The 72,089-nt window shown below is 41.5% G+C and overlaps 1 protein-coding gene across 1 annotated transcript; it reads right to left on the reverse strand.

The window, feature by feature from the left end:
• Window positions 1–39,328: 39,328 nt before the first annotated feature.
• Window positions 39,329–58,291, reverse strand: Smim10l1 (small integral membrane protein 10 like 1). Its single transcript, XM_045139777.1, has 3 exons — window positions 57,974–58,291; window positions 41,628–41,663; window positions 39,329–39,711 (listed from the first exon to the last, which is right to left on the reverse strand). The coding sequence occupies exons 1-3, from the start codon at window positions 58,289–58,291 to the stop codon at window positions 39,487–39,489; spliced, it is 579 nt and encodes a 192-aa protein (XP_044995712.1). The 3' UTR covers window positions 39,329–39,486.
• Between the last annotated feature and the right edge of the window lie 13,798 nt (window positions 58,292–72,089).

Genomic DNA, 72,089 nt, shown 5'->3' on the forward strand with positions numbered 1-72,089 from the left:
TTTTTCATGACTATAAAATCTTGAAACCACAAGTAAGAGGAAAAAGTGTATTTATCTTTCTAAGACTGGCTTAATTTGAGTAATATGATCTTATCCAGCTGCTTCTATTTTTCTGCAAATGATACAACATCATCTCTTAACAAAAAAAGTCTTCATACACACCACATTTTCTTTATTGGTTCCTCAGTGTTGGATTCCTGGGTTGATTCCATAACTTAGCTACTGTGCATAGTGATGCAGTAAACATGGATGTGCAAGTGTCTCTGTAGAGCTTTGACTTGGAGTCTCTTTGTAAATTCATGGGAGTGGTATGGCTGGGTTGTGCATTTCTGGAAAGTGAATGCCTTGTACTCTGCTGTGAATCTTGGCACACAGTTAATATAAGTACATAATTATTAGAACTTGTAGCAAATTCCTCATAACTTCTATGAGATCGTGGGCTGAGGAGACAGCTCAGTCTGCAAAATGATTGCCTCACAAGCCTGAGGACCAGAATCCCCAGCACTCACTCACATGAAATCAAAGTCATAGAAACACCTAGAAGCCCACTGTTGGGGAGGCAGTGGCAGGAGACTACCTGGAGCCTCCTCCTCAATTAGTGCAGCCAAATCAGGGAGCTCCAGGCTCAGTGAGAGACAAAGTCTCAAAAAATGAGGCAGAGAGCAATTGAGGAATACTGGAAATGTTGACCTTTGACCTGTATTCTAAAAATATTTTATTTACTTATTTGCAAACAGAAAGAGAGAGAGAGAGAGAGAGAGAGAGAGAGAGAGAGAGAGAGAGAGAGAGGGAGAGAGAGACAGAGGCAGGTCCTCTAGGGACTGCAAAGAAATTTCAGATCCATATGCTTCCATGTGTATCTGGCTTTCTGTAGGTACTGTGGATCCAAACAGGGGGTGTTAGCCTTACAGACAAGTGCTTAACTGCTTAACCATCTCTCAGCCTTGCCCTCTACTTCTATGCATGCACACACCTTCACAATTCACTCAAGCATAACAAAAGAACAGGAATCCTAACCCTCTATCAGACAAAGAAGGAGTCAAAAAGTATTGCCCACAGTAATCAATGTTCCTCAGCCTTTCTAAGTGTTCATGATCTAGAATGGGAAAAGAAATACAGCAATAGGATTTGAAACATTTGTGTGTGTATTCTTAAGCTATATTATAATAATGTATATTAGTTCTTATAAGTCCACTGAAAAACATAGAACAGCCCTCAGTGTGAAATGAGAAGAAACTGACTATATGTTCATGATATTTAAAAGCAATAAGGTAATATACAGAATTACATTCTGATAAAATAAAGTAAATTAACTTCAAATTTTCTCATTCGAGATCCTTTATCTCGCTGACTTTACATCATATGCAAGAAAACACATGCTATTGAGTATTAGGTTCCTTCACTTTAAATCTACGAAGGACCTTCTTGGTAAAATCCCTTGAGGCCTTAATAAAGAATGGGAGGTGAAGGCTGGAGAGATGGCTTAGCGGTTAAGCACTTGCCTGTGAAGCCTAAGGACCCCGGTTCGAGGCTCGGTTCCCCAGGTCCCACGTTAGCCAGATGCACAAGGGGGCGCACGCGTCTGGAGTTCGTTTGCAGAGGCTGGAAGCCCTGGAGCGCCCATTCTCTCTCTCTCCCTCTATCTGTCTTTCTCTCTGTGTCTGTTGCTCTCAAATAAATAAATAAATAAAAAATTAAAAAAAAAAAGAATGGGAGGTGAGAAGTAGGGGAGATGCGGACAGAACTTTGATAAAAAGAGGAAGAACATGTGAGTGGTCTAGGGAGAAGATGCAAAAATCACATTCCTGTCCCTATGAACCAGGATTGATGAACTGTGAACTATTCTTAGCTTTCTGTAAAGTCTTCCTACTTCTTATATTTTTGTTTTCCTGGATATTATAAAGTATCAGTAATAGATATGGGACTGGTGAGATGGCTCAGTGGATGAAGGTGCTTGCTGGGTAAGTATGGTGGCCAGAGTTGTGATCTCCAGAAAGTATGTCAACGCCAGACATGATGGCAAGTATCTATAATTCCAGCCCTGACATGGTGAGGAGGGAGGGAGAGAGAGGAGGATCCCTGAAGTTTAGGGCTGAGCAGGCAGGCATAAACAGCAATGGATAATAAGAGAGCCTGCTTCACACAAGTGTGGGAGAGGATAGACGCTTGGAGTTGTCCTCAGACCTCCACCCCTGTTCTGAGCACAAACACGCTCACACTCATGAACATGAACACACACACATATCACATAACATACACACACACATTAAAATATACAGTTGGGTCACCATGCAGACCTCAATGTTGGCTGGTCCGAGTTGGTTGCCAAAAACGGAAAAGTGAAATATCTGTTCATTAAGTGTATTTGGGGTGCTTCCTGACATGACCGACCTTGTCTCATCAGTGGGGGATCATGACAAGGGGTCCCTATAGATTGTTGCAACAGAAGTCAGAGTTGACAGAGCTAAGAATGGGTACATGATATGTGGGAAAGAATAGGAACTTTATGCAAGGATCCATCTTAAGGGGTCTTGGAAGCTCTCAGGTTGTGTCCATGGCCGTCAAATCCCGGTCTCACCCACACCCAGAAAGAGACACAGCAATGGGAAAGTACATGCTCAGGATTTTTTTTAAAATTATTTATTTATTTATTTGAGAGTGGCAGACACAGAGAGAAAGACAGATAGAGGGATAGAGAGAGAATGGGCGCGCCAGGGCTTCCAGCCTCTGCAAATGAACTCCAGACACGTGCGCCTCCTTGTGCATCTGGCTAACGTGGGACCTGGGGAAGCGAGCCTCGAACCGGGGTCCTTAGGCTTCACAGGCAAGCGCTTAACCACTAAGCCATCTCTCCAGCCCCATGCTCAGGATTTTATTGTGATATTGAAGATTTAGTGGTGATCACACTGCTCCATATGGACATGCATCTGAAGGACAAGATCTTCTCAATAAATTTCTGAAAGAAGCAAACAAACTAACCAATAAGTGAAGTTATAGCCAAAATGCACAAAGAAAAAAAATTAAAAAAAAATTAAAACAAGAGCAATGTAAACACAGAAACTGACATCTAATCTGTCTTTGGAAGAGGTGGAAGTTTTCTCAGAACTGTGTTCTCAAAATGAAAGCCATGCCTGCCTGTAAATGCTGCTGTCCTTCATGGGGAACCTGGCTGTGTGTTTCTTAGAGGATGCTCGCGAGAATTAAAGTTGATGACTGGGACAGGAGTGGAGAGTCCATTCAGATGTGAGTTAACATTGAGCTTTGCCTTTTCTGCTTTGGTAACGTATTTATTAGCTTGGACTAATGTGAAATTGCTGCCAGTTGAACATTAACTACTGAGAGGCCTTGACAGCATTATAAGAAGGATATAAGGTACTGCTGAGCAGGGCTGGGTGTGAGCACCCTGGTGTGAGGAAGGGCTGGATAAGGAGTTGTCAGTGGAGACTTGAGGTGGGAAGACACTTGAGTATGAGCACACGGGCACCAAAGGGAAAGGTTACAGCACAAGGCGACCCACCTTGTTCATTGTTGTGACCGGCCAAAATGGAGGGCTGAGCTCTCAAATGAAGAATCACATTGCAGAGCGTCTGGAAAGGTCTGCCTACACCATCACAGAATATCTGAATATGATCATGGCAAATATGACCCAGGACTGGGTCATTTTAATGTGGTTTTAGGTAACTGATTTTCATACTTTTTTTTGGAGTAGTGTACAAGTGATGGTCTTCATATTGGTAATATGACCACACCTATCACCAACATCTACAATACCCCGAAGAGGTTCCGGCCAAGATGGCGACTGCCTAACTGCAGCACATCCCTGGGAAGGAAAGGCAAGGAATTAAGGGTTCACGGGGTCTTTTAGGGGAGAGCAATCTCTAATTGATTGCCAGTGGGAGGGCACAGAGGGGAAGAAAAGGGAGTCATTGATTTCCTCGCTCACGGGGAGCCCACCAGTCCCCCAAGCAGCCTCCCTACCCACAGTCCCAGCTTCAGCATACTCCCACACTTCCTGTAGGAAAGGGCACCCAGGCCAACAGAATTCCACTTGCCTCACAGCACAGGGGCGATCGCCCTGCTACCCCTGCCCATGCGTGACCTTGGGCAGGCTCCACCTGCTGGCCCGCTGGCCGAATTACTGCTCCAGCCGCCGCCCATTCATGCCCTATCTCAGGCCCATGTCCTGCCCACATGAGCTCTGGCTCACTCTGTCTGTCAGCCTGCACCAGCTGCTGCGCTGGCTGACCGCCACTGTCCTGTGCAGGTGAGCTCAGACTGCTTCTGGGTCCCAGTGTGCCGCCACACACAAGTTTAGGCTGCTTCGGTGCTTGGTGCTTCAGTGTACCTCCAGCGTGAGCTCAGGCAGCTTTGGCGCATCACCTTATGACAGCTCAGGCTTTGGCGCCCCTGCCATGCAGGAGCTCAGGCTGCTTGGCATCTGCCTCAGGCTGCTTCAGCTTCCCACTGTGCTTGAGCTCAGGCTCATCCACCCATGTATGTGGTAGCTCAGGACCACTCTGCCCATCTGCTTGCCTGCCTGCTGGCTCAGGCCAGCTCCTCCAAGAGGCACCACTTCCCTCGCCCATCAAGACCACAGTCCTACTCTCCCTGCCCATACACTGTGATGGGAAGACCACAGCGCAAAAGAAATACCATGAAAAATCAAATGCAAGAAAATCTAGTTAGATCCCCCAGTCCTACAATGAACATCTCTAATCAAAACATAGAAGAGTCATTAGGATCAGAACACAAAAATGAAGATATGAGCAATGCCATCCTGACCAAGCTCCTGGTAGATCTTGCAGAAAAGCAACAAAAGACCGATAATCATGTGGATGTTGCCATCACTAGATTACACCTAATCGATAAGAAAATGGAAGGAATTCAAAGACAGTTAAGAGATATGAAGGAGAATGAAAAAAAAGAGGACCTCAAAAACCAGCTGGTGATGCTAATGAAGACATAAAGAAATGTGAGGATGAATTCCAAGAAGTATCAAGAAAATCAGAAAATGATGTGAAAAGGGAGCTTGACAGAAGGATGGAAACTACACATAGAAAACTAGTAGAAAATGCAAACTTAATTGAGCAAATCCAAAACTCTCTAGAAGCTCTCAAGAATAGAGTCAGCCATGTGGAGGATAGAAACTCCAATCTGAAAGAGAAGAAGGAAGAAACAGTTAGAGAGTTCAAAAGTTTCAATAAGTTCAAAATTTTGCGTGAACAGAACATGAGGGAATGGTGGGATACCCTTAAACATCCAAGTATCAGGATCATTGGAATACCAGAAAGAGAAGAAATTCAAACCAAAATAATAAAAAAATTTAAAAAAAAAAAAGGGCTGGAGAGATGGCTTAGCAGTTAAGCGCTTGCCTGTGAAGCCTAAGGACCCTGGTTCAAGGCTTGATTCCCCAGGACCCACTTTAGCCAGATGCACAAGGGGGTGCACACATCTGGAATTCCTTTGCAGTGGCTGGAAGCCCTGGTCCATCCATTCTCTCCCTCTCTCTCTGCCTCTTTCTCTGTCTGTCACTCTCAAATAAATAAATAAAAATAAACCCAAAAAATAATTTAAGAAATTCAGACCAAATGCATGGAGAACTTAGTTAACAAAATAGTCAAAGAAAACTTCCCCACTCTTATCAAAAGAAAGGCCCATCAAGATACAAGAAGCTAACAGAACTCTCAACAGATTGGACCAATGGAGAAACTCTTCAAGACATATTGTCATTAAGACTCTAAACATTGACACCAAAGAGAAAATTCTAAAAGCATCTAGGGAAAAACAGCACATAATTTTAAAGGTAACCCCATCAGAATTACTTCAGACTTCTCAATGGAAACCCTGAAAGCCAGAGGGCCTGGAATGAAACACTGAAAAGTCTAAGAACCTATGGCTTCCAACCCAAACTACTCTACCCAGCAAAAGTATCCCTCATAATAGATGGTGAAAGAAAAACTTTCCATGACAATACTCAGCATTACAATTACATGAACACAAAACCAAACCTACAGATAGTATTTCAGGAAATAAGCAAATAATCAACTCAAATACCTACAAGAAGCAGATCACAATAACCAAACTCAGGGAAGACACAGAAAATTTCAAAGTCCATGAAAACACCAAATCACATATACCAACACAATATGGCAGGGATCAAATCAAACCTCACAGTCATTACCCTAAATTTTAATGGGCTTCATTCACTCATCAAGAGAGAGACACAAGCTAACAGGATGGATCAGAACCTAAGACCCCTCAATCTGTTGTCTTCAAGAAACCCATCCCACCACCAAAGAGACACCTCCTCAGGGTGAAGGGGTGGAAAACAATATTCTAAGCAAATGGGAATAAGAAACAAGCAACTATATTAATATTGGATAAAACAGACTTCAAACCAAAAATAATCAAAAAAGACAAAGAAGGCCATTTCCTTCTTACCAAGGGAATGATCCATCAAGAGGATATTACAATCATAAATTTGTATGTACCAAACACAGGGGTACCACAGTTCATAAAGCAAAATCTACTTGACAATAAAATAGAAATAACCACCAATTCTATCATAGTTGGGGACTTCAATACACCATTATCAGTAATAGACAGATCATCCAAACAGAAACTCAACTGGGAGGTAAGAGAGCTCAATAAACCATAGATAACTTAGACCTAACAGACATCTACAGAACATTCCATCCCAAATCCACAGACTATACATTATTCTCAACAGCCCATGGAACATTCTCTAAAATAGATCATATACTGGGTCACAAAGCCTGCTTCCATATATTTAGGAAGATTGACATAATTCCCTGCATGATATCAGATCACAATGCTATATTGCTACAAATTAACAACAAAAGACCCACCAAGAATCCCATCGGTGCCTGGAAACTGAACAGCACACTTTTAAACAATAAATGGATAGTGGACAAAATAAAAAATGAAATTGCAAAATTTCTAGAAATTAATGACAATGAGAACACATCGTACCAAAACTTATGGGACACAATGAAGGCTGTCCTTAGGGGGAAATTCATAGCACTCAATGTCTTCATATAAAAGACAGAGAGATCCCAAATCAATAACCGAATCATCCAACTAAAGGCACTGGAAAAACAAGAAAAATCCAACCCAAAAAGCTCCAGAAGGAAAGAAATAATAAAGATCAGAGCAGAAATTAATAAATTGGAAACTAAGAAAACAATTAGGAAAATAGACAAAACAAAGAGCTGGTTCTTTGAAAAAATCAATAAGATTGACAACCCCCTGACCAATTTGATCAAGCAAAAAAAAAAGAGAGATGCTTCAAATTAACAAAATTTGAAATGAAAAAAGAGAGATCACAACAGACATAAGTGAAATTGGGAGAATCGTCAGGACTTATTTCAAAAACCTCTACTCCACAAAACTGGATAATGTGGAGGAGATGGATAAATTCCTGGACACATACCATCTATCAAAGCTAAACTCAGAGCAGATTAATCTCCTAAACAAACCTATCACACTCATTTACATTGAAAAAGTAATAATAATAAAAAAACCTCCCCAAAAAGAATAGTCCAGGACCAAATGGTTTCTCAGCTAAATTCTATCAAACCTTCATGGAAGAACTCAAACCAATCTTCCTCAAACTGTGCCACACAATTGGAAAACAAGGAAACCTACCCAACTCCTTCTATGAAGCTAGTATCACCCTAATCACAAAACCAGGCAGAGATGCCACAGGGAAAGAAAACGACTGGCCTGTTTCCCTGATGAACTTAAATGCAAAGATCCGGAACAAAATCCTCGCAAACCTAATCCAACAACATATCAAAAGCATTATCTACCTTAATCAAGTAGAATTCATTCCAAGAACACAGGGGTGGTTCAACATACATAAATCTGTCAATGTAATACACCACATAAACAAGGTTAAACACAAAAACCACATGATCATTTTGATAGATCCAGAAAAGGTCTTTGACAAAATATATCATTTCATGATCAAAGTATTGGAGAGAATTGGCATGGTTGATTCATATTTTCACATAATAAAAACAATATACAAAGCTCCTAAGGCCCAAATAGTACTTAGTGGAGAGAGACTGGAGGAATTCCCACTGAGTTCAGGCACAAGACAGGGTTTTCCACTCTCACCTTGGCTCTTCTATATAGTACTGGAAGTCCTAACTCAAGCAACAAGATAGGAGAAAGAAAGAAAAGGGATATAATTTGGAAAGGAAGAAGTTAAGTTAGCTCTATTCCCTGATGACATGATTGTATATGTAAGAGACCCGAGAGACTCTATCCCAAAACTCTTGAAGGTGATTAACTGCTATAGCAAAGTAACAGGATACAAAATCAATGCACAAAAATAAGTAGCCTTTATATACACAAATGACAAAGATACAGAGAAAGAAATAAGGGACACGGTCCCATTTTCAATAGTAACAACAAAAAAAATACCTTGGAATAACATTAACCAAGGAAGTGAAAGATCTGTACAATGACAACATAAAAACCTTCAAAAAAAATTGAGGAAGACTTGAGAAAATGGAAAGACCTCCCATGCTCCTGGATAGGCAGAATTAACATTATGAAGATGGCAATCCTACCAAAGGCAATATATAGATCTAATGCAATTCCAATTAAAATCCCTACAGTGTTCTTCACAGAGATAGAAAAGATGATCTCAAATTTCATATGGAAAGGCAGAAGCCCTCACATATCCAAGCATATCCTCAACAAAAGAAATACCTTTAGATGGGCTGGAGAGATGGCTTAGCGGTTGAGCACTTGCCCACGAAGCCTAAGGACCCCGGTTCCAGCCTTGATTTCCCAGGACCCACGTTAGCCAGATGCACAAGGGGGCGCACGCATCTGGAGTTTGTTTGCAGTGGCTGGAGGCCCTGGCGCTCCCATTCTCTCTCTCTCTCTCTGCCTCTTTCTCTCTGACTGTCACTCTCAAATAAATAAATGAAAATACACAAAAAATTAAAAAAAAAAGAAATAACTTTGGAGGCATCACTATTCCTGGTCTAAAGCTATATTACAAAGTCATAGTAATAAAAACAGCATGGGATTGGCATAAAAACAGGAGTATAGACCAATGGAATAGACTTGACGACCCAGACTTTGGGTCAAGCAACTACAGCTACTTGATATTTGACAAAGGCCCTAACAATGTAGGCTGGAAAAAAGACAGCATCTTCAACAAATGGTGCTGGACAAACTGGATAACCATATGCAGGAAATTGAAACTTGATCCACACATCTTGCCATGCACTATACTCAAATCCAAATGGATCAAACACCTCAATATAAGACCAGAAACTTGGCTACCACTGGAACAAAATATAGGAAGAACTTTCCATGATATAGGAATGGAAAAAGACTTCCTGAACAAAATCCCAGTAGCTCATGATCTTATACAATTACTCAACCAATGGGATCACACGAAGCTGAAGAGTTTCTTTACAGACAAGCATACAATAAGCAAAGCCAATAGATTACCCACACAATGGGAGAAAATATTTGCTGATTATCCAACTTACAGAAGCCTAATCTCTAATATCTACAAAGAACTCAAAAACCTAAACAATAAAATGTCAAACAACCCACTCATGAAATGGGGCAAAGAGCTGGACAGGCAGTTCAAGAGGAAGAAATGCAAATGGCAAACACACACTTGAGAAAATGTTCATCATCTCTAGTCATCAGGGAAATGCAAATTACAATGACCATGAAATTCCACCTTACCCCAATAAGAACAGCAAACATCAAAAAATCAAATGAGGGGCTGGAGAGATGGCTTAGCAGTTAAGCGCTTGCCTGTGAAGCCTAAGGACCCCGGTTCGAGGCTCAGTTCCCCAGGTCCCGCGTTAGCCAGATGCACAAGGGGGCACACGCGTCTGGAGTTCGTTTGCAGAGGCTAGAAGCCCTGGTGCGCCCATTCTCTCTCTCTCTCCCTCTATCTGTCTTTCTCTCTGTGTCTGTCACTCTCAAATAAATAAATAAAAAAATTAAAAAAAAAATCAAATGAGGGCTGAAGAGATGGCTTAGCGGTTAAGCACTTGCCTGTGAAGCCTAAGGACCCTGGTACGAGGCTCAACTCCCCAGGACCCATGTTAGCCAGATGCATAAGGGGGCGCACGCATCTGGAGTTTGTCTGCAGTGGCTGGAGGCCCTGGTGTGCCCATTCTCACTCTCTCTCTCTACCTGCCTCTTTATTTGTCACTCTCAAATAAATAAATAAAAATAATAAACAAAAAAATAAAATGAAAACAAATGCTGGTGAGGATGTGGAGAATTAGGAACCCTAATCCACTGTTGGTGGGAATTTAAGATGGTACTACCACTTTGGAAAGCAAACTCCTGAAAAAGCTGACTATAGAGTTACCAAGAGACCCAGTTATTCCCTTACTGAGCATGTACCCTAAAACCTTTAAACCACAATCCAAAGAGATTTGCTCAACCATGTTTATAGCACCTCAATTCATAATAGCTAAGAGCTGGAATCAACCCAGATGTCCATCACTAAAAGAATGAATAGCTAAAATGTGGTATATCTACATAATGGAATTCTAAACAGTAGTAAGAAAAAATGACACAATGAAATTTGAGGAAAAATGGTTGAGCCTGGAACAGGTCATTCTCAGTGAACTTACCCAATCACAGAAACATAATCGCCACATAGTCTCACTCATCTACAACACCTAATTTGAGTCTGCCCAAGATGCTGATATACCCAGCAAGCATCTCGAGGACTAGACAACAGGGTGTGTGGGGAGGGAAGGGAGGTCAAGGGAGGGGGTGGGAGACACAAATATTGAACCAAATGGCAGTGGTACCATAAAATTCTACATCCTAAAAGGCAGACCAAATGGTTGAACCTTCACCAGGCCCTTAGAGGGAACACCTGAGCCACAAGACACTGGAGAGGTTATGATGAAGACTGACCTTAATCTTCTACTGCCTCTCTCTCTCTCTCTTTTCTCTAACTCTTTCATATGAGTTATCATTTTCTTCCTTTTCTTAATGAGCACTGACCTGTAACTTCCATTACCAGCATGTGTCTATCATCCACAATGAGCTTTTGATCAGAGAGACCTACAAGGTTTCCTAAAAGAAAGACAGACTTCTGTCAGAGTACTTGATGACCCACCAAAGGTTAGTGGTAAAACCCTACTGCTGTTGACATCATATGTGTTTGACATATAAAATGGAATGACATGGCTGGAAGCTGGAAGAGATTCAGTCCCCACACAGTCATCATGTCTAGTGACAGAAGGTGCTACATGGGAGACTGGGGGAAAATGACCAATATCTGTCCAAGCAACTCATGGTCTAACCTACTTAGCAGAAAATAACCTGTCATGATGCTCACACAAGTGCAATAGTGGCACACAGTCATGGTGGGAAACCAACTGCTCTTGATTTGGCTAACTGATCCCCTCAGTGGAACGGGACCCATAGCTGGAGCTGGGAAACAAGTCAGAACCATATCCAAGCATGAGCCCGCTCTCCATTATCAAGCTACCAACAATTGTGGGCTACAAGAGGGCATACACCTATTAAATTCTCTATAAAAAAATAAGGGTGATCCCATTTGTCTGGTGCTAACTTTACTCTCTGTTGGAGAATCTGCTTCTCTTTTTCAGATAGACATAGATCCTAAGGAGATAACCACCCCACCATACCTCAAAAGGGCCCCAGTTGAAACAGAATAATTGGCAAAACCAGCAAGGGTGATGTTTTCTTGGTGAACAGGGTACCAGCACAAGGGTGAAGGAGATCAACACAGAAAACAATCAACTCCTACCAAATCAGATATCCAGAGACCCAGAGCCCCCCAACACCTTATCATGGTAGCAGACCAAAAATGAACCCAACATGGCTCAGGGAAATTTTGCAAAAGAGGGAGCGGAAAGAATGTCAGAGCCACATTTTGGGTCATGATATGCAGAGACATTTCTCCTACTCATAACTATGGGCTAACTACAGAATGCATAACCCATATACCTCAATATGAGGGGCTAGGGAGAGGAGGTAGGACACGGATGAACCTAACAATGGTACCAACTTGACTGTATTCACTGAGTACAAAACTACTTAATCAAAAAAAAATACCTGGAAGATCTGAAGACTAGGAGGTGCTCACTGTCTATTGAAGGGGCCCATGTTTGGGTCCATCTGCTTCCATAACCTGCATGGGTTTTAATCCAGGCCTGAGCTTGTTCTGGTCCATGATCAGGACCATGGTGTTTAATTGAAGTGAGTGGATATGGGGGCAGGTCTTGCTGGTTCCTAGGATGGTAATGAGGGGGATCTCCTTCTTTGGGGGATCCTTCTCGGTTGTCCTCAGGAGGAGGCAGAGGAACCAGCTCTCCTTCTTGCTGTGGAGGTAACTGTGATGACTGGTCAACGGGTGGTCCTATAGTGACTTCCTGAGGCTGCTGGGCATCAAGGCTCATGTTTGGTCATGGTGTTCTCAGGGAGTAGAGGCAGAAACACAGAAGAACACAGACAGAAGACATTCTCTGTTTCCCCTCTCCATCCTCATCACACAGTTCCTCCTTCCAGAACCTGTCTGCCAACTGCCCTGCCCTTGTTTCCTGCCTCCCCTTCATTCTCAGATTACTCTCTTCCATTGGTATGGAAACTCACATGTGTGTGTTCTGGGCAGAAGTATGTGTCCTTATATTAGGCAAAAATAACATTTAGAGCACCCTAGTTTTCACACAAGATGTATCCAAAGACAGAAACCCGTAACACAAAAGCACTGTTATTAAATAGCAGAGGTGGTGTCATTTGCATTTTGGAAATCTGCATTAACTGTCTGTCTGTGATTTCAAGACTGAGTGCTGGGATGAAATTAGAGTTCAACACATAATATATGAAGAACCGAGAAAAGCTAAGGAGGCTGGAGAGATGGTCAGCAGTTTAGACACTTGCACACAAAGCCTAAGCACCCGGGTGTAGTTCCCCAGGACACATAGAAAGCCAGGTGCCCCAAATGGCACCTGCATCTGAACTTCCTTTGCAGCAGCTAGGGGCACTGGAAGGTATGTTATTTCTCCCTCTCTCTCTCTCTCTCTCTCTCTCTCTCTCTCTCTCTCTTTCTCTCTCTCTCTGTCACTGGCATGGTGGAGCATGGCTTTAGTCTTAGCACTCAGGAGGCTGAGATAGGAGGATCCCTGTGTGATTGAGGCCAGTCTGAATCTACATAGTCAGTTGTAAGTCAGCCCAGGCTGGAGTGAGACCCTACCTTAAAACAAAACAGAATAAACAAACCAAAAGAAACAAAAAGGCTGGAGAGATGTTTTAACCATTATATCATTTGCCTGCAAAAAGAAAGGACCCAGGTTCCATTCCCAGGACCCACATAAGCCAGATGCACAAGGTGGCGCATGCATCAGGAGTTACTTTAGAATGGCTGTAGACACTGGCACTCAAATTCTTTATCTGCTTCTCTCTCTTTCTCTCTCTCCCTCTCTGTGTGTCTCTCTCTCTGTTAAATAAATAAATAAAGCAGAAGAACCAGGCAGCCTTGCTCCTGTGTGTGGACTGTGACAGAAGCAGCCATCCTGGTGGAAGTCAGCCTTGACCTTGTACTGCTGGTCCTGAAAGACACCATGTGATTCTGTTAAATGTTAGGCAGCTCCAGCCATTTCCCTTAACCTTGCCAGTGTCCCCAGTGAGTGAAGAGATCACTGTGTCATGAAAGAAAAATATCACATATAACTCATTGGGAACATCCCAAACAGATGCTGTTGGAGAGCTGACTGGAGAGACAGTGAGTGAGGAACTGTGGGGTTAAATCAGGGTACTGCTTGCAGCTCAATGTTTGGCACCATGAGATGTTATTTTTTTCTCTTTCACTTTTATGTAATTTTAAAAAGTGGTTCAATTTGGGCTTAAGATATGGCTTAGAAGCCGGGCGTGGTGGTGCACGCCTTTAATCCCAGCACTTGGGAGGCAGAGGTAGGAGCATTGCCGTGGGTTTGAGGCCACCCTGAGACTCCATAGTGACTTCCAGGTCAGCCTGGGATAGAGTGAGACCCCACCTTGAAAAACCAACAAAAAAAAAAAAGAGAGAAAAGAAAAAATGATATGGCTTAGAAATTAAGGTGCTTGCCTGCAAAACATTAGGACCCAGGTTTGATCCCTCAGAACCCAAGTAAGCCAGATGCATCTGCTAGCACATGCATGTGGAGTTTCTTTGCAATGCCTTGAGGTCCTGGTGCACACATTCTCTCTCTCTCTCACACACACACTTTCTCTCTCTCCCTTATAAATAAATAAATATTAAAAAATTAGTACAATTGGTAATTAGTTTCTTTTTTATATTGTCACGTTACACATGTACAATTTTAAGGGTTTTTTTGTTTATTTGTTTTTGTTGTTGTTTTTCAGAGATAGGGTCTCACACTAGCTCTAGCTGACCTTTAATTTAATATGTAGTCTCAGAGTGGCCTCAAAGTCTCAGTGATCCTCCTAACTCTTCCTACCAAGTGATGGGATTACTGGTGTGTGACACAAGCCCAGCTCTCTTTTTAGTATTTTTGAGGAAGGGTTTCACTCTGGTCCAGGCTGAGGGTGGCTTCAAACTCATGCTAATCCTCCTACTTCTGCCTAGGTGTGATGGGATTAAAGGCGTGCAACACCAAGTCTAGCTACATGTACTTTTCTTTGTACCTAAGCACTCATTGTTCTCTTGTCTCCTTCATCTCCACTCCAGCTCTTTCTTTCCTAAAACTCTTTGGTGCACTTTAGTATCTTATATATCCTTGTTATTTTACATTGACATTCCTCCCATGGGATGGTGTTGCAATTTGTGCATAGGTTGGGAAGGACAGCTCTTCCATTTTTATTTTGTGTTTTCTGACTGGGATGATTTCTCTTGAGTTCCTGCACTACAGTTCCATGCTCAGAGGAGAAAACAAACTTTTATAAGACCAAACCAGAAATACAAGAACAGTGGAAATGAATTAAAAGCACACACTAAACCACCACGGCTCAAAGAAAAGATGGCAGTAAGGTGTGGTGGCTCACTCCTATAATTTAATTATTTTGTATAATGAGACAGGAGAATTATGAGAAGTTCAAACACATGAGTGTCTTTCTCCTCAGCACTATTCTGAGTTTTCAGTCATACCACTGGACACCACCATCTGGAAAGAGAAGCTTCTCCAGCCAAAAGTGTGAGAAGCATTAATATGTGGAAATCAATGTGAGTGTTTAGAGAGCGGATTGGTAGGCATAATGTATCCATTATACAAGACAACAGAAGTCATTACTCTCTTACAGCTTATGACCTCCTTGTAGGCTTTGACTAGGTTTTCAGTACTAGATATATATTCTCTTCCATGCACTGGACCTCAGGTCCAATTAGAGAACAGCTTGTTTCCCCACTACAGGAAAGCCTTATTGTTTCATTTTGCAAATCTCTCCTGGCCTGCCAGCTGTAAGGTTAAAAGGGTCCACTGCTGGTCAAGACCAGTGGTCACTCTCATCCAAACACTGCATGCTGCGTAGCTTGGCAAGTCTCTGAATATTTTATAAAACACATGGGAACAAACCAGGATGCAAGAGGTCCTGACCAATAGGATTATATTAGATCTTCATGTGGGAAAGGCGGGCCAGAGAGAGGGAGAAGAGAGAGAGAGACAGAGAGGCTGGCCTGTGCTGTGTGGGCACTAGCAGTGGAGCATCCTGGAGGAAGTCACCTTGACCTCTGTCTCCTGGGTCCCTAGAGACTACGTGACTCTTCCAAGTAGCATTGTACTCAAGCCTTGCCTAGATTTCCTCTGCTGACAAGAGTGAGTGAAGAGTTTAATGTAGCCTGAAGTAGAAATATCACCCATGAATTCAGCAGACACAGCCAAAGCCTGAGCATGGCTGACAGGGAAGTTCTGCGTGTCCAGGAAGAAACAGTTTCTACGTGAAGGAGCCTGGCAGGGAGACCATGAAAGATGCCTGGGGGCTTGTAAGGATCTCCTTGTCTCCTGATGGCTATGTCAATCTTAACATGCCTTGAATATTATTGTGTCCACATCTTACTACTGGTCTATGGCTCAAGGAAACGAACAAACAAGGTCAAGATGGCAGACTCTTAGCCACACGAGTGCTCATGGAAGTTAAACAAGGCAAGACGAGGACTTTCCCAGGCTGGTCGTGCGAATGTGCACATTCTGGAATCTTCTCCGTGTCTCAGCACTCAGATAGGGGAGCAATGCACTGGGCAGTGAGCAATTGAAGGGACGTATTAGGTAAGACACGCATATGCTCGAGATGGGGCTTCTGCACCTCCGCCCTGGCTGTTCCACTACCACCTGATCAGTGACACGCTGTACTGCCCCAGGCATGCCAGGAGGAAGCTGAAAACTGATGCCACCAATGGGCCACCTCCTCAGACTATGGTCATGCCCAGTCCAAATACCTCTGCCTCTGCTGTTTTCACCAGCTGACCAGTGCTACCTCCCAAACCTTCTCAGCTACAACACAGGGGGGAGCAGGGGCAAGTGCTGGTTCTCCCGAGTCCCACAGGAAAGACATGGCTGTGGCTGAAGAGATTCCGGACCTGCAACAGAGCTCTCTGGTCAGCTACCAACCCACAGCTGCTGGAGCATGTGCAGCCAATACAGCAAGCAGATGTGAGGACATAATGTCATCCCACTCCAAGTTGGTTCAATCCCAAAACAGAACACACACTCTGGATAATATAGGAGCTACTATTGACTAGCTCCTTAATAAAAGAACATTTTACCAATATGGGTAAACCTCAATGCAAACACACATGAGCGCGTGCGCGCACACACGCACATGCACACACACACACAGACACGACAACAAACTGAGAGATCACAGTCACTATTGCTTAGTCCCAATGAAAACAACTTGCAGTGGAAGTCTCCATAGACTCCATAGAGTAACCAACAGAAATATCCCCCAAAGATATCCCAATAAGACTATTAACTAAACTCATTGAGACCCTGAACAAACAAATGGCTGAAATGGAAACAAATCATCAAAATATAAATGAAAAGGGATGGAGAACATGGCTTAGCAGTTAAGATGTTTGCCTGCACAGCCAAAGTTCCCTGTTTCAATTTCCCTAAAGCACAGGATGGTGCATGTGTTTGGAATTTGTTTGCAGTGGCTGGAGGCCCTGGCGTGCCCATTCTCTCTCTCAAATAAATAAATAAATGAGTATATATCCATATGTATATATGTATATATATTAATAAACAAATAAATAAAAATAAAAAGCTGCCACATGAAAGAAATGCAACAGAATCACCAACTGCAGTACACAACTTTTTTCACTCATAACATAATTGAAGGAAACCAGGGAGACATCAAAAGGGAGATGAAAGGATTGAAGGTGGGTCAGCAAACAGAGGATCTCAATAACCAGTTCAATAAACTTAATGAGACAAGATCTAATGCAAGAATGAACTTTTTTTTTTGTTTGTTTGTTTTTTGGGATAGGGTCCTCTAGCTCAGGCTGACCTGGATTTCAGTCTCAGGGTGGCCTCCCACTGAGTGATCCTCCTACCTCTGCCTCCCAAATACTGGGATTAAAAAAGTGTGCCACAATGCCTGGCATAACAATGAAATTTAAGAAGCATCAAGAAAATAAAACCTCCACCACAACAAAACAAAACAAAAAAAATAGAATGCAAAAAGCAACAAGAGAAAGGCAACTCATTATGTGCAAAGGCAACACCATCCGAATGACCTCAGATTTTTTAATGAAGACCCTGAAATCCAGAAGGGCTTGGAAGAAAATACTTCAAAGTCTAAAAGACTATGGCTTCCAACCCAAACTACTATACCAAGCAGACAAACCAAGCCGCTAAACTCTACAGACTGACTGGCAGAGAAACAACTTAATTTTCACATAGAGTTGTAAGCTCCTAGAAAAGCTCCTCCCTCCTGACTGGATGTCAGAATTCTGGAAGGAGCTATGCAGTGTGCAGTCTTGCCACAGTGAAGTCACCACTGGTGTTAACCAGTGGACCCTATAAGCCTTGCAGCTGCCCGGCCAGCACAAATGTGCCAAGTGGCACAATACTGGCATTCTTGTAATGAGGGAATCAACTGGTCTGTAATTGGAGGTTGGCTCCATGGAAGGGAATACACACCTGGTACTGAAAATGTAGACAAAAGCCTGTGGCAGGGGAAGTCATAAGCCCTAAGAGAGTAATGACTCCTTTTCTCTGCCTAAGTGGATCTATTAGGCCCACCAACCTGCTCTCTAAAGACTTACGTTGATGTCTATAAATTAATGCTTCTCACACTTTTGGCTAGAAAAGCTTCTCTTCTCAGATTGTGATGTCCACTGGGGTGCCTCGAAACTCAGTATAGTGCAAAGAAGTAAAGAAGGTGGTGTGTTCAGCAGTAAGTGCGTCACCTATATCACACCATCCAATGGTCAGGGTAGAAAGATTGTAAGGGCCAAAGGAAGGTAGAACTGCTCACAATGCTGTTTTCCATATCCAAAGCGGCCTTAACTTCGATTACCTCACCAGGCATGGCACCAGGTGCACACAAGATGTTCCCAATAAAAGCAAAAGATAATGACGTCATGAGCGAAGAGAGACTGGTTAGAAAGGAGAAAGGATTTGGCAGAGGGAAAATAAGGGTTGTATGAGGGAATTAGCATGGGTTATTGTCTGTACTTATGGAGGTTGCGAGGAAAAAGTGGGGCAAAAAAAGTAACTGGAAGAGCCAAGTGCAGAGTTTAACGGTCAGTGGGCGCAGTTTCTTCAGAGCCCTGTCCCCTCACTGTCCCAGGGGCTTTTTCTGCTGTGTCATCCAATGTGTCTTCCTCTGTCCATCTGTATCCTAGTCTCTCTGTTTAAATATTCTGTCTGTTTTCTCTTTTTAAAAATATATTATGTATTTATTTATTTGAGAGACACAGAGAGAGAAATACAGAGAGAAGTTGGGAGAGAATGAATGCTCCTGGGCCTCCAGTCACTGTTCAAAATGAACTGCAGGTGCACGTGTCACCTTGTACATGTGGCTTCCTTGACTGCTGGGAAATCAAACCTGGGTCCTTAGGCTTCACAGACACGCTCTTTAACCTCTAAGCCATTTCTCCAGCACCAAAAGTCCTTCTCTTATAAGGGCATTCAGATTACGTTCCAGCCCCTGCAAAGCCTCATTTGAACCTAAGTGACACTTCCCAGACTCTGCCACTAAAGGTAGGGTTAGGGGTATTTTAGACATTAAATTGTCTCACAATCCTCTCTGAGAATTAAACTTTTGTTATATTTCTTTCAAATTTCCAGATACAACATTAACACACTGGCTCACAATCTTTTAATTAAATTATTTATTTATTTATTTATTGGAGAGAATGAGATAGATATAGAGAATGGTGCTTCATGGCCTCTAGCCACTGCAGATTGACTCCAGACACATGTACATCTGGCTCATGTGGGTTCTTGAGATCAAACCTGGGTCCTTAGGCTTTGCAGCCCACCAAGCCAATCCTCTTGTCCATGGTTCTCATACTTTTAGTTTTTATTCTTATTTTATATATAAAATTAAAAATTCCAGACAACCATATAATGAATTAACATGATCCCCAATCTTTGAGACCTTCCTTTCCCCTTCCTCTCCCCATCCCTTAGTCTTTTCATGGTCCTGTACATCTCTGGTTATCACAGCTGAGTCCCTCGTGTATTCCAACAGCCTCTCACACTCTAGATGAATGATCAGAAGAAACAGTCATGAAGCACTTGTTACACACATTTCATCAGCAGAGCCATCGTCTCAGGTGTGTTTGACGCTTTTTGTTCTCTAGAGCACAGTGGGTGATGGAGGCTCAGAACAAGCGAGTTTTGTGGACGTCACAGTCTAGGCTCAGCCCAGAGCTTCTGCTGGGTGTGTTCCATGGCTCTCCTGCTTTCCTGCTCTTTCTTTCTTTTGCTCTTTGTTTCTTTCATCCTTTCCTTATTTTTCTTTTTTTCCCTGATTTTTTTTTTTGTTGTGTTTTTGTTTTTCAAGATAGGGTCTCACTCTTGCTCAGGCTGACATGGAGTACACTCAGTAGTCCCAGGGTAGCCTTGAGCTCATGGCAATCCTCCTACTTCTCCCTCCGAGCGCTGGGAGGCCCTTTCCCCACTTTTCTAAAATGAAAGCATGAACAAGAGACAGAAAAAATTGGCCAGTCAGGGCCTCAGCCACTGTAACCAGATTCCAGACATGTCCACCATCTAGTGGTCATGTGCAACCTTGCACTTTCTTCCCCTTGTGCATCTGGCTTAAGTGTGGTCTGGAGAGTTGAACATGGGTCTTTAGGCTACGGAGGCAAGTGCCTTAACTGTTATGCCATCTCTCCAGCCCTCCTGGTCTTTTCTTCACTGACTTGTCAGACCAGAACCATGGCAGATGGGTGTCAAACACACTTATGTTTGGAGATATTATCTTTTTAAAAATTATTTTCACTTGATTTTATTTGTAAAGTTCCTGTATACTCTCAAATTTCAACTCTATATATTTATTTAATTTTACTTTGGTCCCTTCTGTTGCTCATAATCATAGTTTTCTCTTGATCTTTGAACTTTACTAACATTATTTTCCTTCCTTCTTCTTCCAATTTATTTAAACTTGACTCTTCTGCCCCCATACACCTCTTTACTACCACTGACGGATATGTGGAGATATCTATCATCTATCTATCTATCTATCTATCTATCTATCTATCTATCTATCTATCTACCTACCTACCATCTGTCTATATATGGTTGGGAAAATAGGTGTATTTTGGCTTAAAGACTCAAAGGGAAGCTCCATAACGGCGGGGAAAATGATGGCATGAGCAGAGGGTGGACATCATCTTCTAGCCAGCATCAGGTAGACAACAGGAACAGGAGAGTATGCCAAACACAGGCAAGGCAAAGCTGGATATAACAGACATAATCCTACCCTCAACAATACACGGCCTTCAGGAGGCTATAATTTCCAAGTTGCCATCAGCTGGGTACCTAACATTGGGAACACCTAAGTTTATGGGAACACCTGAATCAAACCACTACCTTCCACCCCTTGTCCCCATGTCCTGATAACTGTAGATGATATAAAATGCAATGCATTCATCCAACTTTAAAAGTCCCCATGGTTTTTTTTTTTTAATTTTTTATTTATTTATTGGAGAGCGACAGACAGAGAGAAAGACAGATAGAGGGAGAGAGAGAGAATGGGCGCGCCAGGGCTTCCATCCTCTGCAAACAAACTCTAGACGTGTGCGCCCCCTTGTGCATCTGGCTAACGTGGGACCTGGGGAACCGAGCCTCGAACCGGGGTCCTTAGGCTTCACAGGCAAGCGCTTAACCGCTAAGCCATCTCTCCAGCCCTCCCCATGGTTTTTAATCAATCCCATTGATATTCAAATGTCCCCATAGTCCAAGATCTTTTAAATGAGCCATAATGCACAATACTCCCACCACAAAACAACTATAAAGGTACAGAATAAACATTTACATAACTGACATATTTTATTCATTTTTATTATAACTTTGACATACCTTTATGAATACCATTTTTCAATTCTCTCTTTTTGTGAGACAGGATCTCATGAAGCCAAGGCTGGATGCAAACTTGCTGTGTGTCAGAGATAGTCTCATACCCCTGATATTCCTTCTTTTAATGATCCTTTCTAACATTTCTTATAGACTTTGGTTGTGCTGTATTTTAAAGAGACAGTTTTATTCATGTACACAGTATCATATAAAAGTTCTGGAATTCAAGTAGGTTTGGAAGAATATAAGAGACAAGGCAATTTAGCTTCTTATGAATATTTTATTTATTATTATGTTATTTATTTGAGACAGAGAAAGAGAGAGAGAGAGAGAGAGAGAGAGAGAGGACAGGCAACCCAGGGCCTCCAGCCACTGCAAACAAACTCCAGACTCATGCGCCACCTTGTGCATCTGGCTTATGTGGGTCTTGAGGAATTGAACTTGGGTCCTCAGGTTTGCTGGCAAGAGTTTTAACTGCTAAGCCATCTCTCCAGTCTGGCAAGTTTTTTTTTATTAACTCAAAAATACTCTTTTATGTTTACTTCAGTGATGACTGCTGCTCCTCCAATGCATAACCCACAACCCCATCGGAGAAACCTGCAACCCCACTGAGGAGCGTCCCCAATGGAATGGGGGCAGGGAAGAGGGAAAAGAGGGAATGCGGGCAGAGACGAGAGAAAATAGGGCCCCAATATATGATGTCTCCATGTGAAATATATAGTTAATAAAAACAGTAATAAAAATATTTGAGAAAACATACTCTTTTTCTTTGATGGAAAGCTGTTCTCATTAGCTCAGTGGGGCTTGAACTCCTCATGACTCTCCTGTCTCAGCATACAAAGCAATAAATAATACAGTGTGACATCACACCTTTTAAAAAGATATTTTATTTTTACAGAAATGACAGAAAGAGAGTAAGAGAGGGAGAAAAAAAAATGGGTGCACTGGCCAGTGCTAAAGAACTGCAGACACTTGCCCTGCCCTGTGCATCTGACTAACATGGGTCCTGGGGAATTGAACCTGGGTCCTTGGCTTTGCAGGCAAACCCCTGAACCACTAAGCCATCCCTCAAGGCCAACAGCACACCTTTACAAGCATCTTTTATATGAGCAGTTGTGGTTTGATTTTTTGTTTTAATTCTTTACTACTGTACTTGTATTTCTGGTTTGGCCTTAGGATAGGTTTTTTGTTCTTCATGTGGTACTGTGGTGTGGGAACCCAGGAGAAACATCTCTACTGAGGCAGAGGAAGGATGATCAATGTGAGTTTGAGGCCACCCTCAAACTTCAGAGTGAACTCCAGATCAGGTTGGACCCAGAGTGAAACCCTGCCTCAAAAAAAATTAAAAAAAAAAATACATGTGTGATGTGACAACATAAAAAAGAAACTAATTACCAATTGTAATAATTTTTAAATATTTGTTTATTCATGAGGGAAGAGAGAGAGAAAGTGAGAGAGAGCGAGAATGGGTACAAGAGGGCCTCCAGCCACTGCAAAGAAATTCCCGATACATGGGCCACTATGGGAATCTGGCTTACATGGGCTCTGGGGATCAACCCTGGGACCTTCGGCTTTGCAGGCAAGCTCCTTAACTTCCCAGCTATGTCTTCAGGCCAAATTGTACTAATTTTTAAAATTCCATAGAACTTAGACAGAAAACCACACTTCATGGTCCCCAAGGTAGAGCTACAAGCAGTCCCATGACTTAACCCCACAGCTCTCACTCACTGTCTCCCCAGTCAGTTCTTCAACAGCATCTGTTTGGGATGTTCCCAGTGAGTTACATGTGACATTTTTCTTTCATGACACAGTGATGTCTCCACTCACTGGGGACACTGGCAAGGTCAAGGGAAATGGCTGGAGCTGCCTGACATTGAGCAGAATCACATGCTGTCTTTCAGGACCACCAACACAAGGTCAAGGCTGACTTCCACCAGGATGGCCGCTTCTGTCACAGTCCACACAAAGGATCAAGGCTGCCTGGGTCTCCTCCTTGACCCCTCTTCCTTCCCCAACTGGTAAAGGCATGTCTTCACATGCCATGTAATCAGGACTATTAACATAAGTGCCTTTCACCTTGAGCACTGGAATGAACAGAGTGACCTGCCAGGACACAGACTCTGCTGTCTGCCTCCCGTGAGACGCACAGGTCCACAGAGAAGTGTGCCACTTTTCACTTACCCAGTGTTATTGACAACTGCTGAAATATCCTTATTTAGAATATATCCATAGTATACGAGGTGAAAACTCATGTTTCTTGTCACGCTGCTAGAGGCGCATCATCTGTGGCTGGGTTCGTGAGGAGGCCCACTTGTCAATGTCTGACCACATCAGAAAGGGCCAGAGAAGATGTTGCTGGGCAGCTTAGGATCAAGTCATTCCCTCTTAGATAAGGTGTCAATCCACATGTCCCTTCAACTGCCCTGTCTGCATCACCCTGTAGCAAACTGAACATCCAGTGACTCCCCTGTGTGTAATGGAATAAGGTGCAGCTGCTTAAAATGAATTCCTTAGTGCTTCCCAGGGAAGGATGCACAGACACTGCTGGATAGAGCAGCTCAAATATCATCAGCCACAAAACCAAAGTAACCCATTCATTTCTGAAAGAGGACTATTTGGAATCACAATAACTTGTGGTCACATGTTTAAAAGTAAACATGAAAGGAAGGAAGCATGGAGAGTTTTAACCTCAGAAGACTAAATGAAGGGAAAATAGAGGGAATGTCAATTCAGTACAAGGAATGGCACAGGGAATTTTGTTGTTTGCTGATCTTGTATATCCAAGGTGGGTCTCCCTCTAGCTCAGGCTGTCCTGGACTTTACCATGTCATGTCAGGGTGGCCTCCAACTCACAGAGATCCTCCACCTCTGCCTCCCAGGTGCTGGGAGTAAAGAACTATGCCACCAACCCAGCGATAATTCCTTTAATATTTTATGTATTGATTTGTAAGCGGGAGAGATAGAAAGAAGACAGACAGAGAGAATGGGCATTGCAAGGCCTTCAGCCTCTGTAAACGAACTCCAGACACATGTGCTTTTCCGTGCATCTGTCTTTCCATGGATACTGGGGAAACACAGGTAGTCCTTTAGCTTTGCAGGCAAAAATCTCCATCCCTTGTTTAATTTTTGTGTTCATTATAGATTGTAGATACTACGCCGTTGTCAGAAGTATAACGCATGAATATTTTCTTCCATTCTGGAGAATGTAAACTGACTCAGCTGATAATTTGCTTGTCTGTACAGTAGTGTTTCAGTTTCATGAGGTCTTGGTGGTGGGGTGTTGATCTAATCTCCATGGCCACTGGGCTTTATTCAGGAAATCTTTCCCTGTGTCTATATCCTGTATTCCCTCTATTTTTTTTTTTTCTGTAGCTATTTTAGAGTTTCATGTCTTATATTGTGGTCATTAATTCATTTAGATTTTCCGTTTGTACAGGGTGAGAGAAGTGAGACTAATTTTTGTATTCTACATGTGGTTATCCACTTTCTCAAGCACCAAATGTTGAAGATGCTATCTTCTCTGCAGTGAGTAGTTTGGTCCCTTTGTTGAAGATCAAATAGCTGCAGAGCAACAGATATTTCTTGAAGGTGAGTGGGGAATAAGAAATCAGACTATTTCACAGAACTCCCTGTGTATTAAAGACCAATTTGAGGCAGTGGCATAGAAAGTGACTAACAGGGGTTAGAGAGATGGCTCAGGGGTTTGGAACTTGCCTTTAGTGCCTAAAGACCCAGGTTCAATTTTCCAGTTCCCACATAAAGCTAGATGCACAAAGTGGTGCATGCATGTGAAGTTCAAGTCATGGATAGAGGCCCTGCCATACCTATTCTCTCTCTTTCTCTGTCTTAGTCTTTCTCTTTCTTTCCTTCCTTCAAATAAGTAAATGAAATATTTGTTTTCACAAAAAAATGATGGAGAGTGTGGAAAAACAACAAAAATGTAATGTTAAGTCTGACTTAGAAGGCCAGCTTCATCACATGTGTAATGTGGTCAATTAGATAAAGAGGCACGGAATAATATTTCCTGGAGGAAAGGAGGCCCAAGGTCAGTGAGATGGAGCATGCTGAACATGGGGGATTGTAGCAAAAGTCTCACACATGAAAGTTCACATTCCATCTAGACATATGGCTCTACAGTGGAAATCTCATGATTGTTCTTTGACGTCTTTCCCCCTCATTACCACCATGATATTAAAAAAATAAATAGAAGGCTGAAGTCATCTGAGCTACATCAACGTAGCGACTGATGAGAAGCAGATGCTGTAGGCTTGGAAAGTCTTTGTAGAGCTGAAGCTGGCTGGTATGGACCTTCAGTTACCTCACGTTGTACTGGTGTCCTAATGCGTTAGAAATGTGTGCAGGAGCCACACCTATACCAGTGAATTATAGTTAACATGGTGGAAAGTCAGCTGAGCGGGAAAGGGGTGACAGCCTGCAAAGCTTAAAGTCCTGAATTTGGTTCCCCATAACCCACGATGTACAAGGTGAGGCATGCATCTGGAGTTCATTTACAGTGGCTAGAGTTCCTGTCATGTCCATTTTCTTTGCCTTTTATTATCTCTCTCTCTGAAATAAACAAATTATCGAAAAGAGAGTATACTTCACTATCATACACACAGGAACATTTGCGTTAGATAAAAGAACACTGGGCTCCAGGAACAACGAAGTTCACCATGTTAAACTATAGCCTAAACCGTCACTGCTGTCACATGCCATGCGAGCCCCGCACACAGGAACAATCTTGCCAGATGATAACATAATCAACTAGCCTGATATAAACACAATGACAATTAATACTATTGTCTGTGCCAATGTGATAGATAGCTTTTAACAGAGATGCCTAAGTCACATGTAGGACCTTTTAGAAGTGACACCTTGACAACCATGTCCCCACCCCATCCTGCTGGGCTAAGGTCCAAAAGAGAAATGAGCAGCAAAAGTCACCCCAATGTGTCAAATGCAAGAAGGGCCAGTTGTGGTTCAAAGGTGTCATTGTCCTCCTCCTTATAAAGAGAGCAGCCTGGCTTCACCAAGAACAGACTTGGAAGCCACAGCACACACTTCTTCCAAGATGCTGGTGGTCTTGCTCACTGCGGCCTTGCTGGCCCTGAGCTCCGCTCAGAGCGCAAATGAAGGTAAAAGCCAGTGGTGGGTGGGGGTTCTGCTTGGGCTGAGGAGATGTCACAGAGGAGGAGGAGGAGGGAACAAGGTAAGAAAGTCTTTCCTGAGGACTTCTTGTGACAAGGGGAATAGCAGTTGTGTCCTGAGTAGGGACCGCAGCCTTACTATTTAAGATACAATTGTAACTCCAGAATTCTTAGCCAGAAGAAGAAGAGGTTCATTTTGCAGGTGTGGAAGATCCGATGTGTGGTCAGAGTGCCCAGGAAGATGGCCTTATTGGCAGAAGGAAGAGCATTTGACATGACATTACCACAATCAGAGTGGTAATCACTTGGTGCCGCTGGCCTTACACTAGAGGGGATGTCAGGCCGATGACAGAGGCACATGCACATGCACACTGCTGCTTGAGAGACACGTCAGAGTAACTGTCTCTGCGATCATATCAATATCACTCCCCATGGGACAGGCTTAGATCACGCCCTCGTTCAGTATCTGCATGAGCTACGGGAAAGCCTCTGAGACGTTGTACAAATGTGTACCCTAGAATTCTGTCTCCAGAACACAAAGGCTGTTTTGGAGAAAGTGGGAAAATTTTGTTGAAATATGTCTTCTGCATAGGAATCAAAGAAGCTTTTACGATACACACCCAGAAAGATGAAAGTAATTGTATACTTACAGCAGATGGGTGACATTCTGCACAGGAAACCCTAGCATATCCTTGTAGTTTCTTCCCTGACACAAAGGTGTCAAAGACTGACTGGTGAGCTCCCTAAAAAGATGCTCTGCTACTACGTCAAAGTCACAGTGACCTTGAGAGTGTTGGTGAGCCCTGAAAGCCGACCACACTTCTCCCTCTGTCCTGTGCTTTGTTCCTTAGAGGTGGCCACTAAACACTCTTCCCCAGCAGTAGAATGTGAGGTCTGGTTCGCAGTCCTTCATCTCTGTTCATCTGACTGTGGCTCACTGACCTGTCATGATGTTTAGTATAAGGATTGGATGGAGATTACTTTCCATAAAGGCATACTTCCCACTTCCCACGCTTGGTGTTGGGCAGGACCAGGTCCGTCCAATGAACAACAGAGATGAGAAGAGTCAAAGCAGAGTGAGAAGTCTGTCTGTTGCCCACACAGGACAGACGGTTGAGAGAGGAGGCTGAAGTGGACAGTCCCTGATGCTGGCTCCTCAGAGACAATGATGGAGGTCTCCTCTCTCCTCTCTGCCCAGCATTTATCTTTATACTTAGGCAGCTTCATGGGAAGATGTAGAAAAATCCTTGTTTGTGTCATTTTCTCTGTTTCTCAACTTAGCTATGAAACTATCTATGATTAAAAAGAAAAATAAACACTGTTCTCAATATGGGGTGAATAGAATATAAGCAATCTTTTTTCCTTTCTTAAATTCTTTATATTTCTTTTCAGTTTGTTTGTTTGTGTGTTTTGGTTTGTTTTGTCCTGAGGTAGGGGCTCACTCCAGCCTAGGCTAACCTAGAATTGACTATGTAGAATCAGACTGGCCTCAGTCTCAAGGGGACCCCCCTACCTCAGCCTTCAGACTGTGACGATTAAAGTAATGTGCCACCAAGTCTGAAAGACAGAGATAGAGAGACAGAGAGGGAAAGAGAGAGAGAGAGAGAGTATGTGCATCCCAGGGGCTCCAGCTGGTGCAGGGGAACTTCAGATGCAGGTTTCATTTTGGGCACCTGGATTTACATGGGGAATGTGGAATTGAACCTGCATGGTTAGGCTTTGCATGCAAGTGCTGAAACATCTGAGTCATCTCTCCAGCCCCCTTGATATTTCTCCACTCTGCAAAACTAAGTGGATGAACAACTACCTCTAATTTCATTCCAGGACTCAGGTTTTTGCTTCTTTTTTTCTATGGTTTTTGGAGGTAGGGTCTCACTCTAGCTCATGCTGACCTGGAATTCACTATGCATTCTCAGGCTCGACTCGAACTCACTGTGATCCTACTTCCTCAGCCTCCCGAGTGCTGGGATTAACTGCGGGCACAACCATTCCTGGCTCCAGGACTCAGTGTTGAACTCACAGGCAGACAGTTAATACAGGTTCCTGAAGTGCAAATGACACCACCTCTGCCCTTTATTCATGCTCCCTCTGTTCTGCTGAATTCTCACCTTGATATGTCTTGTGAGAAAAGTGGGGTGCTCTGAAGCTTGTTTTTGCACAATATAAGGACACAGCCTTCAGCCAGCATTGCACACCTGTGCGTTTCCATGTCACTGAAGAGCGTAATCTGAGAATGAAGAGAGGCAGGAAACAGGGACAGGGCAGCTGGCAGACAGGAGATGGGAGAGGGGACTGTGTGAAGAGGACGGGGAGTGGAAATAGAAAGTCCTCTGTCCCTGTGTTCTTCCTTTCTGCCTCTACTTCCCCAGAGCCCCAGGACCAAAGCCTGAGCCCTGATGTCCAGCAGCCTCAGGAAGTCCCTGCCCCACCACCTGCCGACGATTCCCCACAGGCCCCTCCACAGGAACAAGAAGAGCTGCCTCCTGTACCCCCTCCTGAGGATAACCCAGAAGTGCCCACCAAAGAAGATGCCCAGCAGCCTCAGGAAGTCCCTGCAGCACCACCCGCTGATGATTCCCCACAGGCCCCTCCACAGGAAGAAGAAGAGCTGCCTCCTGTACCCCCTCCTGAGGATAACCCAGAAGTGCCCCCCAAAGAAGAAGGCCAGCCTCAGGAACACTCTAAGTATGCTCCTCCCCCATTTGGACGCTTTCCCAAGATACCTCGTGTTCACCAACCTGGACCAAAACGAAGATTGCCTTTGTGGTTTGAAGATTTTCCATGGCAACCTCAAGTTCCTGAACTCAGATTTTGGAAGTGGTGGGCCCATTGAGTGCATGGTGAGTACTGCCCAGTCTTCCAATCTTCCAGGTAAGCTGGATGTTTGTGACAGGTGTGGTCATAGTACTCAACATGAAGTCTATCACTTGTACACTTCTCAAACTAAAGTACGAAAATCAATTACCTAAAACCGTACAGAGCCAGCTGTGGTAAACCATGCATGGCTTTCATCCCAGGACTCTGGTGGCAGAGATAGAAGGATCTCTGTGAGTTCAAGACCAGCATGATGCTACATGGTGAAATCCAGGTCATTTATGCTAGAGCGTAGCTCTCCCTTGAAAATTCAAAAATAAGTAAATAAAATAAAACCATTCTGAAATGGCACAGGCCTGGGTCACATTACCAATGCTCATATTCAGATACCATATATATATTTTGGCTTTTCAAGGTAGAGTCTCACTCTAGCCCAGATGACCTGGAACTCCCTACGTATTCTCAGGGTGGCCTCAAACTCACAACAATCCTCTACCTCTGTCTCCCAAATGCTAGGATTATAGGTGTGTGCCATCAGGCTGGCTCCATATTCAGATATTCTGTGACAGTATAGAATGACCTTTGCTTTCCAGAAGCTCTACAGTGTGATTCTTCATTTGAGAGCTTGATCCTCAATTTTCCCCTTTCACAATGATTACCTCTTTGGGTTGTCATGTGCTGTGAAGATTCTCGGTGAGCCCACTTTGGTCCCTTGTTGCTCATACTCAAGTCTGTTCCACCTCAGTTGTCCTCTGAGCACACCTTTCCCAGGCCTTCCTCACAGCAGGGAGCTCACATCCAGGCCCTGCCCAGCGGTACCTTAAGTCCTTCTCTCACTGCTGTCCAGGACCCTCAGCACTTACTGTTCAATAAGCAACAATTTCCGATTAGCCCAAGCTAAACAAGACACTGGCACACCAGAACAGGCCAAGCTGAATTTAAAGTCACACCTCAGCCCACCTCTCCACTCCTGTCCCAGACACCAACCTTAATTCTCTTAAACATCCTCTGAGAAACACAGTCTGATTTGCCAAGAAGGACAGCAGTGTTTAGAGGCAGGCGGGTCTGCATGGTGCTCATGTGACGAACATGTTTCTGAGACAACTTCCACCTCTTTCTAAGAGCGATAAGATCTCAGGTGCCATGGTGTCATTACACTTGCTTTAGCTTTGTTCACTGTGTGTTTGGCTAACGGCTTTACTTTTGTTGTTGTTTCAGAAATGGATTGAGAAGATCTTGTCCTTCCGGAGCTCATGTGCGTGGAGCAGTGTGCTCACAACTGTACCTTCAATATCCCAATAAACCCTTAGCATGTACTCACTCACTGCTGCCTCTCGTTCTGGGTGTGGGAGACTCGGGGACTCCAGGGCCGTGGGCACCATGTGAGAGCATCCAAGGTCTCTTCCATGGATTCTACCAGAAAGCTCTCCATCCTCACCACACATCACATACCACATAAGAACATCCCAGTGCACTATCATTAGCTCCATAAACTTTGATTTCTATGGAAAAAATGCATAGGGACCCCCTCAGGAGTCCCTCACTCACGAGGGAAATGAAGGAGGTGAATCACTGCGGGAAACACCCCAAGTGGGACTATATAAACAGATTTCTCCTTCTCTATCCTTCTCTACATATTTGCTTGAAATTAAGCATCTATCTATCTATCTATCTATCTATCTATCTATCTATCTATCTATCTATCTGTATATATACATACATTTATCTATCTATGCACATGCAACTGTTATCCTAAAGAGAGTCTCTCTAGCTGAGATTGACATGGCTGTCACTCTGTCATTTGAGCCTAGCCACAGACTCGTAGAGACCCTCCTACATCTGCCTCTCGAGTGCTGCAGTTAAAGGTGTGTGCGACCTTGCACAGCATGTGCATTTATTTGTAAGGAAAGAGGGAGGGAGAGATATATAGAGAGGATGAATGTACGGGTGCTACCAGGGCCTCTAGCCAACGGAAGTGAATTCCAAACATGTGTGCCACTTTGAGCAGCTGACTTTACATGGGTGATGGGGTCTCAAACCCAGGCCATTAAGCTTTTCAGGCAAGCATACTCACCGCTGAGCCATCTCTCCCAACATATAATTTTACAAATAAACAAAACTATAGGCAGTTGCTTATGAATCCCAAGGCTGTAGAGTATTGTGGTCAGAGAATTCCATGAACCCCTAACAATACAGGCTGTGGCCGGGTACCTGGACCCTCCATAAATGAGTGGAAAGACCTGAGTTCTCAAGACACCACATGGTTTGCTGTGAAGACATGGAGAGGTCAACTAACACTGTGACAGAAGCCAACTTCTTGCTGGCTACTCTCATAGTGCTGAAAAGCATGATGCCAGTTGCTGGTGATAAATGTCACCACAAGGTGTACAAGCAGTGGCTCCTAAAAGTTACAAAGTCAACCAGCCAGGCAAGAGGCACCCACGGGTATAATAGTGGCATGTAGTTGAGGGGAAATCAATTCCTCTCTGACTTCAAAACTCCTGGTTTTGTTTTATTTGAGAGAGAGAGAGAGAGAGAGGGAGAGAGTGAGAGAGAGAGAGAGAGAGAGAGAGAGAGAGAGAGAGAGAGAGAGAGAGAGAGAATGGGTGGCCCAGGGCCTTCAGCAGCTGCAAATGAACTCCAGACTCAGGTACCACCTTGTACCTAGGTTACGTGGTATCTGGAGAACTGAACCTAGGTCCTTAGGCTTTGTAGGCAGACACCTTAACTGCTAAGCCACCACTGTAGCCCGCCTCTCAAATTTTATATGTGGTCCACTCAATAGGAAGGAATTCATGCCTGGTCCTGTGAACAAAGTCAGAAGGCAATGGCGCAGAAAGTCAGATCTTAGAGGGAAGCTTCTACTGTTCTACGATTAAAAGGGGAGGTTATGCTCATGAAAGCCTCTTCTAAATGTCTGTCCCCTTTTATCTTTGCTGCTCTCACTGTTCGTGACAGAGTCTGCTTGTACAGATGGCGTCACGTACTCGTAGAGCCAAGAGCAAAGAGATCACAAGAAAACATAGCCTTATGCCTAGCACAGGATGAGTCATCTCTGTCCCTTCCTCCACAGCCCAGGAATCATTACGGAGGGAGATACAGAGTAAACATGAGTGCTGCCCTCACTGCTGGCCGGAGAACCTGCGCCAGCGAGATGCTGGTAGATGCTGAGCAGAGCCAAAAGTCATCAAAGTAGAAATTGGAGGCTGCTGAGAGCTCCACACTAAAGAAGGCCTAGAACCCTTTATCCAAGGCTGTGGGGACATTAGGGAATGGAGGTGGAAGGAATGTGAGAGGCACAGGGTGGTAGAGTGTACTGTGAGGTATTGTCGCCTCAGACGGACTGGTGCATTCATGACCCACAGTGAATACCAATAACCCATTGACGATGGTCTTTAGTGGGTGCAGAAGAGCAGTAACATAGGTGTATAACCCAATGGAAATATGACCAATTTGTAACATGTTTGTATGTGAAAATTCTCAAATAGAAAAAAAAGAAACAAATGAGTCAATTGAAATCATAACTGTGATATATAACAGTAGGGTCAGACTTCCGTGTATTTTTGACATTTTTATAGAACATCAGATGGCTATAGCTAGGCGGACTTATATCTAGGTCCTCTATTCTGTTCCATTGATCTACATATATTCTTTTGTGGCAGTACCATGCTGTTTTTGTTACTATGGGTTTGTAGTATAGGTTAAACTCAGGTATGCTGATGCCACCAGCCTTAGTTTTGTTGCTCAAAATTGTTTCAGATATTTAAGGTTCTTCATGCTTCCAAATGAATTTTAGGATTGTTTTTCTATTTACGTGAAGAATGCCACTGTAATTTTGATGGGAATTGCATTAAATGTGTAGATTGCTTTTGGTAAGATTGCCATTTTCACAATAATGATTCTTCCAATCCAAGAACAAGGGATGTCTTTCCATTTCCTAGTGTATTCTTCAATTTCTTGCTTGAGTGTTTTAAAGTTTTCATTGTAGAAATCCTTCACTTCCTTGGTTAGGTTTGTTCCAAGTTACTTTATTTATTTATTGGTTTGATGCAATTGTGAATGGGAGTGATTCTCTGGTTTTATCTTCTTTGTTTGTTGTTAGCATATAGGAAGGCTACTGATTTCAGTGTATTTATTTTGTATACTGCTACATGGCTGTAGGTGTTTATCAGCTCTAACAGTTTGCTGGTAGAGTCTTTAGAGTCCTGATGTATAATATCATGTCAGCTGTAAATAATGGTAACTTGATCTCTTCCTTTCCAATTTGTATCCATTTTAGGTGTGTCTCTTGCCTTATTGCTATGGCTAAGACATCCAGTACTATATTAAATAAAACTGGGGACAGTGGACACCCTTGTCTTATTCCTGATTTTAGTGGAAAAGCTTCCACTTTTTCCCCATTTAGTAATATGTTGGCTTTAGGCTCGTTATAAATAGCCTTTTTATATTGAGATATGTTCCTTCTATTCCCAGTCTCTGTAGGATTTTATCATGAAGGGATGTTGGGTTTCAAGCAAATGGGCCTAGTAAACAAGTAGGGGTTACTATCCTAATATCTAATAAGATAGACTTCAGTCCAACATTAGTTAGGAAAGATAAGGAAGGTCACTTTATACTGATTAAAGGCACACTCCAACAGGAGGATGTTACATTCTTAAACATATAGGTACCTAACATGGGGGTTCCCAACTTCATAATACAAACACTATTATAACTAAGGTCACAGATAACACCAAACACACTTGTAGTGGGTGACTTCAACACCCCACTCACATCAATTGCCAGGTAATCCTGGCAAAAAATAAACATAGATACATCTGGATTAAATGAGATCATAGAACAAATGGACCTAACAGATATATAGAGGCCATTTCATCCAAATGCTGCAGAATACACATTCTTTTCAGCAGCACATGGAGCATTCTCTAAAATAGACCTCAAAACAAATCTTAACAAATACAGGAAAATTGAAATAATTCCTTGCACTCTATCTGACAACTATCGATCAAACTATAAATCAATAGCAAGAAAAGCTATAGAGCGTACATAAAACATGGAAACTAAACAATACACTATTAAATGATGAATGGGTCAATGAAAAAATCAAGAAGGAAATCAAAAAAAATCATAAAGTAAAATGATAATGAAAACACAACATACCAAAACCTTTTGGACACAATGAAGACAGTCCTAAGAAGGAAATTTATACCTTTAAGTACCTATATTAAGGAATTAGGAAGGTCACAAATCAACAACTTAATGCTTCACTTTTAAGCCTTGAAAAAAGAAGAACAAGGCAAAATGAAAATCAGTAGACAGGAAGAAATAATAAAGATTGGGGCAGAAATTAATGAAATAGAAACAACAACAAAAAATAATCCAAAGAATCCATGAAACAAAGAGTTGGTTCTTTGAAAGGATCCACAAAATTGATAAGCCCTTAGCAAATCTGACCGAAAGAAAGAAGAGACACAAATTAATAAAATTAGAGATGAAAAAGGCACCATCACAAATATGACCTATCTAAATTAAATCAAGATGAGATTAACCACTAAAATAGACCTATAACAAGTATGAAGATCCAAGGAGTAATAATAAAAAATCACCCAACTAAAAATGTCCAGGCCCTGATGGATTCACTGATGAATTTTACCAGATCTTCATGGAAGAACTAACAGCAATGTTTCTTAAACTTTTCCATAAACTAGAAAAAGAAGGAATCCTATCAACTTCTACAAAGCCAGCATCACCCTGATACTAAAACCAGGCAAAGATAGAACAAAAAAAGAAAATTATAGACCAATCTCCCTCATGAACATAGATGTAAAAATTCTCAACAAACTATTACTGAACAGATTACAAGAATATATCAGAAAGATCATTCACCCCAACCAAGTAGGCTTTATCCCAGAGATGCAGGGATGGTTCAACATATGCAAATTGACAAATATAATACTTTATGTAAATGGATTGAAGGACAAAAATCACATGATCATTTCATTAGATGCAGAAAAAGCATTTAACAAAATCCAACATCCCTTCATGATAAAAGTCCTACAGGGACTGGGAATAGAAGGAACATATCTCAACATAATAAAGGCTACTTATGACAAATGTATAGCGAACATAATACTAAATGGAGGAAAACTTGAAGCTTTTCCTCTAAAACCAGGAACAAGACAAGGGTGTCTACGGTCCCCGCTTTTATTTAATATAGTACTGGAAGTCTTAGCCACAGCAATAAGGCAAGAGATGCACAAAAAAGGGATAAAAATTTGAAAGGAAGAGATCAAGTTACCATTATTTTCAGATGACATGATTCTATACATAAAGGACCCTAAAGATGCTACCAGCAAACTGTTAGAACTGATAAGCACCTATATATCTGAAAATAATATATAAAATTTGCATGTGTTATATGGAGTCCAGGGATCTCCAGAGGAGCTAGAGGCTGGGACAGTGGAAGGCTTTCCTCTGGCAACTGTCATGTGGATAAAAGGAAGCACAGCTTTCTGGAAGTATCCATTATGAAGGTATTCTTGCATAGTTTTATGTTGTGTCTGAGGATCTCAAATTCAAGTTTCATCTATACTTAGAAAGAGGCAAAAGAGATGGCACTCAGTAATTGCTTGCTAATTATTTTATTTTATTGGGATACTGAAGATACATAGTTTTAGTATAGTCTTCCAAGGGTATAAGTTTCAGAAGGTCATTGTCTTCTCATTCAGCTTCTGAAAGGAACAAACAAGGAAGGTCATAGAAAAGACACAGCATCTTGGCAGTTTCTAATCCTTTGCTGGTACCACTGAAATGGTAGGTGACAGCCCAGCTTCTTGCCTTCTCCTGCCCCACAACTTCATTCCTTCCTAACTTCTGGTTGTTTACTTTTGTTAGAAACCCAGAAGTTAATGTCCTCTCTGGTATTGCATGTTAGATGCAAGAGAAAGATTATTTTCTGGGTGTTCACCTTTGGCTATAAGGGAATATATCCATGACATATTCACAAAAATGGTCACAGCAACACATCCTAAAATAGTGAAAAACTGAAACCACTCTAAATGCCTGTGGACAAATAAGAGGTAAAGAAGGAATTGCAGAGCCACGTGATAGAATAGCACTCAACTTAAAATATAAGCCTCCTAATTACCCAAACAATGGAATGAAAACAACATCAAAATGAAGCTTCAGGAAATCTGTGTTTTTGATTGAACTGATGTGGAAATTTTCTTTACAGACTTAAAAAAAATATTTTTATTTATTTATTTATTTGACAGAGAAAGAGGGACAGACAGACAGAATGGGTGTGCAAGGGCCCCCAGCCACTGCAAATGAACTCCAGATGCATGTGCCCCCTTGTGTATCTGGCTAACGTGGGTCCTGAGGAATTGAACCTGGGTCCTTTGGCTTTGCAGGTGAACACCTTAACTGCTAAGACATCCCTCCAGCCCAACATTTTTTTTAAAATCTTTTTTTGTTATTTTTATTTATTTGTTTGAGAGTGACAGAGAGAGAGAAAGAGGCAGGTAGAGAGAGGGAGAGAGAATGGGCACGCCAGGGCCTCCAGCCACTGCAAATGAACTCCAAATGCGTGCACTCCCTTGTGCATCTGGCTAACGTGGGTCCTGGGGAGTCGAGCCTCAAACTGGGGTCCTTAGGCTTCACAGGCAAGTGCTTCACTGCTAAGTCATCTCTCCAGCCCCATTTTTTTTTTTTGGAGAAGATCCAAATTAATAAAAGTAGAGATGAAAAGGGGGTTGTTACAATAGACCCCAAACAAAATCCAGAAGAGTAGTATGGAATATTTTGTAAACTTATTCCAACAAATTGAAAAATCTGGGAAAAACAGATAAATTTCCAAATGCATATGACCTAACAAAATTGAAGCCAGAGAATGTAAAACAACAACAACAACAACAAAGACAGAGCCATAACAAGCAATGAGAATGCTGCATTAGTTGCATCTCAATGCAAAGAAAAGTCCATTGCTAGATGGATTTACTGCTGAATTCTGCCTGTCCGTCATGCATGATCCAATAATCAACACTTTTCAAACTGTTCTGCAGAATACAAAGGGAAGGAACAACTTATGAGGCAGTATTACCCTGAGAGCAAAACTAGAGAAAAACGCAACAAAAACAAAAAGAATATGATAGGCCAATTTCCCCAATAAATGTGGATGTAAAAATCTTCAACAAAATGCTTGCAAACCGAGTTCAAGACTACATTAAGAAGATCATACATCAGGACCAAGTTGGTTTTATCCCAGGGTTGCAAGGTTGGTTTAGCCAATGCAGATCAATAAACATAATAGATCATATTAACAGACTTAAAACAGCAATCCTATGTTCATCCTAGAAAAGGTATTTAGCAAAAATCCTGAGGAAATCTAGGCAAAGCTGGAACATACACTAACACAATAAAGGCTATATACAACAAACCTATAGCCAATATCATATTAAATGTAGAAAAACTGTGACTGTTTCCTCTAAAATCTAGTATGAGATAAGGCTGCCCACTCTCTCCTCTCTCACTCAGTATAGTGCTCAAAGTCTCAGAACAATAAAACAGGAGAAGGAAATAAAAGGGATGAAAATTGGGCAGGAGGAAGTTAAGTTATCCTCACTTTCAGATGAAATGAAATCTACAATTAAGAGACTCCACAGACTTTATTGAAAACTTATGGGTCTGATAAACACTTTTACTAACGTGGTGTGATACAAAATCAATATACAAAACCCAGTAGCTTTTATATGTAACAGTGGACTTGCTAAGAAGGAAATAAGAAAATGTGTTCCTCAAAAAAAAAAAAAAAAAAAACTTGACGGAAAAGTATGCAGAGAAATCCCATATGGAAATCTGTTCCTTTTTAAGCTAACTTAACAAATAAATAATATTTTAAGAAAAATAATAATATTTGGAATCAGTATGCCAATCTGTCTAGAAACTGTGGTTATTAACAGGAAATTGACTGTGTAGCATACATACTCAGACAAGCATTTCTTTTTTTTTTTTTTTTTTTTTTTTGAGAGCGACAGACACAGAGAGAAAGACAGATAGAGGGAGAGAGAGAGAATGGGTGCGCCAGGGCTTCCAGCCTCTGCAAACGAACTCCAGACGCGTGCGCCCCCTTGTGCATCTGGCTAACGTGGGACCTGGGGAACCGAGCCTCGAACCGGGGTCCTTAGGCTTCACTGGCAAGCGCTTAACCGCTAAGCCATCTCTCCAGCCCCAGACAAGCATTTCTAAGAGAAAATAATTACAGGTGTTGGCTTTTCGGGACAGGAGTGGGAGCTGGATTGAGATGTGATTTTAAGATTCATCTTTGTGCCTTCTGGCCAGTAAACATCTATTTGAACTTGAATGTACACTGACTTAAAAGTAAGTGTTAAAGTCTAACTGATGCTAACGGGAGTATGTTAAGGTATCAGTGAGTGGAGACACTGGATCTAGGCATCTGGGTGAGGCAGGTTGAAGAAGGAGACTAGAGATAGGAGTTCACTGAATTTGGGCACAGCAGGCAGACGACCAGAGTGATGTCACTGCTGTGCGTCACAAACCAGCTCAGCTTCGCACAGGTGATCGCTATGAAACAGAGCAGCCGAGGGCTGTGTTCCTTGAAATCAGAACTGCCTTGGAGAGTTTGCTAACAGCAAAGATCTTCCTAGATTGTCCGAGAATATCTGAATAAAAAATGGAAATGGAGCCTAGGACTCATTTCAACATAGTTATACATTTCTACTTCATTAATTTCCATACTATAATTTCAAAACTATAGAAGTGACGACCTTTCAAGCTCAGTAAATTTGAGTCATACCTGTCATCAACATCTAGATTAGTGGTGTGAGGTCACTGGGGAGGTCCTTGTGGTCGATGCCTTTGGAAAGGCGGTGGCCCCTGTTGGTTGCTGGGGCAGGGACCTTGAGTTTGCCACTGCTGGCCTCTGAACAGGGCTGGTCCCTGTTGGTTACCAGGAGGGGGACCATGAGGTCGCTGCCAATGGTCTCCTAACCAAGGTGTTCTTTGCTGGATTCTAGCATAAGGAAGGTGAGGTCTGTGTTCGTGGCTTCCTTGTTGGGGTGGTCCTCGTTGGTTTCCACAAGGAGGAAGCAGGGGAAACGGCTGATTGGCTCCTTGCTGCAAATCATTTTCTTCATCCTCCTCATAATCAAAGAGTACAGTAAGGGGTCCCCAGAATTGCTCATCAGGGCTCTGTCTTTGATTTTCAACCTCTGTTTGGATAAGGGTGTAGAATGAATGAGCACAGTAGTGGAAGACTTGCCTTCCATTCTTCCCTGTCATGCTCTGCCACACTGTCACTTCCCCCAGCTTCCTCTTGTCCACTACTTCAGTTTTATTTTTTCTTAAATTTTTTATTTATGTATGAGAGAGAGAGAGAGAGAATGGATGTTCCAGGACCTCCAGCCACTGCAAAACAAATTCCAGATGTGTGCGCCACCTTGTGCATTTGGCTTACATGGGTCCTGGGTTATCAAACCTGGGTTCTTTGGCTTTGCAAGCAAGCATCTTAACCACTAAGCCATCTTTCCAGCCCTTGTCCAGTACTTCTTTATATTGGTTTTTCTTAATCCATATACTAGTGATGTGGAAAGTATTGCATCTGTGTGTCTGTGACAAGTAAGCAACTGCTTATTTGTTATGAAAAATAAGGTTTAGGATATCTTATTTTTCAGAGGCATTCTCAAAGAAGAGAAACAAAGCAAATGAATTGTTAATATCAATGATGTTGCTGGTTATACATCTGGACACTGAAATTATTTGCTGTCTATGAGTTTAAGTCTGGCCTCTCGAGTCCCGTGATGAAATTTGTGCTAGTTTAAGATCCTAAATCCACACAGAATACACCAACAGACCTAATCAAAAGACAAAGATGGAGCTGGAGAGATGGCTTAGCGGTTAAGGCACTTTTCTGCAAAGCCAATAGACCCTGGTTCGATTCCCCAGGACCCACATAAGCTAGATGTATAAGGTAGTGCATGCATCTGGAGTTGCTTTGCAGTAGCTGAAGGCCCTGGTGTGCCTGCTCTCTCTCAAGTAAATAAACTAAATAAATAAAATTACAAAAAAAAACCCAAAAAGTTATTTAAGAAAAGATGGTCCTCCATGGACATGTTTGTCAAATTTTAGGTCAGCACCTGGGACACAGTTGAATGGAGAAACACAGAGAAAAAAAAAGGGACAGAGAAACATATTTCTATGCATTCGTCCATGAACCTGTAAAATTGGTAAGAAGAACACTGGGTCAAATGAATCCATTCCTTTATTCTCAGTACCATGGAGAAAGCAGAGCAAAAACCCTTCCCATGTGCCCACCATTCAGTAGTTATTTCTGTGTGGGGACAGACCAATGCTCTTCTGTCTTTTAAACCTAGGCTCTGTTTTATTCAATTTACTCACCACAGTCATGGGCTCCAACAAAAGATTGGGGAAAATTTGCCTATATTCTTGGGTAAGTAGTATTCATTCAATCCTTAGAATAAAATTGGTGAAAGAGATTGCTTCTCTGTCTCTTGGCTAATATACAGTGTGAAAGAGGGCTGGGGAGAAGGTACAGTGGATACAAGTAGTCATTTAAGCATGAGGACCTGAGTTTGATCTGTTAAAAATATGGGCATGAACTGGCTAGGTGTGGTGGTACATGCTTTTAGTCCCAGTACTCAGGAGGCAGAGGTAGGAGGAGTGTCATGAGTTCAAGGTCACCCTGATACTACATAGTTATTTCCAGGTCAGCCTGGGCTACATCAAGACCCTACCTTGGAAGAAAAAAGAAAAAGAAAAAATCCAGACTTGGCCATGTATGCCTGTAACCCCAGCTCTAAGGAGAATGGAAACAAGGTCACTGGTGTTTACTGGTCAGCTAATCTGGCAAGTTCCAGCTTCGTGAGAGACTCTGCCTTATGGAAATAAGGCAAAAGCAATAGAGGAGGATAGCTGATGTCTGTCCACCTCTGGCCTTCCACATATGTGCACACAAAGTGTGAACATTTGCACACATATGTCCACAAACCAGGCACACACACACAAACACACCATAAAGAAAGTGAGAAAACAATGGTGATAAAGAGACATTGAAGAATGAAAAGAAAAAAGCAGTCAGTGGGTCCACTGAGGTTGAGCAAGGCTTTACCTGGTGGCGTGGCGGAGGGGTCTTCATCGATGAGATCTAGGAAAGAGAACACAGGGTGGTGTGTACAGTTAAGTCAGGATCTTTCATGACTCACAGATGTTCTTCAGGAAAATATGACTTGTACCAAGACCTGAACCACCTTTCTGTGAGCTCTTTGAGATTCTGCTGGAAAGGGTGGCAGAAGTCGGGGCTGGCAGTTGTCACTGCCTTCCTTTAAATCCACAAAAGACAAGAACAAAACAAAGACCACAGTTCTTGTTCTGTCAGTTTTAAGTTAAAACTGGCTGCTTGTTTTTGTTAAGTATTCTCTACATGGCAGTATATGTCTGTTTCTTCATTTAATTCTTTGCTTGTTTTCACATACTTTCTCCAAGGAAAACTCATGTGCACATGTTTGCACAATGCCACATACATACATATATACATACACACATTCATATATGTTACTTGTAGCACATTGAGATTGTGAATGTGGATGTGAGCTGAGTGTGTAAGTTGGACCCTCATATTTCTGTGTACACAGGTGAAAGTCTAATGGTCTGTCCTGTCACAGCTCTGACGTGTGTTTTCCACCGTCAGTCTTGTACCCGTCGTACAGCAAGGCTACACACACTCACTGTCCCCTTTTGCACTGCCTTCACTACGGGGCTTCCTTCTGCCAGTGTTCTCATGTTCCCCTTCCTATATGTCCTGTAGTACAGAGTGATCGTTCTTCAAATGCAGAACATTCCTTAGCATCCCTCTGGTTGATATGTCATAGATTTCTAGTTGCACATTTTATATGACAAGGCCTTGGTGTGAAATGAGGGCTGAACTTATCCATCCCTGTCATCTTACTTCTGTTCCCCAGTCTAACCTTTCATGGGTCCTCACCTTACTCCTCTGCCTTCCTGCAATATGGGCTCCTAGCCCCCAAGCACAGCCCACTCTCACCCAGCTCAGGTTTTTACCATCTCCTGTGCTCTGAGCCGAGCCCATGGCCAGCAAGGCCGCTGTGAGCAGGACCACCAGCATCTTGGCGGAGGCTCTGGAGTCGCTCCCAAGTCTGTGCTGGGGAAAGCAAGGCCACTGCCTTTATAAGGAGCAGAAGAATGGCGCCTTTGAGCTCCTTAATGGTCGACCTCACGCCCTACACATCAGGATGCCCTGCTTCCCTGACTCTTCTTTGGGACGTTAGCCCAGCAGGATGGGGTGGGGAGGAGGTTATCAGTGTGCCATTTCTAAATGGATCAATGTGTGACTTGGCCAATGGTGTTAAATAAAGACTATCTATTAAATCAGCCCAGACACTAGAATTGAAGTTCCATCATGTTTTTAATGTCATGTTGGTAAAGATGGAACTCTGTCTACTCCCCTCTTCTCTCTTCTCCTCTCTTCTCCCCTCCCTAAGCACCAAGCCATCCCTCCAGTCCCCCTAAATTTATTTTTTATTGACAGCTTCCACACTAACAATAAACCATGATAATTCCCTCCCCTTCCCCCTTTCCCCTTCACATATCCACACTCCATAATATCCCCTCCCTCTCTCCATTAGTCTCTCTTTGATTTTGATGACATCATCTTGTCTTCCTATTATGAGGGTCTTGTGTAGGCATTATGGGAGACAGACAGTAAGCAGGCTCTTGGGCTGTCAGGTCCATTTATTGCCATGAGTATCTCTGGTTTCTGCATTTTTGCAGATTCTTCTTGGGAAGGAGCCTGGAAATGAAAGAAAGGCCAAGCAGCAGCAGCACAGGGGAGAGTCAAGTAGACCTGCTCAGGCTGTGCAGGTGGCTGAGGAAATGGCAGACCTTGGCATTTTAGCCTTGTCCTTGGCTTGGTGAGACCCAGAACAGAGCAGCTGATTCTGTCAAATGTCACTCATCTCGAGCCCATCTTCCTTCTGCAGTGTCAGTAATGAGGAAAGTATAGAGTGAAGAGAGTACTTGGTCATGAATGAGAGCTATCACCTGTGTCCTCAGCAGACATACGCAAACTCGAGGACGTGGGAGAGTGGAGAGGGACAGTCAGCCACGAAGGCTGGGATGGAGCCCTGGGGGTTCCAGATGGCTCCTGGGCACCGTGTGGCGTGCTGAAGCCTCAAGCACCTGCACTGTTTCCTGGTGTCCCTTTCAAACATCACATACCTCAAAGTTTTTACCTGCTCAGACCTGGCTTCCTCCATTTGCTGTGGCTATAAACAAACAGAAGCAAACAACCTCCAAATAATACCAGGCACAGAAAGACACAAGCACACATTCTTGGTTCTCACATCTATGGATGCTAAAGAATACTAACAGAAATAGAGAGTAGAATAGTGGTTGCTAGAGGCTGGGAAGAGCAGGTGAGAAAGGATAGAGAGAAGTTGGGTAATAACCAGTACAAACAGAGGAGGGATGGAGAAAACGTCAGGCCACACATTGGGTCATTATGCACAGACATTGCCTCTTCCCCATCACTGATGGCTAAACCCACAATGCACAACCCACATTCTCCAATGAGGAGGGTCCCTGCAGAGGGGGGAGGACAGGGAGGAGGCTGACGATGGTACCAACATGGCTGTATACACTGTGTACATAACTAATCAAAATAAACAAATGTGCTAAAGTGCTACACAGTACAGTAAGGTGACTACATTCCCACAGAACTTCTCATACGTTCTAGATAGAAGAGGCCGTGAAGGCCCCGTAGATTCTAAATACAAGGAAATGAAAACTCTCTTTTTATAAGAATGGGATTTATATATACATATCTGTTTAGTCTTTTCATGAAACAACATATGGTGCACATTTTTTCCAAGTGCATAAAACTGTGCCTATGATATAATTTTTCAAGCAAAATGTGTTCAAATATCTATTCATTTAATCCTCCTATGGCAAAGTTTAAGTTTTTTTTTAATTACTCCGTCATAATGAACACCTCAAAGGACATACTTGAAGTTAAATTAGGATAAGCCATCTCATTTGACTTGTATATCCCAAGAACCTATGCAAAGCTGGATAGGATAGCGGTGTCTGTAATAGCAGCGCCCTGTCATGAGATGGGAGGCATAGACAAGACAAGCCTGGAAACTTCTGGGCCAGGTAACCTAACAAGTAGAGTGATGAACAGCCAGACCCTGCCTCACACCAGGTGGAAGGTGAAAACTGGCACCTGAAGTTGTCCTTTGATCTCCACATGGCACATGCACACACCACACAAAGATAATAAAAAAAAGAGAAAAAAAGATTTACATTCATTAGCAGAGGAATAGTGTACTGTTGCTTATAATTGGGGATCAATGTGACTCTCAAGGTATGTTTATTAGATTCTTTCTTCACAGCCCAGGACGTTTATCAGTCTTGTCCAGAGATGCCCATGAATGGACTCATACCATTGTAGGGACCCGTCGAGATAGAGTCTCACCATCTTATGTGATTTTAAGTTAGATGAAGAGCCCAATAAAATCTAATTTTTCTTTCTCTATTCAGGTCAGAAAATTCAGTGTGCTTGTTTTTAATATTGACTTTATTATTCATTGTGAAAGTGTTATCTAATCCATGTTCCTGACTCTTTTCAGTATTGGAAATGAGCAGAACTTAGCAATGAACCATGACAGAGTAAATTTCAGAAACTGCATCCTCAGTTTAAACAACAACAAGAATCATGAATACAAGAGTTGCATGAAACAGAGAACCATTAAGGTCAGGAAAGGTAGACAGCACTTGAGGTTTAGCACCAACAAGCTCCAGACTTCTGCGTGATCTAGTTGTAAGCCTGTACTGTACAAATTCGTGACAATCATTTTCTCTCTTTACCACCTGAAATACTAAAAGTTTATGGATTCATGTCTTAAATAATAATTATTGGAAATAGATGTAGAATTTTAAAATGAAGCTTTCAGTTATAACAGAGATGTGGCATATGAGTCATTACTTTATCAAAGTTTAGTCCTGTAGCAAAGGCATGCTTATTAATTCAGAATCTAAGCATATATTATTATATATTTATTATATATATTTTAAGTACATTTTAAATATTTATTAATTGTATCATTAAAGTTTTCTATTCCTGAGTAATAATTTTTCCATCAGCTTTTCGCCTCATCATGTTTATTTTATTTTTTTGTTGAGATGAACATTAAATTAATTTATTTCAGCTGTCTAGAATTTCTTTTCTTTTTTTTTTTAGAGACACTGAGAGAGACAGAGAGCCAGATGGCTGGAGAAAGAGAGAGAGAGAATTGGCACACTAGGGTCTCCAGCCACTAAAATTGAACTCCAGACACTTGTGCACATGCGTGACCTTGTGCATGGATCACCTTGTGCATCTGGCTTAGGTGGGTTCTGGGGAGTTGAACATGGGTCTTTAGGCTTCACAGGCAAACACCCTAATGCTAAGCTATCTCTCCAAGCCCTAGAATTTATTTTCGTATTGAATGAAGTAAGAACTTAATTTTAACTAATTATTTGGATAATAAATAGCTTATTTGAGCTAATATTTTATACTTTCCCATTAATATTTTAATGAGTTAAAACCTCTCAAATACACCTCTAGACAAACTATCTATTATTTGTAAGCAATTTTTCTTTCTTCCCCATTGTTATCATTTCCCACTCATGTTTGAATAGAATTAGAGAGACTTAAAAGAAATTTATCTCCTCATCCTCGGAAACCACTTCTAAATTCTTTAATTTTTTTTTATTTTTATTTTTTAATTTTTATTAACATTTTCCATGATTATAAAATATATCCCATGGTAATTCCCTCCCTCCCCACCCCCACACTTTCCCATTTGAAATTCCATTCTCCATCATATTACCTCCCCATTACAATCATTGTAATTACATATATACAATATCAACCTATTAAGTATCCTCCCCCCTTCCTTTCTCTACCCTTTATGTCTCCTCTGCTACTAAGTATTTTCATTCTCACGCAGAAGCCCAGTCATCTGTAGCTAGGATCCACATATGAGAGAGAACATGTGGCACTTGGCTTTCTGGGTCTGGGTTACCTCACTTAGTATAATCCTTTCCAGGTCCATACATTTTTCTGCAAATTTCATAACTTCATTTTTCTTTACCGCTGAGTAGAACTCCATTGTCTTTAATTTTTTAATAGCCATTTTTATTCATGAATATTGGGTCATTAGGTAGAATTGTTTCCTTAATACTTAGTTCTTACACTAGTCTTCAAGTATGAATTTCAAAAATTTTACAAGTTCTTCGGCTGGAGAGATGGCTTAGCGGTTAAGCGCTTGCCTGTGAAGCCGAAGGACCCAGTTCGAGGCTCGACTCCCCAGGACCCACATTAGCCAGATGCACAAGGGGGCGCACACGTCTAGAGTTCGTATGCAGAGGCTGGAGACCCTGGTGCGCCCATTCTCTCTCTGTCTATCTCTCTTCTCGATCTGTTTCTGTCTGTGTGCTTGCAAATAAAATAAAATATTTTTAAAAAATTTACAAGTTCAAAATGCCTTCATAGTTAAATGTTAGAAATCTTAATTTAGTAAGGAATTTACAAGACATTTACTTAGAGCAACTAATATTTCAGATGATAGGTTGATGTGATGGTCACACATTGTTATCAATTCTAATTTTTGTTTTCCTATTTTATACTTTGACAGGTTTTATAATTTTCTCTTTATATTTTATTTTATTTATTTTTTTATTTCTGTTTTCTGAGGTAGGGTTTCACTATAGTCCAAGCTGACCTGGAATTCACTATGTAGTCTCAGGGTGGCCTCAAACTTTCAGCTATCCTCCTACCTCTGCCTACTGAGTGCTGGGATTAAAAGCATGCACAACCACACCTAGCTCTCTTTATATTTTAATTCAGAAATATCTTCAGTCTTTTAAATATTATGTCCTCTCATTACTTACTGAGCCTATACTTTTTTCACTTTCTGCTTTAACACTTTTCTTAATGTATTCCTGTAATTAGTCTGTCATCTGTCTGTCTGTCTGTCTATCTATCTACCTACCTACCTATCATCTAATCTGTCTATTAGGTTAGGACTCCTATCTAGTCTGTTCCTCTAACACTTTCTCTTATACTTATTTTCTCTTGGTTCTTTGGCAATACATTCTTAGGAATACTATAAAATTATCACCACTTATCACTACACTAATTCAATTCATTTTGCTAGTTATATGAGTATTCAGAAACAACCTTTTAAATGTGTTAGTATTTTTATCCATTGTGGTACCTTATTTATTTTAAATATTAATTAATTAATTAGGGGAAGAGAGAGAGAAAAGGGAAAATGGGTGCTGGGCATGTCAGGGCTTCCTGCTACTGTAAATGAACTCCAAGCACATGCACCACTTTGTGCATATGGCTTTAAGTGGGTACTGGAGGATCTAACCCAGGCTGTCAGGCTTTGCACACAAGTATCTTTAACCACTGAGCCATCTCTCCAGCCCTAGCCTAAATTTCTAAACTTAGAGGAGTATGAAAAACTGACTAGTAAATGAGATTGTAACAGAATAATTGAAATATATATTGTATGCAAGGTAATAGTAGAACAACAAAATACACCTAAAATATAGATAGAAATTTCAATAAAAATTAAAACAAAATTTTAAACGAATCCAAGTATGTTATTTATAGTATTAATGCAGCAACAAAGTAACCTAAGTAATAAAAAAACAGTGAAAAATGAACTAAAATATGTCAGTCAGTTCATTGCCAATTACTTTCAAATATTGCAAAAAACAAGCTATTAATAGAACATGATTCAATGCAACTAAGTCACAAATATATCATGTATATAAACAGAACAATATCCATGAATGAACATCAGTTACTCTATCAAAAGCATTGTTGCCCAGTGTAGTGGCACATGCCTTTAATTCCAGCACTTGGGAGGCAGAGGTAGGAGGATTGCCTTGAGTTTGAGGCCACCCTGAGACTACAGAGTGAATTCCAGGTCAGCCTGAGCTAGAGTGAGACCCTACCTTGACCCCCCCCCAAAAAAAAACCACTGTTTTAACTGATAATTCTTTTAAATCTCCAATGAATAAGAAGTTATCACATTATTTTGAACTGTTTGTCCAATAGAAAAACAGTGAAAATTTATGCTTATTTCCGTAATTTTATCATTATTCTATCAAAACTATCAAAAGCTATTCTAACAAACTATGTAAAAATAACAAAAATTAAAACAGCCTTGATCTTTAGTTTTTCATAGAGCTATTATAAAGCACTTTACATAAAATTCAATTAAGAGAAAGAAGCAAAGCTAGAGAGATGTCTCATCAGTTAAGGTGCTTGTCTGCAAAGCCTAGTGACTTGGCTTCATTTCCCCAGAACCCACTAAGTGGCACATACATCTGGAGTTTGCTTGCAGTGGCTAGAGGCCCTGGTGCACTCATTCTCTCTCTGTCTCTCTCTATATATATTTGTCCCTTTCTCTCTCTCTGTCTCCCTACCAAATAAATAAATAATTAAATAAATGAATGAATTAATAAATAAATAAAAATACTTAAAACAAAGACAAGCTCGGCATGGTGGTGCACACCTTTCATTCCAGCACTTGGGAGGCAGAGGTAGGAGGATCCCTGAGTTCTAGGCCAGCCTGAGAGTATGTAGTGAAAAACCTCGAAAACCAGAAACAAACAAATGGAAAAGACTGAAAACCAAAAGGTGAAAAAAAAAACTAGGAAGATAATAAATGTTAGAGAACTTGGGAAGAAATTGAGCCCTTTACATTTACTGAAGCATGCATTTTTAAATGACTTATAGGAAAGCATCAATCAAGAGAAGGACAGGGACAATACTCTGAAGAGCTCCTCACTGCGATTTTAGGATTATTAGTAGGGAAGTCTTTGTACAGTGGTACATGCCATAGCTGATAACGCTGTAGAATTGAGAACAGAATATCCTTCATTCTTCAGGCTTGGGCATGCCACCTGTAGCTAAGTTTAAATAGTGAGGCAGAGCCAGAGTAATCCCTTTTGCCAATGATGGCTGCAACCAACCATAAGAAATAATGCTGGGTCTAAGGCATGACATTTTCGGGTTGGGAAAAGATGACATGAGACCAGGGTCAGACGTATCACTAAGAGGCTGCAGCAGCAATAGGCATCCAAGACTCATGTGTTTTGGACCTTGAGGCTACTAGCAACCTCAATTAAAAATAACTCTGCTGACCTTGGAGCCCACTGAAAACTAGAAAGTAAAAATTATTTTGTTTTTGTTTTTCAAGGTAGGGCCTCACTGTAGCCCAGGCTGCCCTGGAATTCACTATATAGGCTCAGGGTGGTCTTAAACCTACAGCGATCCTCCTACCTCTGCCTCCCAAGTGCTGGGATTAAAGGCATGCACCACCAAGTGAAGCAAAAAATTATTTTTTTTAAAAAAATATTTCTTTGTTTGAGAGAGAGGAGGAGGAATGAAGGAAACAAGGGAGGTGCCATACTGAATAGTCAGTGACTATTCATAGCTCACGGCTTTACTTCACTGTGATTCTAATCCTATAGTTCATGCCCTTCTACTTATAATTCTATATGGTCACACACTTAATAGTCAGTGACTCTATTCATAGCTCATGACTTTACTTCACTGTGATTCTAATCCTATAGTTCATGCCCTTCTACTTATAATTCTATATGGTCACACACTTAATAGTCAGTGACTCTATTCATAGCTCACGGCTTTACTTCACTGTGATTCTAACACTATAGTTCATGCCCTTCTACTTATAATTCTATATGGTCACACACTTAATAGTCAGTGACTCTATTCATAGCTCACGGCTTTACTTCACTGTGATTCTAATCCTATAGTTCATGCCCTTCTACTTATAATTCTATATGGTCACACACTTAATAGTCAGTGACTCTATTCATAGCTCACGGCTTTACTTCACTGTGATTCTAATCCTTTAGTGCATGCCCCTTCTACTTAAAAGTTAGCTGAAAAGAGTGTCAGACTGGAACCCAGGAAGAATTTCTGGAGTTGCTACCACAGGGGATGGATGGCATGTCCATGCATGTCACTGCTTCTGAGACCCTCCTTCTGATGGTGCAGGGTGAAGAGGTACAAGACAGATGTTTCCCCTGTGCGGCAGGCCTAAATTAATATGCACATGTTAGTCTTCCTATTATTATTATTATTATTTTTTTTTGGTTTTACCAGGTAGGGTTTCACTCTAGTGCAGGCTGACCTGGAACTATGTAGTCTCAGTGTGACCTTGAACTCACAGAGATCTTCCTACCTCTGCCTCCTGAGTGCTGGGATTAAAGATATGTGCCATCATGCCCGGCTGTAAATTTTCATTTTTAACTAACATAAAAGGGAAAAAAAAGTGGTGGTTAAGGTGCTTGTCTGCAAAGTGTAAGGACCTCGGTTTGATTCCTCAGTACTCATGTAAGCCACATGCACAAGGTGTTGCATGCATCTGGAGTTCGTTTGCATTGGCAAGAGGCCATGGTGTGCCCATTCTCTCTCTCTCCTAAATAAATAAAAGGTAAAAAAAAAAGTTAAATAGAGAAGCTTATAGAATAGGATATAAGGGGAAAAAATGTGCAGCTACGTTTTTACTTTAAGATGTGTTATTGCAAAAGGCTTTTTCTTTCATTATTATTATTGTTAACAACATATTTCGTATGGATACAGCATGTGTTAGTACCCTCTTTTCCCTTATCCTTGCCCCCATTCCTTTAATGTTTTAAATATTTTGTTTTTATTTATTTATTTGAGAGAGGGAGATACAGAAATAGGAAGGGAGAGAGAGAGAATGGACGTGCCAGGGCCTCCAGCCACTGCAAACGAACTCCACATGCATGCACCCCCTTGTACATCTGGCTTATGTGGGTCCTGGGGAGTTGAACCTGTGTCCTTTGGCTTTGCAGGCAAGTGCCCTAACTACTAAGCAACCTCTCCAGCACCCCTATTTCTTTTTAGAGAGTTAAAAAGTTTGTAAAGTGAAAGGTAAACACAGTATGCAACATCTTATTAATGCAGAAAAATACTTTCATGGATTTTCCTGTAGCTGAAGAAGACAGTATGCATAAAGCCTGAAGTATTGTATTGTTACATCCTCCCCTCAGTCTCCACCAGTCACTCACTCACAAGAAGGGATTTCCAGCCTTTTCATGAATCAACACAGATGTGCTGTTTTTTTAATCTCTTAATATCCTACTTTGGTATTGTATCTTCTATCATTAGAGGCACACATATTTAACATTGTATTGTAGTTACCCGTGGTAGCTAATGCAGTGACATGCTGAATAGCACTGGAGTCTAAGAGCTACAGGCCATGACTCTGTCTTAGTTTACACATCCTCTATGAGCTTCACACAGTAACAAAGTCACCCAATAATGGGTTTCTAAGAAAGCACACCTGTTGTTACGTGACACATGACTACATGCTGTAGTTTGGATGGTTTGTACCTACCAAAATTCAAATTGAAATTTAGTTACTAACACAGCAGTGTTGAGAGGAAGGGTCTGCTGCACTTTGAATGTCTTTCATAAGATTATACACTAAAGGTGTGGTAGTACTAGATGGTAATGGAACCTTCAGAAAATGGAACCCAGGAAGTGGTCATCAGTTCCTCCAGGACATGCTTTCAAAGGAGACTGTGGCTTTCCCAGTATTTCTCTGCTTTTGGATTGAGATCCAATTGCTTGTGCTCAACACGTGTTCCAGCAATGATATACCACCCTCTGCTTTCCAATCTTGGGACTTAAACCTCTAGAACCATTGGGCAGAGAAAAGGATGTAGCTCGGTGGTAGACACGTGCCTAGCATATGAGGCCCTGGGTGTGACACTTAGCACCATGAGGACAAAAACAGATGGAACTATGAGACAAACCAACTCCTCTTTAATTTATAAAGAGCTGTGTCAGATATTTTGTTACAGTGACAGAAAGCTAATACAAGACCTTTCGGAGGCATTAATGCTTTTCTCTCCAGTGTATATTCTTTCTCCATGAGACTGTATTGTTAGAGAAAGCCTGGCATATCCTCTTACTTCGTCTAGTATACCTGCCTCTCTTCCACAAGGATTGCTTGCTAACTCTGGCTTTCTTTCCATAATTCCCTTTGTCATGAGGCCCTCAACAGAAGCTGAGCAGATGCCAGTACCCTGCTTATTTTTCTACAACTATGAGCCAAGACATACCTCTTTTCTTTATAAATGATCTATCCTGAGGTATTTTCTCATAGTATTAGAAATTGGATGGAAACAACATGAATACTTGTGTCTATCATCAAGAGAACCAAATAAACCACTAGGGATAAATATAGAAAAAATATAAGTGAAACTGCATATTTGTATAAATTTTAGGCATGTTTGTTTGTATTGTGCAAGGTTGACCTTTATGACAACATTGAATAAAGAAAATGTGAAATGTATCTAATCTTAAGGCCAGCAGGTGGCTAAATTGTGCTTATTAATATTATAATTTTGAATTTTACTAGAGTAATTTTAGTGTTCATTAACATAAAAATTGTCAATGGTAAATCTTTGTTAGAATTTATAATCCTACAATTTGTTAGTAACAGAAGCAAACAAACTAAAAAGTAAATGTTAAAAACATGTTGGCTGGGGATGGAGGGATGGCTTAGAGGTTAAAGCATTTGCCTGCAAAGCCAAAGGACCCAGGTTCAATTCCCCAGGACCCACGTAAGCCAGATGCACAAGGGGGTGCACACGTCTGGAGTTCGTTTTCAGTGGCTGGAGGCCCTGGCGCGCCCATTCTCTCTCCCTCTCTCTGTCTTTCTCTCTCTCTCCCTACTCTTTGTCTATCAAATAAATAAATAAATAAAATATTTTTTTAAAAATGTTGGCTGTAAGCTAAGTAGGATGGGAGGCCAGAAGTAGATGCTGTGAACATCAGAACCATGAGGGCTCTCTGTGTACTTGTCTTTTTTTTTTTTTTTTTTGGTTTTTCAAAGTAGGGTCTCACTCTAGCTCAGACTGACCTGGAATTTACTATGTAATCTCAGGGTGGCCTCGAACTCACAGAGATCCTCCTACCTCCGCCTTCCGAGTGCTGAGATTAAAGGCGTGCGCCACCACGCCCAGCTCTGTGCTTGTATTTCTAAGAACTAGAAACACTAGTTCTTTGTGTTGCCCTTTTCTGTGCTCAGAATAATGCAGGACAAAGGTTTCAGGCAGAGTGAGTGGCCTCACTTCCTTCCATGAGGATGCATGCCAGGCTGTAGGAAAAGTCCTGTACTTTAAAGCTGTGGCTCTCCCCAAAGGGCTGGTGAAAGACCCCCTTCTGTGGTTTCTCCTTTATGCTACACATGTGTTCACTCTATTTTGTAGTTATGCTATTCCATAGTTACTACCATTCAATATATCTTAAAATCAGTTACATTTTATAAACAAGTGTTCTGTTTCTTGGTAATAAGCATTACCAAGCTGGGGAGATGGCTTAGCAGTTTAAGACAGTCGTTTGCAAAACCTGTCAGCCCAGGTTCGAGTCCCAGTACCCACCTAAAGCCATGCATCTGGAGTGCATTTGCAGTGGCAAGGGGCCCTGGCATGCTCATACCTCTTTCTCTTTGCAAATAAAGAAATTTAAAAAATAATAAAAAAAGTCTTTTGTTTGAGAGAGAGTGGGGGGTGGGGGAGGAGGGGTTGTCCAGGGACCTCCTGGCGCTGCAGACTCCAGACAATTGCACCACCTTGTGCATCTGGCTTTACGTGAGTACTAGGAAATTGAACTTGGGCCATCAGGCTTTGCAAGCGTCTTTAACCACTGAGCCATCTCCCCCACTCCCAATTCAAAAACAAAAACTCCTTTTCTCCCTGGAAAAGAAACATCACTGAGTTGCATCCTATGGGAGGAAAAACACACATTAAAATTGGAGAACAAATAGGCATACAGGGTAAATCATTTAGTTTACACTTAGCCCCTATTGTTTTTGTTTATTCTACAAGGTGTAGCACTGGGTAGGATATAGAAGTTTCCCTTCCAGTCAGGCAGGAGGGCAGTGCCTAAGTTTCTTCAGTGAAACAAATGACTGATACTAGGAAAATAAGCTGAAAAGCAGCACTTGTTCAGTCACCAGAATGAAGTGCCCTACTCTTGTCACCACTTCGCTAGTAAAGTAAGGGTCGGCACACTTTCCATGTTACAAATTGGTACAGTAGTGCCACTGGGAAATAATACTGTCCATCAATCACCTTAAGTCCTTTGGTATTACCAGTTCACTGAACGACATCTGTGTTACTTTAGGCTGAAATGTCTCTGCTCCTGCACTGTGTAGTTGTCCAGAAAAGGTTTTTTTGGATTCATAAAATGAAAACAAAACCAGCTAACTAGTGCACAGTTAGAGAGTAATAGTGCTGAAAATGGCACAGGTTGCTCTTACACTGCCTTCAGGTTGTTAAGTGAGGTACACAATATGGAAAAATAATGACTGGATTAAGTTCCATTCAAGTTTAGCCTTAAAACACACCATTTTAGGAAGTAAAGAGAAGAATCAAGTGAAAGAGCATTATGTGCTCAAAAGAATTTGGCTGGAGACTAGAAGAAGTAAGAGTAGCAGAAATACCCAGCCAGCATGGCTCTGAGTGGGGTAAGACAGCTATTTTGAAATCATGGGGATTATCTGTTGGATACAATAACATAGAACATTGCAACTAGTTTAACTCATGCCTTCAGGCAATTCCTACTTACTGTTCTTAAAGCTTATTGTCCAACTGTCTTATGTGGAATCATTGTTCACACACCCCGTATGCTAGTACCCAACTTGTTTCCCTCAGGTCAGGTCCCTCAGTGGTTGTAGGCACTGGTGGGCAGTCCATTCTCCACTGGACAGCCTCCCACCCATGATCACTCAGGTAGTCCTAATTTGACTCAGTTGAGAGGAGAGGGAAATCGCAAAAGCAGAAGAGTAGGATTGGGGATTCAGTGGGGAGGTTTAGTGGGGGAGGGATGAAAGAAGGTAATGGGTGGAGGGCCAAAATGCATTGTCTATGTATGAAATTGTGAAATAAAACATATCTATAAATTTTCTCTGGAAAAGATGGTTTTCTGTATGTTGCTTTATATTTTATTCATATTTTAATGTAATATTATTATAAATTTTGTTTATTGTGGATGTACCACTAACACAGGCTTATTTCTAATTCCCAGACTCACCTTTCAAGCTGAGTAGGTTTTCCTCCTGTGACAGCTGAGAAAGTAGATTTAGGAAGATTAAAAGGCCCACACTAGAATGTGTGTGTGTGTGTGTGTTTAATATTTATTTATTTGGGAGGAGAACAGCAGATAGATTGAGAATGGGTGCACCAGGGTCTCTAGCCGCTGCAAATGAACTCCAGATGCATGTTCCACCTTGTGCATCTGGCTTAAGCGGATACTGGGAAATTGAACCTGGGTCCTCAGGTTTTGCAAGCAAGCGCCCTAACTGCTAAGCTATCTCTTCAGCCCTAGAATGTGTTGGCATAATTTATGCCAATCCCATGCTACTCCTGTGACACTTAACCAAGGGTATACTTGAATTACATGGGAAGCTTTCAAAAATGAATTTACATTACATTAGGTTTTAATCCAAGAAAAGCATATACATAGCTAAGTTACCATTAGATGGATAATAAAAAACAGTCAGGCCTCTTTTTCTCTACCCGATACTTTCCTCTAGTGATACAGATGTGTCAGTATTTTCTTCTGAACATGTTTATACTTTTTTTCTCCCCTGTAGTTTTCTGTATTAGATAGCTCTTTCTTTTTGTGGCACTGTTGATTAAACCTGGGGCCTTGTGCATGCAAGCTCAAAAGGCATGCACCCAAAAGTTGTCCTCTGACCTCCAAACATCCGCACACCTGCTCACACTTGAACACACACACATAATTTTTTTTAAAAAGTACCTTGTTGGACTTTCCAACATCATACACATCTCTCTGTTCCAATGTTATATTATCATTCCATTCAGTATGCATGTAATTTGAGTAATACTTGACTAGTATTCACACTTGAGATATGTTGCGACCTTTTTTGTTTTTCATAGGGCTTACACTTACCTCAGTTTTAATTCTTTTTAAATATACTTATTTTTATTTATTTGACAGAGAGAAAGGGCAGGGGGAGAAGAAAAAATGGGTATGCCAGGGCCTCCAGCCACTGCAAACGAACTCCAGACGCATGCTCCACCTTGTCCATCTAGCTTACATGGGTCCTGCAGATTTGAACCTGGGTCCTTTGGCTTTGCAAGCAACTGCCTTAACTGCTAAGCCATCCCTCCAGCCCCTCAGTTATAATTCCAAGTTAAAAAAAAAACCAAAACCTGTAATTACTAATTCATCCCTAGACTGCTGGAAAAAGAAAAGTCTCCAGTATACATTCACATACACCAGGAACTTTTTTATTTTTGAGACATTTCTCGTGAACATCTTTGAGCATTTCTGTTGTTGTTGACCTCATGCAGTGACTCCCGGTCCGTCACTTCTCCCTTTAGTACAGTTATATTACAATTTAAGAAATTTAAGGCTGTTCCACAAGTAAGAAAAATATCCTTTTCCATTCACAACAGATTGTGTCTTCCATCTTCCGCCCTTATAAGGATATTACAACTAATCCATTTACTTTACTCTCCCTCCACTTGTGTAATTGTACTATTACATCAAGGTTTACACCATCAACTGCATTCCACTTTATGACCAATATTAAACGTTCAAGGAGGAACGTTATGCACAGCCTTTGAATCATTACATAAACATTATCCACTGAATAGTCAAAACATTATGCTATGTCCAGATTTTCATTTGTTTGGCTCCAAGGTCTTAGCCCATGCTCAGCTCCCAGGGACACTGAATTAAGTCCATTTTCACACAATTCCATGTTCACAATCCTGTGCACTTCAGGATTCGTGTCTGGAGAACACCTTTTTTCCTGTAGCTTTCACCAAACGTTTCTTTTTGTGGGATGAACAGATGCATGCCTTTCAGAGGACATTCTTAATGTCGCCTGCCTCTTCTTTAACGAATGCCTTGCTTCCCAACCAATTCATGTCTGATTTTTTTTTTAATTTAGAACATGAGTTTGTTGCAAATATTTTTTTCTTGCAGAAAAACTTGGACCTCTTTTTTGTAATGCATCTTGCGGCCACTGTCGCATCCTGCCATGTGTCCAGAGTTGGGTTTAAGGATACACGGCTTCTTTACATAGTCCCGTGGGGTCTTCCACCGCGCCTCCGCGCTCCCCCCGACAGCATCTTCCCCAGCTCGCGCCTGCGTCACAGGGCACACGGCCCAGGAGCGGAGGCCCGCTACGAGCGCAGCGCGCATGCGCGGGCCCTGCCCGTGTTCTCGCGAGACCTCGGCACTGCGTTCCCACAGCTCCCTGCGTCGCCATGCACACCGCTATCCCCGCCCCGGCCCGGGGGCCAGCCGTAGTCATCCCGGCTCTAGATGTGTACCTGCAAGCGGATGTTGAGGATCACCGAGCCCGCCACGTAGAAGTAGGGGAAGTTCATGCGCATCTGCCAGGCCAGCTCGAAGAAGGCGAGCAGCGTGCGGGAGAGCCCCTTGCAGAAGAGCCCGTAGGAGGTGGCGGCGGGCGCGGCCATGGGCGCGGGCCTCCGAGGTCGCCGCAGGCTCCGCGGGCCGGGGGTCGACGGCCTGGGGCTGGATGGGGTGGGGACGAGGATGGGGTCGGGGCCGGGGGAGACGGGAGCACGCCGCGGAGTCACACCTGCGCCTCCCGCGGGCCGGCGCCGGGCTCCTGCGTGGCGCATGCGTCTCAGCGGCTCCGCCCCTTCCTGTCTGCTGGGCGCCTGAGGTCACCTCCGCAGGCCCCCCCTCCCCGGCCTGCAGCCTAAATGCTGAAAAGAGAGCGGCATGATAGTTTTGCAAGGGCACATAATTTTCTTTTCTTCTTCTTCTTACTTACTTTTTTTTTTTTGGTTTTTCGAGGTAGGGTCTCAGTCTAGCCCCAGGCTGACCTGGAATTCACTCTGCAGTCTCAAGGTGGCCACGAACTCCGGGTGATCGTCCTACCACTGCCTCCCTAGTGCTGTGATTAAAGGCGTGCGCCACCAGGCCCGGGTGGGCACATAATTTAATAAGGACTAGAGTGTATTTGTTTGCTTGTGTGGTTTGAGATTGTTTTTTAACTCTTTTTGATTTCATAATGCAGCAGGAATGCAAGATGCTCACCCTTCCATGATCTGGTGGTACAGTGGTGGTCTGTTCATAATGTACTGTGAAGGGTCCCAGTGCTAGTGTGTGGATTTTCCTATTATTAGGACTATTTTCATGGCAAATTACACTTGCTTTAAGCAAACTAAGAAATGACACAATACTTTTTGCATTACATAAATGTATGGGCATGTAAGCCCATAGAAAGTTCAAGTTAGGTATGGGATCTTCTGACTTGTGTGTGTGTGTATAATTTTTTGGTGAAATCTAAGCCTCCAAGTATTGGAGCATTTCTAGTATCTACTTCTGTACATTTAGAATAATTAACTGTCTTAGTCACAATGCTGTCCTGGTATTTTAAGTAATAGTACACATTTCATTACTTTCAGCAATCTTCCATTTAAACTAGCAAGCATTGTTTTCATCACATAACCTCTGCATTTATGGAGTGTTAAGTGTTTTCCTGGTCATAACTTTCAGGCAAGCACCTTTACCACTGAGCCATCTCCAGCCCTGCTCATAAATTTCAGATTACAGTCCTAACATTGTAAAATACCCCACATCTCACACTCTACTGCTATCCATTCAAACATTTCCATCGCTTAGAGCCCTTTTGCTTCTGTATATCTTACTGATAGGGCTGGTTGCACAACACACCATTATGAAATTTGAATGTGTGCCCCCAGCTACAATTCTATTGCCACTTTGTGGTATAATGCTACCCATGTGAGGTGCTGATTACAAGGGTTCTAGTATAGACACCAGCAGTGTCAGATGAATGATGATCAACTCACAGCCAAGAGAAGATGCGGTAGTTTCAGCAACTAGGTGCAAGTTACTGTGAAAATTGAAAGAATCCATACAGTTATTCAACCTTGACTGTTAAGGAAGTCATTGAATCCCTGTACTTACCATTTCCAAGTACCTAAAACTATGCATTCGTTCTCTCCTTACTCCTTTGTACCACTTGCCTTCCTGCCCCAGCTCTGGTTAACTCCATGAAAATCCTGGCTTTCACCCAGACTAGGTGGGGGATATAGCAACCATGGCCACATGGGTCATCATATGGCCAGTCTGAAGGCCTCTTCCATTCAAAAGGGATAGACAAAGAAACCCTGCTCACCTGTGTTCAAGAGCTGATTCATCAGGTGAGACTGACAGTTGGAGGTGGAATAGAATCAGTATTTTAGATGGTTGAGGGTTTCATTCTGGCCCAGGTAGGTTATCAGAGGTAACATGCCTTAGTCCATTTCTGTGTATAGTACTTCAGTGTCTTCTCTTAATCTCTCCCAGTGTTTTCTGTCTCCTTATCACACACTTTGTATACCAGAGAACATGTGCTGATAAAATGGCAAGTTTCATGCTTTTAAAAGCCTTGTGTTTTTAAAAATATTTTTATTTATTAGAGAGAGGGGGAGACAGAGAATGGGTGTGCCAGGCACTCTAGCCACTGCAAAGAAACTCCACCTTGTACATCTGGCTTATATGGTGGGGAATTGAACCTGGGTCCTTAGGCTTCACAGGCAAGGACCTTAACTGCTAATCCATTGCTCCAGCCCCCAAAGCCTTCTTTTGAGTGGTAATTATCTCAGAAAGTTTTAGGTGAGCTACAGTGGTCCTGCACAGAACTGTGTCACTAAATTCTCAATTCTTCTTTTGAGAATTTTCTGCTATCAGGGCTCTGTTATGAAAGAAATGCATTCAGAACCCAATTGGATACAGATGGTTCTAGCATAAAGATGAAAAAAGTTGCAAACTAGTTCGAGTTTGTCTTGTATTTGCATGCTAACAAGCTGAGTTTAGCTTTTCAGACATTGTCATATATAGAAATTGCTTGAGGTTTAATGGAATCTTTTGCATAGGTTTTGTAAAACACTTTGAAATTAAAATAAATTTGCCTGAATACCAGTGATTAGGTTCCATAGCAAAACTGGGCAAATCTGTATCTAAGCTGTAAAATTAAGCACAGATATGTTAAATTGAAGAAAACCATTAGTTACAACATTTGAGATTAGGATTTTTCTCTATATATACTAATTAAAAGGTTATATTAAAAGAATTCATCATGCAAATGTTTGGAAGTGACTTGATGATGTTGAGTGTGTTGACTAACTTCAGCATTAGAAAATCTGTAGTTGAATTTATCAGCTTAGCCATCTCTAGCATTTGTTAGGTGTCTTTAATGCTGTGTAATATTTTTATATTCTATTTAACCCATACCATTAAGTGTGCTGATGCCAAACTTACATTATTTCCTTTGGACACTGATCTGTTACTCAACCCTGTGGTGTTTTGTTTGTTTATAATTATTTTTGGTTTAAGATAGTTTCCTTAGATATTTTTATTCTGGATGAATTGTATGCTTATCCATTGCCCAGTTCAACCACCTCTCAGAGACCCACCTTGGAGTATCATTGCACTAAGGAGAGGATCAAGCCTTCAGTACCCGAGTCTTTTGAAAACACTTAATACCCACTTCACAACAAGGTTAAAAGGGTGCTTGTTAGTTGAGTTATATTCTGAAATTTTTATTGTCTGTGAGGAGAGATGAGTCAGTGGCTGGGAAATCTCCTGGGTATATCTAGTGGAAAAAAGAAATAACCTAGATATCTACTCCCAAAGTAAGGATGGATCGGTAATTACAGTGTATTCACAAAGTGGAACAAAGTAGAGAGATGGAAAGGAAGGAACCACATACACAGGCAACAAGGGTAAGTTTCATCAGTATGATTTTGAACAAGAAACTAAAATAACAAGGAAATAGGGAATCTGTGTGTGGTGGCACATGCCTGTAACTCAGTACTCAGGAGGGTGAGGTAGGAGGATTGTTGTGAGTTAGGCCAACTCTGTTCTACATAGTGAGTTCCAGGTAAGCCTGGGCTACAGTGTGAGAGCCTATCTCCCTCTTCCTCACCCCCTAAAGAGAAAAAGAATCTAAAGGGAATGTAGGGGGATTGGCTTATAGAAAGCTTAAAGAGCAGAGTAAGCCAGGGTTTAGGGTTGCATACCTAATGTTACACAAGTGATAAAATTTTAAATAAAATCAAGGAAATTACCATTTTAAATTGAATATTTGGATACTGTCACAGTTCATATTGGTTGAAAGGACCTAGAATCACCTAGTGAAAAAAAAATCTATTGTAATATCTGTGAGGGATTATCTTGCTTAGGCCAATCGAGGTGGTAAAACGTATTTTAACTATGGGCGGCACCATTTCATGGGCTGAGGTTCTGGAAAACCAGGAGAAAGTTAGCTGAGTACTAACACCCATCACTCTGCTTCCTCTCTGTGGTGTGACCAGCTGCTGTGTCCCGTCAAGTTGGACTGTAACTCTGAACTCTAAGCCAAAATAAAGCCTGCCTTCCTTAAACTGATTTTTTGTAGTGTATTTTTTTTTTGTAAGGTAACAATATAGGTACTTCATATCAATTTATAAATATCAGCTACCTGAAGATGTGGGGAGAGGTATAGTGTTCTAGAGTGATGCAGAGGTCAATGTGATCTGTTTGCATCATTCCATTTTTGGCATGTGTATGTGTGAGTGCAGGTGCATGGGGAGGGCAGAGGTCAGTGTTGAGTGTCTTCCTCAGACACATTCCATCTTTTTTATTTTGTAGAGGTAGGGTGTCACTGTAGCCCAGGCTGGTCTGGAACTCACTCTGTAGTCCTAAACTGGCTTCAAACTCCCAGCGACCCTTTGTGCCTCTGCCTCCCAAGTGCTGGGTTTAAAGGCAAGTGTGTCTATGCCTGGCCACCTTATTCTTTGAGACAGAGTTTCTCACTGAATATGGAGCTACCAGTGGGTAGAAGAGCTGGTCGGCAAGGTCCAGGAATCACCTATCTCTGCCTTCCCAGTGCTGGGATTACAGGTACATGCTGCTGTGCCTGGCTTTTATGAGAACTACTGGGGCTCCGAGCTCAGATCTTCATTCTTCCCCGGCAAGCACTGCACCCATTGAGCCATCTCCCCAGTCCAGTAACATTTCATTTCTTACCCCGTATAGTGGTTGCATGGGTATTTGGTTTGTGATCTTTTGTTGCATTTGAAATTTTGTTTTGCTTCAATGTTTTATCTTTATTATATTACTTATGGTGTGAGTAATATTTAATTTCCATGGCCGAATAATTGGATCAATTTAAAACAAATGCCAGGTTTGGATTTAGTCCCCAGCACTGAGAAAATAAAAGCAATACCTTTACAAAGCGTGGTACAGAAAGCCTCAGCACTCAAGAGACAGTGGCATCATCAATCTGAGGCCAGTTTTGGAGTCGTAGAGAGCTCCTGACTAGCCTTGGTTACATTGTGTTGTGAAACCCTGTGACAACAATGACAAAACAACACCAACCAACATAAATAATAAATGAATGGACAAATCCCAGGCATTATAATACCAACTCCAAGGAACATATATAGCCTTGCACATATCTGAGTCCCACTTTCTACCCTTATTTGGAATTTGTTATCATAAGACTTTTTGTCTTTTGAGGACTGAAGATACAGTTGAGAAGTAGAATACCTGCTTTGCCTGCAAGAAGGTTATTTTCTTCTTAGACAGGCCCATTAACACCGGTCTGATTGAATTCTAAAATATTTATTGTTTTGGTATACAATAGCAGCAGTTTAACAAATGGGCCTGTCAGAACCTAATGGTCAAAAGGCTCCTAAGTTGTTCTCATAATTATTGATGTTCAAATGGAACTTGAGGTTGTGGGGTTTCTTACAGTAGAAACATTTCAGGTTTAGGTCAGAGAAAGGCAACTCAAACAGATTTGTGGCTTACAGACCTGAAAAGTCCCATGTTCATGTTTGTTTAGACTTAAGCTTAATTAATATGTGGCAATCCTGGCCAAGCCCGAAGTAAACCTTGGAAATTTACATTCATAATACAATGAATTCTGTTACATATTTTGTCCCTCTCATGACTTCAATATCTCATGCATGTGAACTCCCCATGAGTAACATTATTAATACATTTATATCTTTTTCTTTAATGGTAGGTAAAATAATTGTCCAGTGACAGCCATGGTCTAACCCTTAGATCCTTGAATATGCTCTGTTATATGGCTAAAGGGAACTAAGGTTGTAAACAAAATTATAGTTTTTAATCAGTCTTGGAATGTGGAGGCTATCCCAGGTTTCGAGACGGGCCTTTTTAAGTGAAAGAGGAGGGTAAGAGGGTAAGACCAATAAAGAACTGTGTCAGGGAAAGTGGAGCTGAAAGCCATGGTATGGCTCATGTTGAAGAAGGGAAGAAATGCCAAGTAATGCAGAGAGCTCCTGGAGAAGTCCAGAGGTGGAATCTTCCCAAAACCCTGGCTTACACTTTATTATTCCATTGAGTCTCATTTCAAAACACTGACACTGTTTAAATGTATATTATCTGTGCAACTAACTTCATGGTATTTTGTTACAGTCACACTATGAAATGAACACACTTACTTATAAAAAATTATATTTTAAAGTAAATTTATTTGCAAGCAGATAGATACAGAAAGAGAGAGAGGGAATGAATGCTGCAGGGCCTCTAGCCACTGCAAATGAGCTCCAGACTCATGAGCCATCTTTACTTTTATTTATTTTACTATTTGTTTATTTGAGTGAGAGAGGGAAAGAGGCAGAAAGAGAGAGAAAGGGAGAATAGGTGCACCAAGGTCTCCAGCCACTGTAAACAAACTCCAGACATGCGACACCTTGTCATCTGGCTTACATGGCTCCTGGGGAATCGAACCTGGGTCCTTAGGCTTTGCAGGCAAGTGCCTTAACCACTGAGCCATCTTTCCAGCTCTATTTTTATTATTTATCATCAATAACTTATATTTTCATAGATTATTTAAGTACATTATAACTTTTAAAATAAATTTTATGAAAAGAACTCATTAAATCAACAAATATTCTTCCAGTTTATTTGCCTATCAATGTCAGAACATACTTTCCACATCCAAGAACTTATTTGGTACACTAAACTATGACTTGGAGACACCAATTTATCTCACAATTTTGATCTGACTATAGTCCTGACTTCTTTTTTTACTGACGACTTTCATGATTGTAAACAATATCCCATGGTAGTTCCATCTCTCCCCCCCACTTTCCCCTTTGAAACTCCACTATCCTTCAAATTCCCTCCCCCTGTCAATTTGTCTATTCTTTATTTTGATGTCATGTTTTCCTCCTGTTATGATGGTCTTGTGTCAGGCACTGTGAGGTCATGGATATCCAGGCCATTTTGTGTCTGGAGGAGCACGTTGTAAAGAGTCCTACCCTTCCTTTGGCTCTTACATTCTTTCTGCCATCTCTTCTGTAATGGACCCTGAGTCCTGAATTTGAAATCTCTCATTTCATAGCAATTCCTTCAGATTCTTTGGATTCTGCCCATACACCCCCATGGTAATTTCTAGTCTCCCTCTTTTTAATTTTTATTTATTTATTTATTTGAGAGCAACAGACACAGAGAGAAAGACAGATAGAGGGAGAGAGAGGGAATGGGCACACCAGGGCTTCCAGCCTCTGCAAACGAACTCCAGATGCGTGCGCCCCCTTGTGCATCTGCCTAACGTGGGACCTGGGGAACCGAGCCTCAAACCGGGGTCCATAGGCTTCACAGGCAAGCGCTTAACTGCTAAGCCATCTCTCCAGCCCCTCTTTTTAATTTTTATTTCCAGGTAGGATCTCACTCTTGGCCAGGCTGGCCTGGAACTCACTCCTTTTAAAATACATAGGCCAGGGGGCTAGAAAGATGGCTTAGTGGTTAAGCGCTTGCTTGTGAAGCCTAAGGACCCTGGTTCAAGGCTCGATTCCCCAGTACCCACGTAAGCAAGATGCACAAGGTGTCACATGCATTTGGAGTTCGTTTGCAGTGGCTGGAAGCCCTGGTGCACCCTTTCTGTCTGTCTCTCTGTCTCTTTCTCTGTCGCTTTCAAATAAATAAACAACAAAAATAAAAATAAATACACCAAATTTAACAGAGGAAGTGTTACATTATAAGTTTCAATATGATTCATCTGCATTTTAAAGATTTGTTTATTTATTTGAGAGAAAGAGAGAGAGGTAGAATGAATGAGGATGGGCATGCCAGGGCCTCCAGCCTGTACATGAACTCCAGATACATGTGCCATCTTCTGCATCTGGTTGTACATGGGTATCAAGGAATTGAACTGGGGTACCTGGGCTTTGCAGGCAAGTGTCTTAACTGCTGAGCAATCTCTCTAGCCACTCATCTGTAGTTTTTGGTTTGAGTTTGTGTTTCAGGAAGTTCAGTCTTTCTGCTACTAGAGATAAGGCTGCTTTTAAAAGGTCATAGAAATATTCCCATTTTCCCTTGGGACTCTAGAGTTCTGTGCTCCTTGTCCTTGTGGTTGTTTGAGTAAAAATGTTCCCCCCCACCACCCATTGTCTCATGTATTTTGAACACTTGGATCCTCAGCTAGTGGCAATTTGGAAACATGGTGGGGCTTTAAGGAGGTGGAGCCTTACTGGAGTAGATATGGCACATGGGGTAGACCTTGAGGTTTGCTGTCCCAGCCCACTGATGCTCAGAGCTAGCTCACTGGCTGTTTCCTCTCAGCTGATGTGACAAGATGTGACACCCCAGTTTTCACCATGCTTTCCCTACTGTGATAATGCTTTCCTTTTATTTTTATTTATTTATTTATTTATTTATTTATTTATTTGAAAGAGAGAGAGAGGATATTGGCATGCCAGGGCCTCCAGCCACTGAAAATGAATTCCAAATGTGCCACCTTGTGCCTTAACTGCTAAGCCATTTCTCCAGTCCAAGCTTCCCTTTGAAACTGCAAGTTGAAGTAAATCTTTTCCTTCCACCAGCTACTTCAGATATTTTGTCCCAGCAATGAGAAGACAACTGCTATGGAAAATGGGTTTCACTGGGACATCTTATTCAATCTCCCTTATTATCTTGTACTACTTATTTTCACTGTAAATTTCTACGGTAGCCAGCTCCAGCATTATGACTTCTATGTACATTGATTATAAATTATATTTTATAAATTTTCACCTATGGACAATTATTTAGCTTATTGTCTCAGCACATGCCATAGATTACCAATGACACTGGAAACAAGGGTCATGGATATCTTACATTTAGTCATATAAAAAAAGAACTGTTTTCCAGCAGCACGAAACCAATTCGTAGAACATTTCCTAAGGATTTGTTTTCCCCAGAACTGCTTTCTGCATCAGCCGGGATTTAATCAAAGAAGCAGAACCATCGTGAGTGATTTGGAATGCATGTTTGGTTGTAGGCTTGAAGGCGTGGCAGGTCACACACAGGCAGGCAGGTGGCAGATCTGGATGTAAAACAACCAAGAGAAGCTGGAAGTAACGAGGACAAACCTTGAGCCCTAAGGAAGAACTGGACTCCGTGCATGTTTCACTAACTTGAATCCCACGTGTGTAGGAGACATGCAGTGGAAGCCGATGGCCTTGCAAAGACTGCAAAGGCTTCCAGACCAGAGCACCATAAAACGGAGGGGGCAGCCCAGTGGGGATTAGGAAAATTAGCAAAGTGAGCCAGCAAATCAGCCACAAGAGCAGCTCATCCCTGACTTCTAAACCCTTGTTTCTGTCTTTATTTCTTCTGGTCAACCTTGACAACGAATCAAAGAAGGAAAGGAATTCTGGAAAAGTGGTTGCAGATTGTCAAATCTGGTCCAGTACTCCCTGATCTTGGCGTCTAGCTTTCTCATAGTTATGCTTTATGTAGGCACTTCCTCTGTCTCTGGGGTGGGGTTTTGGACAATCTAGAAGCTATGTTGTCACTGCCATCCACCCTGAATGTTGTAAGATCTGACTTTTCAGTGGAGGAATTTTGTCGTCAGTGGTGTGTGACAGTGTCTGAGAAGCCAAGATTGTGCAATGTGACTTCTTCACTAGGGGAAAGGTAGTTCTGCTTATGACCACAGACATTTTCTGGTCAGTGTTTTAACGCCCAAATAATCATGATGTTTCTAAACTGAAATAATAATGTCCTATTAAAAACACAATAGAGGAACATATAAGAACAGCCCTAGAAGTATAATTATTTAAAGAGAACATTTTTAACAATAAAGAAGTACTCAACAAGATGATGAAATAATTCTGAATATAAAGTGCATAATATAAATGAAGCAGAACTAAAGGTATAATAATGAAGTTATAGTGAAATTTCATTGCAACAGATAACAATAATAAAATTAATGACTAGTATAACATCATCGATGATTTTAAATTCTGTCTCTTATTCTGAACTAAAGTGAAAGTGTATATTCTTAACAAGTACACTTGCATTATGTGCAAATGTGAACAATATATTAAGTAACAAAAGCATTTCTGTTTTACACAGAAAAGACAATTAGCCAATTCAGTATGAAACAGACCATATCAAAATACTTCCCTTAAATGATTTCATCTCAGTTTTGTTTAGAAGTAAATGAGCTGAACCTTTAATTCAATATTATGAAAGAAATCACAGAGCAGGTATGAATAAAGTAGAATGAGCGCTAGGTTATTATTTTATTGTCTGCTAGGTGCCAACACTTCTCTAGTGTTCTATATTACACACAGAGAAAAATTAAAGATATCTTAAGTTAGACAGCTGGTCTAGGATCTAGTCAGGAACTGAACACTTCACAGTGTCAGCCTTTTCAGTAACACCATTCCTGAGAGCAACAGTGGACAATACTGGCCTTCCTTTTTCTTGCTTAGAAGTCTTCAGTAGGGTTTCACTGCAGCTCAGGCTGACCTGGAACTCACTATGTAGTCACAGGGTGGCCTTGAACTCATGGTGATCCTCCTGCCTCTGCCTCCCAAGTGCTGGGTTTAAAAGCATGTGCCACCACACGCAGATTCTAGAAATTTTAACTCCAGTGGTTTCAGACCCACTCCAGCCCTTATGCTTGTGAAGGAAGTAGATGTACCTTCTTCACTACTGATCCATGTCTTTAGCCCATAAATGAATTTCATATGTAAAACATAATTAAAGGAAGCTGGTTAATTATATTATACTACACATTATCATTTTCACAGTTTTAGTTCAATTATACTTCAGTGGCTTTTTTTTTGGTTTGATTTTTGTTTTTTCGAGGTTGAGTCTCACTGTCCTGGAATTCACTATGTAGTCTCAGGGTGAGCTAGAGTGAGACCCTACCTTGAAAAACAAACAAACATATATATGTATGTATGTATGTATATATATTTTGGAGCTAAGAGTGGTGGTTCACACCAATGATCTTGGCAGCTGGAAGGCTGAAGCAAGAAAATTGCTGAGTTTGAGTCCATCCTGGGCTATACAGTGAGCTCTGGGCCAGCCTGAACTACAGAGTGAGATCGATCTATCTATCTATCTATCTATCTATCTATCTATCTATCTATCTATCTATCATCTATCTTTCTAATCATTATCTATCCATCATTCTCTCCCCTATCTTTATCAATATATCTTAACATATTTATGGGAAAAATTACTGGAAAAGAATCTGTCCATAGAAACAAATCATCCCCGGATTTCAGGCTTCTGTTTCACAGAAGGCAGTAACTAAATTCTATAGCATATGATGGGGACACAATGGTAAGGGCACTTTATAGTCTACATTATGAGGGAACACGTGTGCTTCATTTTGTAGAGGAAACTGCTTGCCACATGCACACTGGTTAATGGTTTGTTCTGACTGTGTCTTCAGTTTGTCTTCCAAATAGAGGCTCATGAAAAAGGCAGAACTCAATGGCCTTCGGTGCCAACCCTTCTGTGCTACATAGAGTCTCTAATGAAGTAACAGCATAATCCTTCAGAGAGAGAGAGAGAGAGACAGAGGAGAGAGGGGGGGAGGGAGGGAGGGAGGGAGGGAGGGAGGAGCATTTGGCTTACGTGGAATCTGGAGAGTTGGACATGGGTCCTTAGGCTTTGCAGGCAATTGCCTGAACCGCTAAGCCATCTCTCCAGCCCTCATCAAATCTTTAACTGATCCCTGCATGATGCTTGGAGGTGTGCAATAAAGGGATTAAGATTTTATCTGTCACTACACTCAGTGAAGACTTAGTAATGGAACATATTACCTTAGGTCAAAATTGTTCTCTTTTCCTTGAAAACGCGCAATAGAGTCTGTTGGCTCACAGCAGTTATATCTCTTGTCTACTATTCTTAGCATGGTTATGAGGCAGAAGAATAGGGCAGATAGCGAGGTCTGGAAGGCTTTATACAAAACCTTAAAATTAGCATATGGAAGAACACTGAAGAGGATAAAAGGGTGTTTTAAACCTTGATGACCTTTCAGTCATTATACTTTTCCTTTTGGAAATTCTCAGACAGTAATTTCTTCCATCCATGAGAGGTGTGTGTGTGTTGTGTTTGTGTACACATGCTTTAAACTTGATAAACATGGATGCACATAGTTATTAGGTATCAGTTACCAAGTTTCAAGGAATACTTGCATTCCTTGGTTTTCAAGAAAAACTGGATGTTTAATAGGAAAAATTGGGATTCTTTATATATGTATATATTGCATTAAATTAAATGAATAGATGGTAGTGATGATTCTAGATGTAACCAAGATTCATTGAATTACGGAAGCCTTCTGTATGTTCCATGTATTTTCTAAAATTTTACTAACAAACAACTAGAGCTGGTTAGCACAAATTATGGTGAGATTAAACATCAAAAATTGCAAACAGTGTAACAGAATATGACTTTATTTGCATGCTAGCAAATGACAACAAAACTTTCACTCCAACTTCCGCTATGGGATAGACCCACTTATATGAATAAGAGTTAATTTAAGCAGTTATGGAAATGCACCATTTTCCATAAATATAAGATTAAATTCACTCACTAACACACTGTGGTGTTAACCTGCTGACACTGGTGATGGAAGTGAAAAGAAACAAGTGTGGCACTACATATCCATTAGTCAAGGGCACATTGAACTAAGGTCAATATGTATAAAGACTTATGACTGATGCTATTAAGCCTATCTTATCAACTTCTACCCTAAATTTGTTTGGTCAGACATGATGACTATACTAGCAACATTATTTCCATCTTAGTAATGTCAGAATCTCTCATGGAGAGTTTTCCAGTGGGTTCTTAGCACTGGTGAGTTGCATTGACTAGATCAAGAGACAAAGATGTGAAACAATGTGATGTGATGAGGATTCTGCTAGTCCTTACATCACCATGAGCCAAGAGGGGCAGGATGGTCAGCACATGAAGGATCATGACCTCCAGGATTTTTCTAGGGTGGTCAAAGAGGGAACTAGAAGTACTTACTGGAAAAGAGAGAGAGAACAACTCATAGCAATTTGTGTTCACAGTTCTCTTTGTCTTTTCTAACTTGTTGGTCAGAGTTTATCCAAAGTAGAACCAACATCTCTGCATTTATTTATTTATTTGCCTTACATCATCCAGCTCCTCCAGGGCCATTTACAAAGTAAAATCTTATGCTCATAGTGTGGAGCTCCACTGTACTTCACAATAGAAATATAATCTCGATCAGACAAGGTGTTGACTCAGAGAATAGGACATAGGATATGTGACATCTCACAGACTTGCGTCCAAAACAGTCCATGCACTGTGCCACTCAGATGTCTTCAAACCGTGACTGGACTCATAAATCATGTATGACTTGTGCATTTGTAGATTGCCTGTGTTTGAGGACCACATGATTGCTTTATAGCTGTTTATTTATTTATAAGCAAGAGAGAAAGGGGGGGAGGGAGGGAGAATGGGCATGCCAAGGCCTCCAGCCACCACAAATGAACTCCAGACACATGTGTCACCTTTTGCTTCTGGCTTATGTAGGTACTGGGGAAATAAACTTGGGTCCTTAGAGTTTGTAGGCAACCACCTTAACCACTAAGTCCTACAGCTCTGTTTTTGTTGCCTCGCTGGATATCTCTTTAGTCACCTTGCTGAATGTCCAAAGTAACATCTATTATGTATGTATGTATGTATGTATGTATGTATGTATGTATGTATGTATCTATCTATCTATCTATCTATCTATCTATCTATCTATCTATCTATCTATCTATCTATCATCTATCTTTCTAATCCTTATCCATCATTCTCTCCCCTATCTTTATCAATATGTCTTATATCATCAATCTTCTTTTATCTAGTCATTGTCAATCTACATATATATCTAAGTCTGTTACACTGAAAAATGCTTTTCTTCCTTGAAATGTGAAAATTAGATTTAAAACTAAACTATAAAAACTAGAGAAGAGCTTCAACAATATGCTTGAATTTCTACTACATTATAGTGATGTTGATCCAGAGATTATCTAGTTTATCTAAACAATGTAGATTTTGAAGATTTATAGCTAGGAATTTATTATTATATATATCATGATCTAAAGAAAGAGAGATACATAGTTAGAATTTTGGTCTGTCAAACCTTTT

This window comes from Jaculus jaculus, chromosome 23 (genome assembly GCF_020740685.1).
Source record: "Jaculus jaculus isolate mJacJac1 chromosome 23, mJacJac1.mat.Y.cur, whole genome shotgun sequence".
Taxonomy (NCBI): domain Eukaryota; kingdom Metazoa; phylum Chordata; class Mammalia; order Rodentia; family Dipodidae; genus Jaculus; species Jaculus jaculus.

Coding starts and splice junctions, on each gene's coding strand:
- Smim10l1 (XM_045139777.1), bottom strand. CDS start 58,291: ATGCGCCACGCAGGAGCCCGGCGCCGGCCCGCGGGAGGCGCAGGTGTG. Junction 41,664..57,973: donor TCCTCAACATCCGCTTGCAG/GTACACATCTAG, acceptor TCTCTTTCCTAG/ATCTCATCGATGAAGACCCC. Junction 39,712..41,627: donor CCCCTCCGCCACGCCACCAG/GTAAAGCCTTGC, acceptor TTATCCAAACAG/AGGTTGAAAATCAAAGACAG.